The sequence below is a fragment of the Spea bombifrons genome, chromosome 6 (assembly GCF_027358695.1).
Source record: "Spea bombifrons isolate aSpeBom1 chromosome 6, aSpeBom1.2.pri, whole genome shotgun sequence".
Taxonomy (NCBI): domain Eukaryota; kingdom Metazoa; phylum Chordata; class Amphibia; order Anura; family Pelobatidae; genus Spea; species Spea bombifrons.
In genome coordinates, this window is record NC_071092.1 from 42,547,820 (window position 1) to 42,607,660 (window position 59,841).

At 41.0% G+C, this 59,841-nt stretch overlaps 3 protein-coding genes across 3 annotated transcripts in view; 2 read left to right on the forward strand and 1 right to left on the reverse strand.

The window, feature by feature from the left end:
- The window catches only part of LOC128500958 (microtubule-associated serine/threonine-protein kinase 2-like), a 17,905-nt gene extending 4,922 nt beyond the window's left edge, over nucleotides 1-12,983 (reverse strand). The window contains exons 1-4 of the mRNA XM_053470329.1: nucleotides 12,907-12,983; nucleotides 12,500-12,707; nucleotides 3,625-3,772; nucleotides 3,179-3,321 (exon numbers count right to left, since the gene is read on the reverse strand). Of these exons, the coding sequence (XP_053326304.1) occupies nucleotides 3,179-3,321; nucleotides 3,625-3,772; nucleotides 12,500-12,707; nucleotides 12,907-12,983 (576 nt within the window). The remainder of the gene's footprint in view (nucleotides 1-3,178; nucleotides 3,322-3,624; nucleotides 3,773-12,499; nucleotides 12,708-12,906) is intronic.
- Nucleotides 12,984-19,167: 6,184 nt separating this feature from the next.
- Nucleotides 19,168-36,325, forward strand: LOC128499989 (riboflavin-binding protein-like). Its single transcript, XM_053468993.1, has 7 exons — nucleotides 19,168-19,201; nucleotides 20,620-20,778; nucleotides 20,929-21,028; nucleotides 23,925-24,053; nucleotides 24,760-24,868; nucleotides 33,745-33,971; nucleotides 35,904-36,325. The coding sequence occupies exons 2-6, from the start codon at nucleotides 20,640-20,642 to the stop codon at nucleotides 33,967-33,969; spliced, it is 702 nt and encodes a 233-aa protein (XP_053324968.1). The 5' UTR covers nucleotides 19,168-19,201; nucleotides 20,620-20,639; the 3' UTR covers nucleotides 33,970-33,971; nucleotides 35,904-36,325.
- Nucleotides 36,326-44,083: 7,758 nt separating this feature from the next.
- Nucleotides 44,084-53,256, forward strand: ATP6V0B (ATPase H+ transporting V0 subunit b). Its single transcript, XM_053468944.1, has 8 exons — nucleotides 44,084-44,332; nucleotides 46,805-46,853; nucleotides 48,439-48,522; nucleotides 48,989-49,066; nucleotides 50,286-50,355; nucleotides 50,501-50,552; nucleotides 52,136-52,326; nucleotides 52,778-53,256. The coding sequence occupies exons 1-8, from the start codon at nucleotides 44,266-44,268 to the stop codon at nucleotides 52,802-52,804; spliced, it is 618 nt and encodes a 205-aa protein (XP_053324919.1). The 5' UTR covers nucleotides 44,084-44,265; the 3' UTR covers nucleotides 52,805-53,256.
- Nucleotides 53,257-59,841: the final 6,585 nt, after the last annotated feature.

A 59,841-nucleotide genomic window follows, 5' to 3' on the forward strand; every position in this document is an offset into this window, starting at 1 on the left:
AAGTAGGAGAGCGAAGCATCATTCGCAGGAGAAACGTCTGATTCGTGGTTGTAACTAAGAATATAAGTTCACTGGCACGGCAGCGAATGGATAGAACGACCTTCTGATGGCACCGGAGGAAGTTATCGACGCCTCGTCTCCCAAATCACACACGGGGATACTTTCTGTGTGTTGTTGGATAGCGCCGTCATATTCCACAGCGCTGTACAGTAGTTCACAAACTGAATGTGGAGCTTATGTGTGAAATTCCTAATATTTTTCATTTTGTTTGTATTATAAGAATGTGGGTTTTATGTGGATGGGTGACTCTTCCCAGACTCTGTAACCGGGATCCATAGTGATGATTCCTTAGAATCCTGATCTGCGTGCCGATTCTTTCCCCGACTGATCCGTTCTGTTTGCTTTTCAGGGACGTGTTATACGAAATTCGACTTGGGATTTCGCTTTGATGTAGCGTGGTAAGTGACGAGCTTCTGGGGTATTAAAACAGAATAACTCTTTTCTTCATACAACTACCTGCATTTAGACTCCATCGCTCTTTACATTAAGCATTACAAGTGATTGATAGATAACACTCCGGCCGCGCATGTGCAAATGCGGTTTTATTCACAGTTGCCTCTTTGATGCTAACCCGAGCTGTGTCTGAAAACAGGCTTGTTTACGGACACACATTTTATTTCCAATCTATCGTTATAGCTACTTAAAAAAACCCAAACCTTTTAATCAGATGTTTCAAATGTATTTTATTATTTATTACATGGTAGTTGAGGGTTCCCCCTGTGCTCGCTTCTGTGTAATGTCCCCCTGTTTTTATTTAACCTGTCATAGGACCATTGGCAGTGCAGAGGCAAAGGGTTAATTTCTGGGTAGCTTGTATCAGGCAATCGTTTCCATTCCCTATAATTCTGTTAACTGCGTTGTTTGTGCGTTGAGTTTCTGTCCCCCTTATTTGAATGCAGGAGGGGGGATTGTGTTCTATGGTGATTTATAAGCCTCAGCCTCATGTGATCTCACTCACTCTCAGTATATACACAACATAAAGGTGGAACAAGTCACACTCACATCTCAAACCTGTTCTCCGATGAGAATCCTAGAAGCATGCCAATGACTGGCTCGAAAAGAATAATAACCCTTTCTCCAGTGCTTGGTGTTCCACCTTCAGATACTTCAAGGGGTCACTCCAGTGTCTCCAGCAGCCTCACCAGTTGTAAATATGATCAATATATACATATCAGAACCTTACTGGCAAATACTGTTTAATAATGTATTGCGTCATACGCCAATAACATGACATCGTATATATTACGATATACGATATATTAAGTATTCCTGACAAAAAATGTGCATGAGGCAGAATCTGACTTTGTTTCTGGGAAATGTTTAGGAATAGCGGTTCTAAGGCTACACTTAATTAAAAAAGATATTTAAAGATAAGAGAGAGAGGGGAACAGCCAAAATAAGTCAGTAAATGCTTCATAAGGCACTAAATGGCTGAACTGCGGACAAAAGTACAGAGAGTGTGAAATAAAAGTGGGTAATATATGATGGTTAAGGGTTTTTTTGTAGGGGAGGAATCTCACATTCAGTAGTTTTCTCATAAGGCAAATCCATTGGTGAAATGTAACTTCCAGTTTGGGGATGGAGAACAGCTTGGCAATCCCCACATGGTTACTAAACAGCTGCACACATCTTGTACTCTCCAAGATCTCAGGATTGCTGACCTCTAATGAGCTGTTTATCGTGTCAAGAGTCCCTTCATGTCTTGGAGGATAGCATTAGCCTTTATAAACACATTAAGTGGAACTTATAATCTGCAAGCGTGTTCAGCCAGGCAACAGACAGAGCCAAGAGCCTCCAAGCAACTTGGAAGTATACCTTGTCCCCAAATACCGTATTTGCTCGATTATAAGACGAGGTTTTTTCCAGAGCAAATGCTCTGAAAAATACCCCTCGTCTTATAATCGGGGTCGTCTTCTAATCAGACCCCAAAAAAATGGCTGGGGCCATGCTGCTTACCGGTCGCGAGCAGCGTCTCTTCCGTTAGAAGCAGGAGGACAGGAAGCTTGTAGCTTCCTCACAGAACTCTATCTCCCCCTCCCTCCTCTGGGGGCCGGGCCAGAGAAGTTGCTGGTACAGCCGTCCCCTGCAGAAGTCTTCGAGTGAGAGATCTGCAGTTCAGGTAAGGGGGTGGGGGAGGGTTTTTGGGTAAGTATGTGTGATTAATGTGTGAAGTATGTGTGATTAATGGAATGAATGAGTATTTAAATGTTTGTGAATGTGTGTTTGTGTGTGATAGCATGGATGTGTAAGGGGGGTGGGGGTTGTAGCATGGCATAGGGAGGCTGTAATCCCACTACTATCATCCCCAGGTTCCAGCATGTACTGGCTGCCTTGGCTTGATAGGAGTGTGATTGCTGTTAGCAGCAATCACACTCCTATCAAGCCAAGGCAGCCAGTACATGCTGGGTTAAAAGGCATATCATGGGGCTGAGTGGCATATAGGGGGTTAAAATGCATTTCTGGACCTCCAGAAATGCATTTTAACCCCCTATATGCCACTCAGCCCCATGATATGCCTTTTAACCCCCTATATGCCAGAGTGGCATATAGGGGTATAAGGCATATCATGGGGCAGAGTGGCAAATAGGGGGGGTATAAAGCATTTCTGGGGGCAGAGTGGCATAACTGGGGGGGGGGCAGGTTGGCAAATAAAAGGAAATTTAAAAAATATATTTACATGAATTAATATTTACTGGTAAAACTTTTTTTCCTAGAGGGTCGTCTTATATTCAGGCTTTTTGGTTTTTTCCTAAATTAATATTTTGATTTTGGGGGGGTCGTCTTATAATCGAGCAAATGCGGTATGTGGTTTGTAGTTGAAGCTTTCAGCACCAAGAATCTTACACTAATGAATTTCACAGCGCTGCTTAACAGCTGAAAAGAGGGAAAATATATACCGAGAGCCAGACAGCCTGGTGAGCGCAACAAAAAAAGAGGAGGAAAAGGAGTAAACCATAGCCTAGAAACACGGTCTGTATTGTGTATATCTCTCAGACGCAGTTCAACCAGCCCATAAAACGAGACTTCCCTTAATACTCGAATCGCAATGATTTTAGGGCTTCAACGGAAACGCATATACATTTATTTACCATTGTGTTAAACAGATTTTACAACTTACGAAGCTTGCGGTGAGAGACGGCGCGGACTGGCCAAGACACTGGTTTCGCATTCGGACCAAGTTGGAAGACTCCGCAGGGGGCTGCCATGTTAGCTGACTGACCCCGCTGTGCACGCTGTTAGAAAGGGGGAGCAGCTGCTTACCTATAAGAAAGAAAAGGTTAAATGCCATTTACAGAGAAGCTATTATCTCAATGGCCAACTAAAGATTATTATTATTAAAACTACCTACGGTTGTGATTTTTGTGTTTTCCCGATTGCCACAACTGTTTGAAAGAAATTGACTAGAAAAGGGTTGTAAAACTAGCATGAAATATAATCTTAACGTTATTTTTCTTTTCCTTACAAAGCCCACTTGAACCATTCAACAAAAAAAGGGGAGAGGAATAATAACTTCGCTTTGTTAAGCTATAAGTGTGGGATTCCATGGAGATTTGGACATTTCACCTGTAAGCGAGCTCGCTAAACTTCCTCTCCGAAGCTTGCAGTCATCCTGGCTCAGTTGCCGATGCAATTTAACCTTTCCTGTAGAGGAGAACAGGTCTGGATTGCTCAGCTTCCTAAAGATCAGCGGAGCCGGAGGAGGAACGGTGTCCTATGGAGAGAAGAAAAAAAAAACCTTCAAAATCTGCAAATCAATACTAAAATTGACATTAGATGATCAGACTGTGTTCCTTTCCTAATGTGTTAGCTATTGCACCTTTAACAATGGACACTGTAATAAAACTAGATTAAATTAAGGGTACCAAGTAAGATTTGGGGGGCTTGCGCACAAGGGAGGGCTCAGCATTACTGTGAATTAGCAGCCAAGGATCATCACATAATTGTGGACTGCAAAGCATACAATGTACAGGATACATTTGGTTATAAAGCCAAAGGCTACATGACCACCCTTATGTGAATAGGTAAACTCAACACGGTCAGTTAAACCATCTTAACAACCAATGCAGTTCAGACTGTAATTAAACGATTAAGAGAAGCTATTTTAAAACATTATTAGGGCAAAGATCCATAAGACAACTGGTTGGACAGCCCTGCGCCAGTGCTGATGCTGTATTGTAGGTCATGTTCAAGGCTAAGACAGCTCGTATTAGCTTGATTCATAGGAGTATTGAGCAGTTCCAGTGGCGGAGATGCCATGGCTGTCTTGACTGTTTCTAAACCCAAGCCTTAACCTTCAAATGACAAATGAGCATTCACAAAAAGTCTTGTTCCCTAACGGTCCACATAATATGGCTGGAACCACATGCTATTTCATGTACAACTGGTTGCCCCAACTAAGGGTCTCCAGAAGTTTGCAGTCCTCACACGCTCTGAATAAATAAAGCTTTAAAGGAAACCTATACTATAGGTGCCAACTATAATCTCATTATATTACTATAGGTGCCCATAGGAACAGCCTTCCAAAAACTGGGCACAAGTAGCTGCCAACAGACTGGCGGCCACTACTTTAACCCCTTGATGACAATTGCCGGTCCGGGCACGTCACCGAAAATCGTGACGATTATGACAATTGACGTGCCAGGACCGGCACGTCTTTAAACGGGTGAAAAAATCGATCCGTGATCGATTTTTTCACTCAAACGGTGTTGCTCTAATGCCTCGACATCGAGGCATTGAGCAACACCAAAAAAAACATTCCCGGCCCCCCCCGATCGCTCCTAGGAGCAAATAAAAAAACACGTTTGAAAGACTGCACGTCTTTCAAACATGGCGGCGCCCGCCGCCGAAAAACGGGTTTAGGAAGCGATCGCGAGTCGCTTCCTTTGCTTAGCTGGTGTTGCTAAGATGCCTCAGTATCGAGGCATCTTTACAACACCTGTTTAGCAAAGGAAGCGACTCGCGATCGCTTCCTAAATGCTCAACTTACCTTCCCGGTGCCGGCGTCTTCGAAACACACGCGGTGTTTCAAGATGGCGGCGCCCATCAAGCCGGGGGGCGGAGCCTGCTGTCATCATGGGGGGGGGGGTGTTGCTGGATGTCATGGACATCCAGTGAATAACACCCCTAGTGGTCAGATCACTCATAAGAGTGATCATGATCTGCTAAATCAAAGGCAATGTTTTCTAAACATTGCCTTTGATCAGTATTGGATCTGCCTCCCTCCTTCACTTGCTTCTAGTGAGGGAGAGAGACAGATCAGTGTTTTTTCCAATAAAATATATAAGAGCCACCCATTTAATATTAACCCCTTCATTGCCATTGATCACTGCATAAACAGTGATCTTGCATAGTGGCATAGGGGTTCTTTTTTTTTTTTACTTTTTTTTACTTTTTTTTTTTAGGTTTTTTTAATTTTTTTTATTAGAGCCATTAACCCTTTCCTTCCCCACTATTTTTGCTGCAATTGTTACCATGCAGCGGTATACGGCTGAGGAGGCATGTTCCAAATGTGGCCCTTTTGGCCCCAAACAATCTGACAAACCCATGCAAGTGGGGTATCAATGTACTCAGGAGATGTTGCTGAACACATATCGGGGTGTTGTGTGACAGCAACAGCATACCAGGAGCTGTAATTTCACAACTGAAGTACAAAGTATGTAAAAAAAACAGCAAAAACAATTACTATCACAAACTTTGACAAGGGTTGGTGGTAGGATTAGTGCATGGAAAGGGTTAAACTATCAGCATCTAAAATACCCTGGGGTGTCTAGTTTTCAAAAATATATGGTTTGGTGGGGTAAATTTAATTTGCTGGCTTCAAAGATGCCCCAAATACCACATGGAGACAGAATTACCAGATTCAGAGAAAAATGGTTTTGAATTAGCAAAACGCTACTTGTACTTATTGCCCCATAACGTGTAGAAGAAAGCAAAAAAACATAAAAACATTGGGTATTTCTAAACTCGGGACAAATAGTAGAATCTATTTAGCAGGTTTTTTCAGTAGCTTTTTATGATGAATAAAAGATTTTTCAAATAAAAGTGAGAAAATGTGTTTTTTTTTTTCAATTTTTCGTCATATTTTATTATTTTTATTATAGGAAATTACATCATATATAAAAAATTATGGTGTCTGAAGAAAGCCCTTCTTGTCCTGAAAAAAACAATATATAACTTGTGTGGGTTTAGTAAATGGGTTAAGAGAAAATTACAGCTAAACACAAACACCGCAGAAACGATAAAACAGCCATTGTCACGAAGGGTACAAAAAATAGAATCAGCCTTTGTCACGAAGGGGTTAAACTTCATATGAAGGTCACTTTTACCTGTACAGTCATTTAAAAGGAAATACTCGCTATAAAAAGGGCATACTGTGAACACAATCGCCGTCCAATATATTATATTAGGTAGATAAGGTGTTGATAATAACTTGAAAACATGTCTTATCTCATTTCCCAGACTGTTATGGCTCTCTTAAGTATATAACTCCAATAAATCAGAACGAGCCCCACATTTGGAAAAAGTTGGACCCGGAACCCTTTAGACATGAAATTCTTTTGTAGAATTTTACTATCATTTTGCGCAGAATATAATAATAAAACTGCTGTTTAAGGGGGAAAAAAGTTTCATGCCTGATCATCTTCTGTACATACGGCTTTCTTTTGATAACAGTTCTAAAACTATGACCTTGAATCTGAGAGACTTCAATCAAATCACTTTTCACTTCTAGCTCCTTCATGTATCGTTCAACAAACAATGAAAATCATTTTGCATGGACTTTGGTTTAATAGAACAGAAGCTTGTGCTAAGCTGTAAGGTAATTAAAGGGTCACTCAGTCACATGAACATGATAGCTGAATGGACCCTTTAAATCTCCATGTGGTTCTTATAGCAAAACCAAGGAAAAGATTCTGCCCCCTTATGTGTGTTCAGGAGACGGACTTACTGCCAATGGCGGCTTGGTAAATGCCCCGGGTGAGAGGGGTCCCTCTGGAAGGCGCCCCCATCGATCGGAGCGAAATGTCAGACCAACTCCCACGGTGAAACATTCCAATAAGGTCGTATTATGTCATAATCACTCAATGACCAAATCAATAAAAATCTCATGTGACCACATCCACTAAACATTAACTAAATACAGCCCTTTGTGGAAGCATCCAAGCCACAAATAGAGAAGTTATTAGATTTATATTCCGTTTCCATAACGTTCTTCTAAAAGAATATTGGGCCAAAAGCTTACACTAACTGTTTAGTCTCAATCCTCAGCAGTGTTTCATGAAATTTGCGTTCCCACAGCGTACGAGGGTGTAAGGCGAGGATTGAATGCACTACGGAGCATTTTCTCACCAGATACATTAGAAGTTTGCGTGCATTCGTCAGGAACATAAACCAAAGGAGGATAAAGCTTCAGTCAAGGCAGATCTGTTCTTCATCTACACGAATATTACTTCAACAGAAAGCCAGCCCTGGAACCGTTTATTGTCTTTCTGATGCACAGACCGAGCAAAGCAAGTAACTAATCTCTAAACAGTTAAAGGCACGTTTTAATGAAACGTTAAGTTATTTTACTGAGCATGGGTCACACCAAACGGGGATTTGGAAAAAGAAACCACAGAAAGTAATTTAGCGTTATCAGCACCTCAACTTGTCTGCTATTTTATAATGAACCCTAGGGACAGGCCACTTCCCGCTCTCAGAGTTGTTGGGTGCGCCACGAGCGCTTTTTGAATGAGGTAGAAGCGCCTACTATTATTATCAGAGTTTCTCAACTAAAATTAAGCTTCAGGCCCATCATACACAAAAGATTGCAAGAGTTCAAAACTTCAATTTGAAATAACTGAGGAAAAAAGGGCTAAATACAGGTAAAGCAAAAAAAACCACACACTTACAGAAGATGGTCTTACTTACAAAACAACACACTATTTAAACCTATAATCTATCTATAAAGAAAGGGTAACTGTTTCAATTCTTACATCTGATAACAGTAATATTATATATATATATACACATATATATATACAAACACACACGCGCATGCTCAGGGCTCCAGCCATGGATAATTCTAAGCATTAAACCAGGGCGGCCTTAAAACATAATCCCACTGCAAGGGAAATTAACACCAACATTTAATTAACATCCATCCTTAAACTGCAAGAGCTAATTACAGCAGCAATATTTATGATGGATTCTCAGCCATGGATTTCAGAAGAAGTGACCCTGTTCATAGAATCATCTCTCCTACTAAGAGAAAGTAATCAGAGATAATCCATCAGAGACAGTTCCACATCTCAAGCACTATTTAGATTTCCCTTTTTTTCTTTTGTAACCGTACAAACGGAAATTTCCGGCCGTCCATGATTATCGATAGATGTTTATACAGCAGGAGGTGTTGATATGATGAAAAAAAGATGACCGGTGCCGTTTAATGCACAAAACTACACAACGTTACCCTTCAGCAGCACATAGTATGACTCTTGTTATAAACCAAGTGACTGAGTGTACAGACGAGGAAAAGTAATTTAAAAATTAAAGTAATTTTTTAATGAAAAGTCTTTAAAGAGCCCCCCTCACATTTTACTCTAAAAGCCCCCATCCTACACAGCTCTGCACAAAGTATCTGCTTGAGCATAAAGTATTGATAGTGAACGAAAGCCTAATAGATACGCAGGCACAGTACTGGGTGGCCACATGCGGTATACCCGCCAGCCGCTCCTAAACTGTATTAGCATTTAGCTGACTGAATGGCATCAGTGAGGTAGAAAGAAGAAGAAACATTTTTATTATTATTTTTTTAATTATTATTATCAAATTTTTATTATTTTTTTTAACACATTTTAGCAAAAGAGCTACAGGTTGATTATATCTATAGTAGGGGATTCAAACCTTGTCATTCGTGAAACTGCACTGACTGTGGGACTCAGAACATTATGGTCCCTAACCGGCAGAGAGAGGTACGGAGAAGCTTCCTTTGTAGATATGAAAAGAAACGGAGATAAAACATGCTGAAAAAAAGAGAAGTAGTGTGAACTCCCTGCAATGCACAGAAACACAACACGCATACACAAAGAAAAACACTAAAAGGCAGCTTGCCACCAATCGCATTAAGATAACCTGATGTTATAAAAAAAAAAAAAAATTTCAATAGTAATCCTTATTTTTTCAATACGTTTTTTCCATTTAGTTTAAGGCAACCAATGGCACAAGCGGCACGCCGAGGCCTCTGTTGTGGCATGTGGCCAGATTGCTAACTGAACGATTCAGTTTAAATAGACTTCAAATTCTGCTTTATTAAATTGCTACATTTATCCCCCAACATAATCATATATGTAAGTGTGTACATACATGTGTGCAGTGACGCGGCAGCACTCCCTCCTGGACGATCAGGACCCCCATATCATGCTGCTCAATAGGCCGGTTACAGGGGAGATCTTTGCTTTCCTCAACTGGCCCATTTACCCTAGGGAGGCCGTGCGTTATATGCAGCCGATCTGTGTCTTAAAGGCACGGCGCACCTTTTAGGGCTGTGCAGACTCGGAGCGCATTGCTGTGCGCGTGTAAGCGAGTGTGACTATATGCTTGCGTGTGTGTTACGTTTTCTTTCTGGAAGGCAAAAACAACTCTGCGCTACACCAGGGGTGGCACCAACATGCAGCGTTGGCACTTTGAGGTCTGAAACTTGTCTAAAATATGACGAAATATAAAGCTAGCAACATCTAGAATTACTGTTTGTTAAAAACACAAAATATCAGCATTGCAACGTTAATGCAAAAAAAGAAAAGAAAAAAAAAAGACACAATGTGTCTTTCATCTGGACACAAAATATTAAAGTTAATACTGATTTATTAAACACACACCGCTCCGTCACATGGGAATATCATCAAATAGAAGCTTTGGGGAGAAGTGTTGGAACGCATTTATAATGGAGCGAAGCCAAGCTGGCATCACAACTGCGGGTGGCTTTTAAACAACTTGGGATGAAGAACATGGTGAAATTCCCACACCAAGCACAGGATATATCATATACATACATTACCCCAACAAAACCGCCATACAAATCATTAACACTTCGCTGCCAAGGACTTCTGGATGCTTAAAGTTGGCAGAAATCTAAATGTCTCTGTGTAACTTGTACAGTTTCATGCTTGCTGGAGAAAGTGTTGGCCCTTCCTAACAAACAGTGAAGTGAAGGGAGTAGAAACTATAACTCTCACTTTAGTGAATAGACTCCAATGAGTAACTTACCATTTTTTTGTTACTTAATTATCATGCTTTACTTTTAAATATAGCATCGTGTGCCGCATCATATCCTATTTCCACATACATGTATTGGCCACGCAGTGTGGTTCTTTTCTGTGAGTCACTGTGGCCACGGCTTTCCCATTCATCCAGTTCATTCCGTAACATTAAGATATATGGAGATATATATATATATATAGATAGATAGAAGATAGATATATGGAATAAAAATATCAACAAATAAAAGGCGAGGAGCCGGAGAACATTTGCCGCCATAATGTTGATGCGAGCTTCCTCTCCAACTTTTCTGCCGGCTTTCTACCCTGCTGACAGTTTCCTCTCAGGCGATGAGACAGCACTTGGTATATATACCGAGAGTATATAATAAATATATAGTATAAATACCTCAATTCACTGGGGCTCATTGGGAAACAATACAACACATGGAAAGAAGTCACAGAATGGCAGCTGTCATTGGCACAGCGTACATCTGCTTCGGATCCATACATTGTATTAACATAATTAAATATCCTCGCTAAAGGAATAAGCAATAAACCAAACAGGTGTCGTTGGAACAAACTACAATGTAACGTCATTTACAAACTGGATAGACAGAGGATTGGAGATTTCCACGGAGTATGAAACCCGGAATAATTTTGGTCTTAAACAATGTGAAATATAACATTAAAATTAAAAACTCACAAACCGGTCGGAAAGGTAGCCTAGAACACATGTGGAAAGCACCCGAACACGTAATGTACCACGAGGAAGGTCAGTAAAAGGGCAGTGATATTAAATGAAGAATTCTTTTAGAGGCTGACAAAGCTCCATATTTCAGTGAAGTCGTTCGGCTATCTAGCGGCACTTCAGCTACAGAGCCGCTTTATTTCGCAGGCTGCTTCCTTCATTGACGTACGGCTACACATGCACGTTCCCAGAAGCAAAGCCCCGCTGGGGGAGCTCGCTCCTGACACTAACGCGCTCTCTTCTGATCCGGCAGCGGCTCTGGATGCTCACAGACATCAAATTCAACCAACGCCTTGAAACACGCGCTAGGCGGTCATTTTTAGCAAAGAAATATATAATTGGTTATCCGGCAGAATTAGTTATAACTCTGAGACACAAATGGAAGTCGATTGTATTTACTGACGTCTGCCGGATAAACAGCGAGGTAGAATTTGATGGACGTTCTGTCTCCCTACAGCCTTAATTTAGTTACTAAGTTTTCTCCATATCTGGGGAGTTGGCACGGCTCATGTACCGGGCGTTCTGGCCACCTACCATTGTGTGCATAGTCACCTTCTCGCACTAGAGTCACTCCTGGATTGGACCCCGTCACATCCATCTGTGCCATTTACACGCGAATGGGATAGTGTGGCGGGTCATACAAACATAGAGTGGCCACGCAGCTATACAGAGCTATTTACATAGAAACTCTCCGCAGGGCATAAAGAGGTCGGGGGAAATTAATGAAAACAAACAGGCTGCACTTTGCATTTCTCTTAGTGGCAATTTAAAATGCTGGTTTCAAGAGTTTTGATACGCTGTTTAATTATATATATTATAATGTATGGATTCTAAGCAAGAGCCACAATCACTAATCAGAGCAGGAGGAAACAGCGCCCCCAGTGGTTGGAAGGTTATCCAGAGAAATGCACCCAGGCTTGCAATATGCAGGTTTACACTTAATGGGTTGAGTTTGAGATAAGAAAAAAAACATTGCCATCAACACATGTGAGCTATAAAGTGGGGCAATAATACATAGAAACGGTGGGTATATGTATTAATTAACAAAGTAGAGGGGCAAATACATGGGGCAAAATGTAAATATAGTGCAATCACCACGGCATGTCTTTGCTGATGGCTTTACTGTATGTATGTATGAATATATGTATGTTATGTTATATATAGGTACATCAATAAAGTGAATTACGGTATAATATATATATATATAAACACACAAATATATTTCTAACGCTGTTTTCCACATGATTGTAGGAACAATTAATTAAGTTACCAATTACCGGTAATTGGTTTATTAACAGTAACGAATAGCAGAGGCCTCACGAGTCTAGATCTTGTCTGCAATTTAGTTTGTAAGCTCAGCGGGTTAGTGGTCCCTGCTGAGGTTAGTGGTCTGTACTGAGGACTCTCTATTAAGAGATAACCCTGGCCTCTGTATTACCCCATTTACCGTCATTACCTGTTCCTTGCCGCCTGCCCGGTCCTCCGGTCCCGCTGTTCTCCTGCGGAATGACTGGGCTGCCCGCGCTTCATCCCCATTGCGGGTTTCTCTTGGCTTCCCCGCAGTCTCTTCATGGTTTCCGGTAAGGTTTAGGTTGGCTTTCAGCCGGGATCCCGCACAGAGCCCGACACCATGTCGATACCCCTCACCCCGAATCTCTATGGAGCTTCAGGCGCCGGATACCCGCGTCAGCTCCTCACAGACTAACCGGGCTGCTCCAATACTAATTCCCGACCTGGGGCCGCAGCGATCACTACGCCAGCCGGAACTACATCCGATCTCTCCTGTCAAACCCGCCGCCGCAGCAGCAGAACAGCGCGACGTGTGGGGGCGTGTCCCAGAGGAGGTAAATACCAAGGAACTACGTGCACACTAGGGGCGGGGCTATAGTGCAATTCAGTTTGAGCTTCACGATGATTGGCTTCTGTTGCCTGTCAGTCATCTTCACACTGCATTTTCCCCTAGTAACATGTGTACTATATAGAATAATGGGGGAAGTTCATTGCTCTGCCCTTTATAACACATCATAACCCTTCTGTGTATTATAACATGACGTCATAGCAGGGTTCATTTGTATTAAATTAAATTTAGTGACTCACTTAGGAAACTAAAGTCCATTTTGTTCCAGATAAGGCCACATTGCTACTGAGTACGGTCACACCTCTATGACTATATCTCCTTAGTGTGAACCCAGCCATCACCACTAAAACTAGAGGGTCAGAGGGTTATGTGTAATGTAAGGAAGGTTTACTTTACTAAGAAGGTGGTAGATATGTGGAGTAATCTCTCAGCAGAAGTGGTAGAGGGTAATACAGCGATGGGATTTAAACATGCGTGGGATAGTCATATAGTTCCCAAATCTAGACTGATTCAATTTTGATTCTTTACATCAGGAAAAATGTGCAGACCAGATGGGCCGAATGGGTCTTATTGGGTGGCACAGTCTATGTTTGCCACGCTGTGCCGCAGGTCGTACCATCTCAGTGATGAGAATTTTCTCTCATTTTTGCTGCTTGAAGTGAGTACCTGTGAGAGGGGGAAGTTTTGGAGTCCAGGGTATGTTTGGATCCCCGTGATTTGGTCCTTCTGGGCACCCATCACAGAGGAGTCCTAGTGAGGGCCACGCTGCGCACGCGCGGTGTGCTGCTAGAAGCACCGTTTATGTTGTTTTTCTCCACGTTTTGGGTGTTTTTGGGACTGGTACAGATTTGACAGTTTTTTTTCACAGTAAATGCTGCAGTAGAGTCGGCACTTCACCCGGAGACTCCGGGGCAAACACAGGTCTGACTATTTGTCCCTCCACATGGGGCGCCTCTGCTTTGGCGTTAAATATTGTACATATTGTGCTGCTCAGAGTTGCCCTGACCTTTGTGCTGTTGGTTTAAACAATGTATGTATAATATTATAATATTTTCAATCACTAGGACAGTGTGTGATGTCATACCTCCCTTTTTTCACAATCACTGGTGATTGACTGATTCATTGCTTCCTGGGATGAGACAGATCGTGGGAGTCCTGGATGTCCTCTGGTCACTGTAACATGCGCGGTAACAGCACCGTCATGCACACATAGCAGGAGCTCCTCGTACCTGCGTGGCATCAGGGGCTACTTCATTAACTCAAAAGCATTAGTAATTGAAATGCGTGGATTTCATGGAAACAACAATCTGTCCCAAGAACTGTGCTGAAAAAAACAGACATAACTGACATTTTGTCAGTAAATACAGTCATTTACACCAAAATTTCTAAACCTCTATGGTCAGTTGCACCAGGGCTGGTTTAGCTCACCGATGGCTCCTGAGGATCCAGCCACATACATTAAATCTGGGATGCCTCCTTGCGGTCATATATGGAACTGCCGCTAAACATGACGCAATTTTCCAAATAGATCACGGAGATACGCAGGTTCCCTGCCCAGAACACTGAGTCACTAAAAATGGATCAGACCCCCGAAATCCCTCGCTGAACGTATACACTATTGTTTAGGCATAATGTGTCCAGTAAGAACCTATTCACTCCCATAAAAACGTTACTCTCTTTCCTTTTTTTGAGTTCATTTTCCGCACTCTTTGTGTCTAGGACTCCTTGAACAAGATTGTGGCTCGACGGTATTCCCTCGGCACTCCCAGCCAACCTACATCTAACTCGTATTGTTTGGGTTCTTAAAGAGGACTTGCTACAAAAACATAGCTGAGTGAGCCGTATGGGCTTTATTAGGTTTTCAGCACAAAGCTGAAGAGTGCAAGCTGGAGCTTCACTGACTAAAACACCTCCTTCCCTGTTGCGCTTTGGATAATGTATGCGTAGAGAGGCTTGGTGGGCAGGTCTAGCTTGGTTTGCTTTGAGCTTGTAAATGTTAATCTCATGAAAATGATTTCTCTGCCTTCTCCTCAAGCCATCCTTACAAAGCCTTCCAGAACCAATCCACGACAATCAGCAGCTTAAGGGGGAGGAGTAATCTGAGAACAGGAAGTTATGATGGCTGCTCCCATGATAAATATGGGGGTTTCTATATGTTACATATAGCATATCCCCAATATTATAGGTATCCAATCGGGAAACTTGTGTTGGGGTGTGTGGCAAGGGGCGGGACTGACCAGGAAGTGGACGGGACAGGAAGTGGGCAGGGCTGGGAGGTGTGGTCATCCACCCCCCTTACCCGAACAGCTTCCCAACCCACAAAGCTAGTGATGTGGGGGTGGGAGTGCTGGCATCGTAAAGGAGGTAAATCCTTCAACGACACAGATCTCCATTGCTTTTTTCACCTTCCTGGACTGGTCAGGAGAGATCAGAGGAGCTTCCCAACCAGCCCGACAGTGGGACAGCTACCTGAGACAGCAGGACACTGCCCGAAAATCAGACTGTTTAGGATCATTTTTAGGATCTCTTCAAAGAGCAAAAGACCAGACAGGGAGGTGAAATAACGGCATTATAATCTGACCCAAATTAGACATCTAGTTATCATGTTAAAAAAGGAAAATGCAGCACAAGGGAAGAAAATTCTGTTGAGGACGGTGCCATCTGTAACGGCGATTCTACCATTCTGGAAAAGTTAAGTATTATTTTCCAGTGCGAAATGAAAGAGACGTCACGGCTCTGCAAACCTACCGAGCGTAAACAGCAATCAAAGAATGACATTAGCGCCTGCCACGTCTTCCAGACACTGTACAGCAGCCCTCCGCTTTAACTGCGCTGGTGTCTTTGGGCTTTTAGCTTTGCAGCAGATCCACGCCGAGTCCGAGTCCATTTATTTACAGTATATGTCATATTCTGCTGTCGGTTGAATTATGTATTCCACTCAAACAGGTCATTTATAGTCAATGGTATTTAGGGGAGCATACCTCACAAGTGCATACATCCCAACTCTCCCTGTTTATTAGGAACAGTCACTTTTTTTAATCTCGCCCTCTTTTCTAGGCGCTCAGAATGCTATCAATACGACACAGAATAATTTTTTAATAAAAAGCTTACTAAAGCTGGAGTTATGTTGATGAGTTATGCTGTATCACTAATGGGACTGACACAGTGATCAGGAAAAGACCGTGATGTCCTTCAACCATAACTCCTACAAGCCTGTCCTTAAAAAGGAACCGGGCCATCAGCCCTATGTGACCCTGCTATCAACCACCACGCGATACATTAGATACCTGTGCCTGTATGTGACACATTATTTTTCTAGGCGCACACACTTTAAAGCTGCCTGATAGAAAAATCTTTTCAGGGCCGTTTACTGCTCTTACTTATCTCCCAAGGCACTTTAGTTAAGCTGCTGTTCCGCTTAGACAAACCATGAAACCCTTCCACCCTTCAAGATGTTCTATGGCATCATGAATAGATGTGCCGTAACAACGTCACGTCTTCCGTAGCGGTGTGCATGCGTGTGCAGGAACTAGCCCAACCAAGGCAGTCCGTGGGAACCATCACAGAGCCCTCCGCGTGTGCTGTCCAGTGTAAACCCTAAACATCCTATAAGTCTAGAAGTCTCATGTTTATGCTATCTGCTGGGTAATCGAGGTGAAAAGAGGGAGAAACCCTGTGGAAAATAATAAAAGGGGTACCACCTTGTTTCAAGAGCGATACCTGAGGTCCTTAAAGGGATCTCTACTCCAAAAAAATAAAAAAAAAATATAAATAATAATAATAATAAAAAGAAAATGACTGATTATCCTTGAAAAGCCTTAGAAACAACTATCAATAGGTTATGACGGGATAATAATAATAATAATAAAAATCCTGCCCCTATCCATACTCACTAAAAGACTATCTGGGTATTTGAAGTGTTGAGAGGTATGCTGCATTAAATCACTCATGGTCCGGCATTAAATCACTCACGGCCGGGCATATCTAGCTGGCGGCCGTACGCTGCGTCAACTGATCTGCCGCACGGTGTGCCAGATGGCCATTCTTGGCCCGGACCCACTTATCTACTGGAGAGTGCGTTGGAAATACACAAACGCGCATCCCCAGTACGGTCACACCTCTGGCGGTGCGCCTTTTCTAATTGAAACGTGACTTGTTTACAGGTAAGAATGGAGTCAACGGAAAAACACCGTTTTCTTCACTGATCCCTGAAAAAAAAAATGTCATTTAAGCCAATTTTTTGCACATGTTGAGGATATTGCTGTTTTCTCTATGCTCATCCAACCAGGATTCCATTGAACTTGTAGTTTATCACAGATAGAAAATCTCTCGTTAACTATTTAAATACCACATTAATAAAAATGCAAAAAAAAAAAAAAATGTTTTCGAAAATCCTGCCTTCTCTCCCTATATGCTCAGGAGTTGTGCCAGACGTTCGTAAACAAGACTTTGGTCTCGTTACAACATCGCAAATTAATGAGCCAGCTGGCTGTCCCTCTGCCCGTAAAAAAAAAAAAAGACAAGATCTGTCCCTGTAACAAGGCAAACGATGCCCCGTCTTCTAAAATGCTGAACAACGCAGAATATATTCCCCCATCTATAAAGAAATGTTTAACCCCTTAATGACAAAGCCCGTACGGGCTCAAAATGCATTGTTTTCAATGGGTTTAGGGACCGCCCATTGTCCTTAAGGGGTTAATGCAGAGTTAGGAGATCTATGTAGATGTGATTAACACACAAGGGAAGCTTTGGAGGCTACGGCAAGACATGCTATAAATCTAGGAAATCCGTACAATCGTTTGTTATCTTTCCTAGAATGACTACCCTTGTTTTTTTTTTTTTTTAATACGATTTGACCCGTTTCATTCATCATTTTATTCTAGAGAGACGCGTGTTACATTTTTCAAACGTCAGCTCCATAGGTAAGGGACAGAGGTCAAGGTTTTTTTTTTTTAACATTGTGTAATTTTGCTAATCCTTTAAAAACTACGGAGCAGAAATTTACAAAAAAGCTCATTGCGTTGTTTTTAGTGGAAAAAAACGCCTGAGGTTACACTACAATTTAAATCCAACTCTAAGAAATGTCATTTTTTTTATTTTATTTTTTAATGTTCTGTTTTTAAATTATTTGGATTTTTTTTTCTAGCGCTGACAAAAGCCAAAGCCTGAATATTTGATGCGCATTTTCGCTTTATTTCCAATAATCCTTTAGTGAGGATTGCATTGGAATCCTAGAGGCATCCTAAAACATACCTCCCATATGTCCATTGTTTTGTGGGACACTCACGATTTTCACTGTCCCATGTAGCTGCCCCGCTGTGTGGATCACAGGCCTGTGTGATTGATCTTCTCAAAGACCCAGGGGGTCTGTAAAATCAATGGGGGTCTGTACTGTAGTAGCTACCATGCGTGGTCACCTTGCAGTCAGCTGAGCACCGGATGGGTGGTCACACTCTGGTCTTCTCACCTATAAACCCCAGCTTCCCCACCCCAAGCTATGCCCCCCAACATGGGTGTCCCAATGGGGGGAGGGGAGTATGCTAACAGGAAGTTGTAACTCACTTCCTGGAGTCTACCTGCACCACTTTACCAAAGTTTGGATGACTCTAACACTAGCGGTTGCTCAAATATAAAGTGACGATAGAAAATGAACATAATCTATCATTGATAAATCCGCATGTCGTAAATAAGAGTAAATATTACAATCGGGGATGTGACAGTTGCTCTTTAGTCCTGTTCTATATACAGGTGTACCTGGGAACAATGGCTACCTGGAGCCCCCCCTTGCTGGATGTAGTGGGAGTACCTGTGGTTTTAGTGGGGGGGCCAAGACTTCTCGGGTCAGCATTGGCTCCTTGGAATTGCCATAATCTGCTATTAATGCTGCCGGTAATATTTCATCACTGGCCGAACACAAAGCGTTTCATACTTCGGCTCATACTTTGATCCTAATTGCATTTATTTCCATTATTTAGATGGAAACGGAAACCGTACAGGGAAAGGGGCCGCGAACACAGCATGCTGAAGGACCCCCGGATGTTTGGTTGTGTCACTGACCTGACACGTTGTGGCACAGTGGGGCTACGGCCAGACAGCCGGACAGATGGGGAGATTCTAATCTATATTTTCAACTCAAAGTTCTGATTGTCTGAAATAAAGCATGACACTAAGCAAACTATTGATAAACCCGCAGTGTTTACCGGGAGTCAAGGAGAACAAACAGACTCCCTTATTTAAGCGCGTTATGGAGAGGGCACACTGAGCCGAGAGCGAAACGCGTCACAATCCCTCCCGGCAGAGGTAAGAGAGGCACGGTGTCTGCGAGAAAGATTTATAATCCACTATCTTCGCTGGGACTAGAAAGTATCTGCCTTACAATTTATCTTTGTGTCCCTGGGGTTGGGATAGACCTTCTCTCCAGCTGCCGTCCACAGTTAGCTGGCTAAGGATTGTAAGAGTTGTCATATACGTTATTTCAGAAGGGGAACATTGAATAGCGGATTTATCGCTGACGGATTTAAACCTAATTTAACTGCTGAAAAAATGTACCTTTATATTTATAAAGTATGTAGGAGGAAATACAAGATGTGTATATAGAAATTTTAAAGTTTGGACAGGAAACATTCATCTTTTAATCAATTCTGCCCATTTTTTTAAAAAAAATGTTTTTAACTTTCACTGTTTTTGCTGAGCAATTCATTTTGCGATAGTTTTAATTTGGGGACAAAAACAGTGAAAGATAGAAAAAAATGATGAACATGCGCAGAACTGATTGAAAGATACGTCTCTCTCTCTCATTATCCTGCTGAAATGGTGTGCTTTTGTCTATATCTTTTGACATGTTTTAGAACTTGGTCTGAACCCTATACTAAAAAAAAAATGATTGCGGAACTTTTCCAAAAAAACCTAAAATGTAACAAAACACGTATTTTTTAATCTTTGCTGTGCCTTCAAACCATAAAAATTGTGTTTTTATCACGTAGTCCAGTAAAGATTTATGAATCATGCTGATTAGGATAGTTCTTGCTGGAGTCACGGGAAATACTGTGATAGAAACATAGTATCTGACAGCGGATACAAAGCATTCGGCCCATCTAGTCTGCCTGATTTTCTGATGTAACCTTTATCAGTTCTTGATCTCGATAAAAGATAGCCACATGCTTATCCCAATGCATGTTTACATACCATTACTTCTACCACTCTCGCTGGTTGGCTGTTCCACTTATCTACCACTCCCCATTGTTAATCATCTGCTCACTAAACTCCAGGTTTATTTAGTAAAATTGGTAAAACCGGGGTAAACCTATAGATATTTGTACACTCAGCAGGCATCACTGGGCCAGTTCCCTAACGGTATATTAGCAGAATCTGTTTACAGACCATCCCTTTAACATTAAAAAAACTTATTTTATTGTCAAATTTAACTATAATTACAACCAGTATTCTTATGAAATATTCTGCCAATTTCAATGGAGTTCAATCTTTTTTTTTTTTTCAAATGAACTTAAGAATGAACCCAGCGGGGTCTAAACTGCAGATGGTTTTACTTTAGTAATTATTATACTCAGAATAAAGTCTGAGATACATTTATGAGCAGATTGGAATTGGAAACATGTTTATTCATAAGAACCAAAAAATCAAGATGTTGTGCAAATAAATGCGTTATTCCTATAGATTGACTTATTTAAGGTATAAAGGAGATGCTATTTTTCATGCAGTTATAGGCGCTCCAGGCGATATGAAGCGTGCGTTGGTAATCCTAGTTGCTGGCTACTTCTGCGCTGTGTCCTGCCAACAAAGCTGTCTGCAGCGGAAAGATCACAAAGCGTCCCCGAGCCCGGAGAGCGGTCTTCACGAATGCCTCCAGTACTCTGAATGTATGTAAAGCCTTCTAATACCTCTCTGTGTTGGGCTATAGAAAAGAGCTTAAGAACTCCGTCGTACAATTACACTCTAGAATGCGCCGTTTAGATTGTCCCGTGTTAGCGCTTCTAGAGATAAACAGCTGCCTTTCTTATTCCCGCTAGCTTCTTGTTGTTACCCAAACGTCACAGAGAAGCTGGCCCATTCCCCTGTCGTTGAGGTGGATAATTACTACTGGAACAGATGTGGGAACCTCAGCAAAAGGTAAGCGTCTTACATCAAGAGATGCCGCAGCAAAACCAATCTAATCCTCTCTCCCCGTAACGGGGATACAAGTTATCCCAAATCACCCCTTGGAGTACCAAGTGGCATGGCAAGGATTAAACATTTTAAGACTTATGCCAATTTAGGCAATAGACATGCCTCTAACTACACCCTCTAAAATAAACGTGTCCCCTTTAGCCATTTGAAATATCAGCAGATGAAAAGCTAACAGAACCAGTGATGGGATAGGGGATGGAAAAAGATTACAAATGAAATATTGAATCTTGCCACAGCCTGGAGCTTCTCTTTTTTTACAATTTTCTAGGCTTGACTCGGGGCATTGCCCCCATGCACCATCCTCACTACTAAGCACCAGGATGCAATGTCATGTCCTGGCACTCCCTCTCATAAAGACACCCTCCATAGTGTAAATGGGCCGGTTGGGGAGATCTCACCCATTGAGCTGTGGCATACGAGTCTCAGAGTAAAGCACTGCTTCCCGGGACTCAGGGTAACTTGCTTCCTTCCCAGCCTGTGTCCACATCAATCACTATCCATGTAATTCCTAATACCTGCCACCTTTCCCATTCTTCCAGCCCAGTTCCCGTCCATTAAAGGCTCTCTGGGGCTTCCCCCACCCATACATATGGCTAGCCCTACCCCATGCAAATTCACTTACCCAGTGGAGAGAGCTCTGGATAGCCTTCCCTAAGAGCTTCCCAGACATACACATCACATATGCTGTCAATATCACAATATACATTGTATTTATTCTCAAGCAGGCCTCACAACTTGTGTGGTTTGAGCTGTGGCTAGATGGCAGTCTTACTACTTTGTGTCCTATGAACAGCTGTTTATGGAACTGTAAAAGATGTTTAGAAGAAGAATAATACATTTCATTTATATGGTTTAATCTATAAAAATGTTTTCTGTTATTTCTATACAGATTAGGGCTGTAGAACACAGTAATACCCAGCGAGTATTCTGAGCTCCTTCATAAGAGCGACAGTTGGATTTGGGTCCAAAAGAGGGGATGACCCTCCTAAACAGGGAAACCTTGGTGGTATGCCTCAAGTGTTATCTCTTAGATTACGATACAATCAGCCTTGGTAGCATGCAAATAATTTTTCTTAAGGTGGAGTCACCCAAAGGGTTAACATTATATTATTAAACGCCACCCTACCATACTTCTGGTGGAGCCAAGGGACACAGATATTCGAGAGACTAACAGTAGCCGCAGAAGGTGGAGAGCTAACATAATGGGTCTGACTGATAGAGAGGGGTAATTATGCTGGCCATCTGCACCCGTTCTCTGCGGGAATACTCAATGTGTTGTTTTAGAGCTGAAAGCGGAAGAGAAGGCGATTCATATTTATATGTAAAAATTGTCACCGTTCCCAAATTGCCTTAACCTTAATCGTGGAGACAAAGAAAAAAGGGAAAAAAACCTAAAAACCTAAAAAGAAAATATGTTATCTTGCAAAGGAAGCAACCCTGTTTTGTTAAGGTTATAACATCAATACATATTATATATATATGTCAATTGTATTATTATTATAATTATTATTATTTGTAGCGTCAGTACAGAAACAATCCTATGAAGCAAATAACACACATATGCCAATTTTTTTTTTTTTTTTTAACATTAACAATATTGATTAAAAGTTACTTTTATATTTTTTATACATTTAGTTTTTTTCTTATTTTTTTTCAATAATATATTTTAATAATGATATATTACATTTTGAATTACGAAGTAAGCATTCTCGTAGTTATTGAAAGGACATACACTTTATGATCTATAGGGTACTTTAGTTTGGGATACAGGAGAGTTAAACGCACGGTGCCGTGCTCTGTGAAAATTGGCAGGATAAGACGCCTATAACCCAGTAATGAAGTGTATCCAGGCGTGTAGGGTATAATCCTCCCATGGGGAACTCTTGTGGTTTCTCCATGTAGTTTAGGCCGACTGTGGGAAGCTATAAATATTGTGAAGCCAAAAGCACATGGGGATGATGAATATTTATAGCGTTGGACTCCCGCAGCAGTCATGCAAGCAATAATTCCATAATAAAATCCCCAATGAGATATAACTCATAATGCACAGAAAAGGAAGAGTCTGTACTGAATAGCTCAGAATTCCTGATCTCCTGCAGGAAGAAGAAGCAAGAGTTTCAGTTTAAACCTGTATCTAATCACTGGTGTTTGGTCTAGCGCATAGACAATAATGAACAAATGTCATCTTGCTAGCATTAATGTTACAAAAAGAAAACCAGAATCGAAACACAAAGTGGCTCCGGCACTAGAAAAACATAGAAAATAGAGAAAAAGGAGATTAAATCCTGCCTATACGTTATGCTATGATTTGTATTTGTAATAACATATTTGCTCTTTAATTTCCTGCCTCGGCTGCAGGGAATAAGCTGTTTTCCTACTTTCATCTCATATAACAGTTGTGCGCATGATTGTGCTTTACTCACAGGATAGAACAGCCTCCCAGGAAAGGTGGTAGAGGTTAAAACAGGCGAAATGGTTCTTACGTGCCATCAAATTCTATATTTCTAAGTTTAACAAGTGGCACCAAGAACAGCAAATAGGGAGAAATCCACGAGTGCCCAAAATGCTCAAGGACCAGAGGGGTTCCCACTAGATAAACTAAAATATTTCCATTTTCTTAAGACTTGCTATGCGTTAAAAGTTGTTAATGCATGCTGTTTATATTTGTATGCTCTTTTGATTAAAGCGTAATGTTTCTTTTAGGTGAGAGAACCATCATTCGTTGGTTGCTCCATGTGGACATCACTCCTACTGTTGAGACTGTCCTGACAAAATTGGGATAGTTGTCAAGACCCGCTACCCATGACTCAGTAACAGAGTTCCCTGCTTTGTCTTACAGCTGTGAAGATTATATGAAGAAATTAGAATGCTTCTACCAGTGTTCCCCAATATCATCTCACTGGGCTCATCCCAATGTATCCGGTGCGTTCCAGCATGTTCCCATCTGCCAGTCCTTCTGTGACAGCTGGTGAGTTAATATATATAGATGCCCCATTGTGTTACACCATCCACTATTGGACACAAAGACATATAAGCAATCGGGTTTCAATGGGGGGCACTGGGGGGATGTGGGAGAGGTATCCTAGGTGCCCCTCATTGCTCCCGTGTTTTCGTTTTTTCCACAATCCCATGTGTGCCAATACCACTGTGCCATTAATTTGCTTGTGTGATGTCCCTGGTAGATTATGGAGGGTTGACTCACATTTTTGCGGACAGCTGGAATGTATCTTTCGCTTGGCATGGAGGGCCATTTCTGGGGTTCTTGCCTAAGAGGTCCTGAGATGTTATGGTTTATGGACATTATGGACATTTTAACAGGTCACCATAGCCCAGTGATCCGGCTCCTTTTGTTTGCCCGGAACTGACATATAAAAGAGTAACATAAAATGACACAAAGGAAGCTCACAGTTAAAGCATCCAATAAATGGGTCTTTGTCCTTCTTCCCAACGTGCGGAAGATCCATAAAGCTACTGTTACTTAGGATAAACTCATATTTGGGTTCTGTGTTTGATACAATATATCAAGATGTAACATCTGTCTTTTCCTACAGCTATATGTCTTACTAACACTCACACGGTGTGGCTTGCATTGGTTCAGCTCAAGTGCTACCGGTGGGCTGCAGGCCACATTTGAAACCAATTTAAGTCCAATATTTCTCTGCTCTTCCCGTCAGGTTTGAAGCCTGTCAGTCCGACCTGATCTGTGCACGGAACTGGATATCTGACTGGAAGTTTGATGAAAATGGAAACCACTGTAAAAACGAATGCATCCCATTCAATAAGGTAGGAGCAGAACTCTCTCCCAGATTGTCATTTTATTATTAATTATTTCATTAAAATATACTAACACATCTCTGAGAAACCTAGATAACAATGGTAGCAAAAGTGCATTACAGCATTTACAAAGGCTCGAGTTGTGTTGGGTTAACAATGAAATCATGTTACTCAGAAACTGCCCCATTGACCACAGTTAATTGACCCAAGCCGCCTTGACTAATAACAATATATTGCTATGAAAAGTCCTAGAAACGTGTCTATTCAGAGAAGCTTGACTTGAGTATATACCAAAAGTTTATCAAAACTTAACAGTAAAGTTAATATTGAATGACTGATCACAGGGAGGGCTGGCACCTTCGGGGGTGGGGAAGGAGGGGGGCAGGTAAAGCCCCCTGCGGCTGCTATTACTAATTGGATAAGGGTGATGTATCAGCGACTCACTAGCTTGATTTTGTAAATGTCTTCATTTGGCTTTATTTCTGCAGGGTGTTGTGATTCCCCGATCAGGGTATGGAGTATGAGCCACATCTAAAAGGCCCGTTACTACTATATATGGCTTAGTGGCCATCCAGTTATTGGAGGGAATTTGCCACCGTTACCCCAGGGCCGGGCAGCTGAGTGACTAGCTACACTGTTGAGTGACTCATTAGAAAATGTTTAGGATATTCATGCTTCCTTGAGGATGTCAGATGGCTTCGAGTTCTCACGCTGAGACATTCTCATATGTACACTAGAGGCCAAAACTATGAGTAACACCATTCGGAATATTCCAAGTGTTAGACTCACGTCCTCGTGCGGATGAAGATCATGTTTCTGCCTATCATACCCAGAAACATCTAGCGTTCAGAGTTCATCTCTCCCAGCGGAGTTTTAACTATACTTTCTCTACTGGGAATACTGTCTTTTTCCGCCTCACCCCTCCAGGGTGCTCTTCTACCTTTGCTGACTTTTAGAGCAGTTGGTGGCGAAAATGGCAAAATTACTTTTCTTTCCTTGCCTTCATAATTTCCCTTGCAGCTCTTGCCAGAGGCAAGGAGTCATGTAAGAGGGGGGATTAATCATGCAAATTAATTCACAAGTAGTTAGAATGTTGGCTTTCTATGGGATGCAGATAAGGAGTCCTTCATGGTGTAAATGGGCTGGCCGGGGAGATCTCCATTGTAACCGGCCCATTGAGTAGTGGCAATGGCCTGATCGCCTTAGAGGTCGCCTCAGCTCTCTGCCGCCTGGTTTTGCCGCAGGTGGACTGTCGCCCTAGGCCGAGCTGGCCTGAGCTACAATACATTGCATACGTTATATACAGTATGGTCTATTCTGAATCTTGCTTTTCGAGAATCATGTTTATTGCACCCCAACTCAACTTACAGTAAATAATCTATTATTAGGTTTTAATTTACTCCTTAACAAGGCTCCTGCATTTTGTTTATACCGAGCGTGGATCATCCGCCAGATAGTTCTCAGCACAGGCAGTTCCCGCTTGGCTCCCTCTCTCGTGCCGTAAACACATGGCTATGTTTGTTCTGCGGCTCTTCTGCCAGCAGCTTGTTGTTGACTGATCGCTGGCCAGCAAGAATAGATGTTTTTTTTTTTTAAACGGCAAAAAACTCAGCCTCTGGATCTTTAACTCTGGCAGACACAAGCCGTTTAACTACTAGCCATCAGTGGAGAATAAGGATTACTTAGTAAGGGGTTTAGTCACTAAAGACCTTGTGTTTGCAAATGAGCTGACTCAAAAAAGGCAAGCAGTCTGGGCTTATGTTGATGCCACAATACAACACCTATAAACTATTTGCCTAAAGGATAAAAGTCTTTGGAGCTACAGAAACTGGTTAGTGATTGCCAGGGAATTGGTGTTTAATGTAGCCGAGGGTGCCGCGGGGGAGCGCAAAGAACTGGAAATCCACACCATAGACCAGTTAGACTGGTAACATAGTGGCTACATATTGGTAACACAGTCCCAGCTTATTTATAGGGATAAATACATTTTTTTCATCATAATACCTACAATAGTTATTTTTGTTAACAGAATATCAACGCGTATATGTATTTAATCCTTTGATTGCATGTGGGGTATGTGAAGTGTTGGAAACCTCCTATTCTAATGAAAGGCTTAATAAGCGCAGTAAGAAAAAAAAACATTAGGGAGTTAGGGAATTTACCAAATTAGTTTGGGCAGATTAGCCAAGTATTAGTGATGTAAAAGATTAGGCAGGCGTTAGCGTTTGCCAGGCTTCACTGCTCATTCAGTCATTTGTTTTGTGCCTGTTGGCTGGTGTTGATTAGCTGAGTTAGCCGGTCTGCAGTTTGCCCAGGCAGAGTTTAAGCCATTATTTAGAAGTTCAAACGAACCAATTTAGAAACATATTATTGTTTTATTACGCTACAGAGGGTGAGGATGCCAGAGAATGTTGTTGGGGGGGAATGTTGGATAACTTTGCGAAGGAGGCTGCCAGATAAGGTTGTGGAAAGAGGGCTGCCAGATAGTGTTGTGGAAGGAGGGCTGCCAGGTAGCGTTGTGGAAGGAGGGCTGCCAGGTAGTGTTGTGTGCACAGGGTCAGGCTTCCAGAGAGCGGTGTGACGTGAGGTCTGTCGGCTACTATTGAGTGCGGTGGGAGTTGTTCCATTTGGCAGCGGAACAGCCAAGATTTCCAGGCTCTGTCCTGCTGCCCTCCGAGCTGGATCGCTCTCTTGCTTCCGTGATCATGGACCAGTTGTTTAGATCCTTTAGAGGGATTTAAGAGCACTTTTTGATTTCAAATATTTATTTATCAATTTTCCATACAAAGAGAAAAATTAAGGGGTACAAAAAGAAGAAACGGGACAGGGGTATTGCACTTTTAGAATCTCAATTGTACATGCCATAAATAACATATATAGTTGAATTATATAAAACTTATTTCATTTTTAACCGCCCGAGGTGTTTATCAACTTTCTATACAGAGAGGAGAAAAAAAAAAAAAAAAAAAAAAAAAAGCGGGTACAGAGATAAGAAATAGGGCTGGGATATTCCATTTTAAATTCGCAGATATATCTGCCATAAATAATATATATGCTGGGATTATATTAAGCTTATTTCATTATTAGCTGTCCCGTAGAAGAGGGAAAAACAAGAGGGAGCAGAGAAAAAAAAAAAAAAAAAAAGGAAAGAGCCGAGGGTAATTGTTTCTATGGTGTATTTATAACTTATTAATTTCAAGGATCCAGTCCTTATATATTGCTATTCTTCTATAGTAGCTCTGTCCAACCCATCCTAGCCCTTTTTCCATCTGTAATTGAAATTATAGTTGATTTTTAAATTGTATCTGTAGAAAAGCGTTGTTATTTTTCCAATGTCTGGCAATCAATATTTTAGCTGCTGCTAGAGCATGAATTAGTAGAATTTTCCTTTCTATAGTTAGGTTGGGTGGGAATATATGAAGAATAGCAATATCAGGAGTTTTGTTTATCCTAGATTTAGTAACCTTAAAAAATAAATCAAAAACCATGTCCCACAACAGGCTGACTACATTGCATGACCACCATATATGCATATAATCTCCTTTCTCTCTATTACATCTCCAGCATGTTTCTGATGTACCAGGGAACATTGAGCATAGTTTTGAGGGGGTTAGATACCAATGGTTTAGAACTTTAAAATAGTTCTCTCTAATTGAGATTGAGTGTATGATATTATGCGTCAAAGATATTGCATTTTGCCAGTTTTGTTTTGAAATTGGTCTCTGAAGTTCCCTGGACCATCTGGAGATAATATTAGAGGAGGCTACAGCATCTATCCTTTTTATCACTTCATATGCTTTTGTCAATATTTTCTTAATTGCTTTCCCATTAAATATATGAGCTAATTTTATTTGAATATCTGGATCTTCTTTATATAATGTATATCTTAGGAAATGTTTTATCCTTAAGTAAGGAAAGACCTCAGTAGATGGAAGATGGAATTGCTGAACTAATTGAGCGTACTCCTTAATGGAGTTATTTATCAAGAGATCTTTTAAATGCATGATGCCCGCGTCTTTCCATTTCGTCAAAGATATATCGGATAAATTAAGCTCAATAATGTCGAGCCCTGCTGTATCCAATATTTTATCTTTAAACTTTAGTTTTTTCTTAATTTTGAACCATTCCTGTATGATATCTCTAATAATAGTATTATTCCCTGTATAGATCTTCGTTTTCAGTTTAGATTGAAATTCCCATACTGCACTAGATGGATTTCTAATTCCGGATAGGTGTTGTTCCAATTGATACCATGGTTGTCGGTTATTAATTTCCAATTGTGTGTTATATATATGTATTATCATACATGCCTCGTACGTGCGAATTATCATGGGGTGACTCAGGCCCCCTCTATTTGACTTTTGAGCTAATAGTTTAATTCCCAATCTGGCTTTTCTATCGTTATTGATGAATTTATTGAAAGAAGTCTGTATCATATTTAACCAAGAGCTAGGCATTTTTAAGGGCAGATGTCTGAAGATATACATCCATTTGGGGAGGATATAAGAGTTTATTATATTTATTCTACCCACCCAAGAGTACATTGTATTTTTCCAATTTTTTAATAAGAAGTTGGTCTCTTTAAAACAGGAAAGAAAGTTTCTTTCCATCATATTCTTTACTTTTGGGGTTAATTTTATGCCTAAATAGTTAAGCTCTTGTACTACTTCTTTGAACTTAAATTCCTCATTGATTATTTGTTTAGTATGTATCGGGATGTTTAAATAAAGAATTTCTGATTTGTGGATATTTAGCTTATAGTTGGAAATTTCTGCATAATTATTTATAACTTTTAATAATTCTCTGATGGAACTTGCTGGATTTTCCACTGTTAGAAGAATATCGTCTGCGTAAAGACAAATTTTAAATTCTTCTTGTTTCAATACTATACCATTTATCTTGTCATTATTTCTTATGATAATAGCCAGGATCTCTATTGTTAATATATATAACATTGGGGAAAGTGGACAGCCCTGTCGAGTACCATTCTTTATGTAAAACCATTCAGATTTAATGTCATGTGCAACAATTCTTCCCGTGGGGTTAGAGTATAATGCTTTAATTGCCGATAGGAGACTGCCCTCTATTCCATAGGATTGAAAAGATTGAAACATAAAGCTCCAATTGATACGATCGAACGCTTTTTCTGCGTCTAATGCTAATAAAGCAGTTTTTCTGCGTTCAATATTAGCAAAATCTATGGAATCAATAATCCGTCTAACATTATTATAGGTGTATCTATTAGGGACAAATCCTATCTGGTCAGGATGTATCAACAGTGCGATTACCTGCTTCAATCTTTCTGCCAATATCCCTGCAAATATTTTCATATCTTCATTAATAAGTGATATAGGTCTATAGTTAGTAACATCTTCCGGTTTTTTATTTTGTTTAAGTATAGGAATAATATTAGCTCTTAATAATTCCTCTGACGCATGCTCTGTATCTATTAATTCATTAAACATTGCAGTTAAGTGTGTTGTTATCTCACCATTAAATTTTTTATAGAAGAGTCCACTGAATCCATCTGGTCCTGGACTTTTATTGTTCTTAATCTTATATATTGCTTTTCTCACTTCTACCTCTTCTATAGGTTTATTTAATTGAATCAGTTGATCTTTACTCAATTTAGGTGTCGGGACAATTTTTAGATACTTTTTAATTTGCTCCAAATTAGTATCATTTTTCAAGTTATATAGGGCCGAATAATATCTGTTAAAAGCCTGTCCTATCCTTTCGGGGGAGTTACAGATCTCATTATTTTCAATAATTTTATATATGCGATTATTAGCTTGTTTTTTCTTAAGCCTGTTGGTTAGTGATTTATCTACTCTATTATTTTTGAAGTACCAACGCTGTTTTAATTTTTCAAGATTTTTACTAATTTTTTCAAATTCTAGTTCTCTTATTCTTCCTTTTAATTGCTGGATCATAACAGATCTAAATTTAGTTGGTGACACTTGATTCAATTTATTAAGATCATGTAAATTAATATATAAAGAGGGTAAATCCAGGCCCCTTCTTCTATTTTCTATTTTTGCAATTTTAATAAGGTATCCACGGGTAACGCTTTTAAAAGCGCACCATAGAGTAGAGCGCGATATTGATATATCATCATTCTCTAAGAAATAGAATTTAATTAATTTCTGCAAGGATTGAATGTGTTGTTTTTGATCCAAAATAAAATTATTTAATCGCCAGTCCTTAGGAACTTTCTTTGGATATTTAGAGAGAGTCTCGCAGATAACTGCATTGTGGTCTGACCACACTATGTCTTTTATGAAGATTTTTTTTGTATTATTTACTAGAGGGCAGTTTCCTATCAGCAAATCTATACGCGCGTACGAAGCATGAGGTGCAGAGAAATGGGTAAATTCTTTTTGAGTTGGGTTAAACACCCTCCAGATATCGTAGAGATTATTTTTTTTAAAGAAGTTAGTCAAACTTTTAGCCGATTTTTCTATTCTCTGGTCACACATCGCTCCTCTTCTTAGGATCTTATCCATATTGATATCTGGAATTAAATTAAAGTCGCCCGCCATTATGAGAATACCCCCAATATATTTTTCTGCTTTTTTAAAGACATCATCTATAAATCTATTTGCGCCAGTATTTGGTGCATATAAGTTAATTAGAGTATGTAATTGATCATCTATCTTACAAACAATAATTAAATATCTAGCGTCGGGGTCGATGTCTTGATATATTATTTCAAATTTGATGTTAATAGAGATCGTGATAGCGACACCTCTCTTTTTTTTATATTGTAAGGAAGAGGCAATAACTTTAGAAATATATTTACTCTTAAGAGGAACATCTCGCGAACTAAGCCAATGTGTTTCTTGTAAAAAGCCTACATCAATTTTTTCTTTCTTTAATACTTTCAATAGTGAGGATCTTTTTTGAGGACTGTTCAATCCTTGAGTGTTTAGCGAAATAAAGCGTACCATCTATTTTGTTTTAAACACATATACCCTCGGCTCAAAAAAGAATTTAAAACAAACAAAAACAGAATAGGAATAGAAAAAGAATTAAAAGGAAAAAAGGAAAGAAACATCCTTTTTCCAGGACCAACCAATTCCAAGAATTGGCAGGCCTGAGCTGGTCCTTCCCATCTACCTGGACCACACAACCTGTGCCTCATATTGTGAGTTAACACTAATGAGGTAAACAAAACAGCGAGGGCCCCTCTATGGAGTTCGGGGGATTGTTAATACGAATTAATACTTAGAGATATGCAATTAACGGAAGAAGGAAGTAAAGGAGGAGAGATAGAAGAGGAGAAGAAAAAGTACATGCCCTAAAGAATTGTTTCGTCATATATTGGTTCTGTTAACAGGCATATTCCAACCGGATCGGGGTATAAAGATGACATGGCAATTTCAATGTATATAACTATATAAACACAGTAATAATAAAATGCCTGTCTTAATACTTCTATTGTTCAATAATACATACTTTGACCAAGTACATCATGTCAGAAGAAAAAAAAAAAAAAATGTTTCTAAGAAAGTTTGTGCAGAATTTCATATAATTCGTTATCATGATGTTAAAATTGCATTGTATATTATATTAATTATCCTAATTCTTAGCCATAGCATATTCATAAGGTGCAATTTCCTAGTTCAGTCTTAGATCAATAATAAATGCTACAAATGAGGCGGTAAAAATGCATGTCCTAAAAATCGTTTCGCCATATATTGGTTCTGTTAGCAGACCTATTCCAACCAAATCGTAATTATAAAGATGACATGGCAATTTCTGTGTATATATCTATATAAACACAGTAATAATATTAAGGCGAATAAAGTGCATATCATAATATTTCTATTCTTCCAAAATAAATACTCTAATCAAATACATCCTGATGTAATAAAAAAAGTGTAAACTTTCTACCTCCATGAATTCTTAATAAATACTTGAATATTATAAATATAGATAAGATCTTTACAAAAAAATTAGAGCGCATATATCCGAGCAACAACCTGAGTTGAATGCAAATTTGATAGTATCTGATGTGTCTCCACTAGATTGATTTATTTTAAATATATACGAGTTTATTTAAACTTATCAGCATTTACAATGCTAATATGCAGTCCTCATTCGGATGTTAATTATCCTGACTGGATTATTAGAAGAGATTTATCATATCACCATAAATAATTAAGTAATTAAAATGATACGCTCAAGTAGGATATATTCACTATGTGAAGGATAGATTCAACTATCGAGTTTTAAGTGCTAGTGTGCAAATCCATTTAACTTCAAAAATTTATATTAGGAAGGTTAAAAGTGCCTTTACCATACTACCTTTCATAAATAGAATACAGTTTTAATAATATATAAAGTGCATCATATTTAGATAAAGTGCTATTAAAGTGCCTACCCTCCAATAAATTATATTCCCTTTATATAAAATAAATTCATAAAATAATTTAAAAAAAAAAAAAAAAAAAAAAAAAAAAAAAATTAAAGACGAATAAACGATTCCAATTGGCCTCATTATTTGGCCTTAATAAAGTATTGAAGTGCATTTATCATACCACCTTGCCTAAATAAAGTGCAATTATAATGGTGTCTAAGGTGCATTCACTAAAATAGTTTATGTTCGCTGTGTGCGATAATAATTTGACTTATGAAAATTTAAAGTGCTATTAACCTACCATCTTTCTTAAACAATTAAAATCAGTGAGATAATTGAGAGCACTTTTTGTTTGTTTACTTGTATAAATTTATTGATAAGGACATGTAAAAAAAAAAGTAAAAATCTTCAGCGAATCAATTTGCAATTATACCACCTGGTTGGATGTGTGTAGTGATTTTTTGTTACTTTCTTTGTGTTCTGTTGTTTTTCTCGCACTTATTTTTTGTTTTATCTCCACTAGATGTATGTGAACGGCACCGACCTATGCCAGAGTGCATGGGGGGAATCTTTTGTAGTCTCCTCTTCGCCGTGCCGATGCCTGGACATGACTGCGACGGATAAAAATGTGATCAAGTACATTTTGGACCAAGACAAATCAGAGGAGAGCAGCGAAAAGGAGGCCTGCAAGCCCAGACTGCAGAAACCACAAGACAAGAAGGAGGAAGACGATGCAGAGGATGACTGAGTGTGAGTAAGCACTAGTTCAAACAATCTCTAATTAAGCCTGTGGGGTGCGCCTTTAAGAGACTATTCTATTCTAATCTTATCTATGTTAAAAAGCTGGTATTAAAATATGACCAGGCTGAGCCACACAGCGGCTTCCTACGTCGTACCATCCGCTCCCTTCACATACACGTAACTTGCACGGCCTTTTCTGTGTTTAATTGACTCATTCTTTGCTATCACTGACTCGGTTAAACACTCCATTACGCTCTGGCGGTTAAAGCTTTGCCTTAGGACATAAAGTCTCTGCATTCAGGAAAGACCAGATTGTAAGCCTTTATTTGATCTTTGCTCCAGTACCAAAATCACAGTATATATATATATATATTCTCTCGCTGTGAGTGACCTGCCCCGCTTAGTCATTGACATGCAAACTTTGCATCACATTTTGCTGGGATTTAAACAAAGACACAATAGGGTGATGCGGACACCTGCATAGAATGGTGCCCGGGGCGACGGATCTCATACATATCAGCAGATTCCACGGCATTTCACAACCTTATTTCATCACACAGGGGAGGAAGAAATGTATTGATTCCCCTTCTGGAACTCTGCTCAGTAGATCAGTTTCTTAAAGGTGCTGTTCCACTTAGTGTACACTCTGGTATACCATATCTCACAAGTGTCCTATTTCCCATGGGCCAGTCCAGAGTTTCAGACACTGTCCTGCTGCCCCCCAAGCTGCATCAGTGATTTGCAGGCAGTGGTGATTGTGGACCAGTTGGGGAGATCAGAGGAAATCTGATGAGCGGCCTGCCGAGCCGGTCAGTCGACTAACGTCTGTGCTGTAAAAGCAAATCAAAATCATAGCTCCCACACTGCTAATTGGCAGCCTATTGCCAGACCTGCCTCTGGCTACACCCCAGCTCCTCTTCTAATCACAACGTCATCCCCTTTGGGCATGGGGGGGGGGTATGGTATGCTAAGCAAATAAATCTCAACAAATCTGTCATTTTAGTTGTTCCTCTGAATCAGTGTCTGCTTTTGTGTCACTTGATAATGAGATAAAATTCCCTGCAAAAAGGTGAATGACACAAAAAGTTACTTGATTGAGGAATCATTTCTGGAAAGGATTTAGGCGTTAAACAGAACTAGGAATGATTCTTCGAATGCTGGCTTTAGTTCTAAAGGTGTTAAATTCAGTAGTGTAGGTAGAACAGCACCTTGAACTATCTTAGTAGCAAAAACGACTACTTTCGTAAGAAACGTTTTTTAACCATAAATACTTTATGCATAAATGTGTCAAATTCTAGCAATTTTCCGATAAGGGTGTCTCCCAGGAAAGCAGAATGGAAAAGCAAGACCAGCCCTAGGGTTCCTTGTGCCTTTGGCTAATTATGTTTGCACCCCCTTTTTATGCAGGAAAATGGCAGCAGCACTATGGAAACATCTATGGAAAAAATATGCTTCTGTTGGCTACCGTTACACTCTCATTTATTATTATTATTATTATCTTTTAATTATATAGCGCAAACAGTTTACGCAGCGCTTAATACAATACATAAATTCAAGGGGTATGACAAGACAAGAATTGACAGACTAACCGATACATTTGGTGGAGAGAGCCCGGGTCACAAGCTTACAGTTTGCATCAAGACTTGCGATGTTTAGGTCACGTGACCGCTCATGACATCACACTATGCAATATTTTAGGAAAACTTGTATGCACCGTAATGTCAGCGGACTAAAAAGTGAAAGTTTCTGCACTTGTCGCAGGAATAGGGGGAGATGCTGCGAGGTTTTTGCAGTAAATTAAGAGAGACAAAGAGAGTGATAGAGAGAATTACCAGGATAAAATGTATAATTTTGTGAACAATCTCTAGAAAAATATCTATTTAGACATATTATATATATATATCTGCCAATAACATTTAGATGACCCCCTTCCCTCCCCAGGTGTGGCATGCAATGAAATGGATACACGGTGGAGATGCAGTTGCCTACTTTGGTAAAGTCCTGTTGGGGGGGAATAATATGAACAGTTTACATGATATCGGTGAAAAATCCAGAAGCTTCTCTCACATCTCATTCAACAATATTAAACGTTTTACCCAATGCCACCACATGAAGCCATGGAACAGTCAGAAGATCCATCTGTTTCGGAGAGGATTGTGAACATCTGGCTCAGCAGGGACACAAACACGGTGGCTCACTATCTTTACTGCTTTACTGATAACAATATAATAAAATGAGCTGTAGAAATAAACGTTCCCTTTTACTTGCGTCCATAGAATGTCCACAATCAGTGAAGAGACATTTACCAGGAGGGTCTTTTTTTCTGATGTTCATCTCTGATATTAAATGATTTTTTAATCTCATTTTTAAAATGTGTGGATGTATTGTTTCGTACAGAAAGGGGTGGAAAGTCAGCCTATATTATTATTACAGTTAACGATATTTTGTCTCTCGAGGGGACGCTTAAATCACTCACCACCATAAACAAGAACAATGGCTATTGCTTTATTAGCTTAGGAGAAAATGGTTTCTTTAGTCGAACTTGATTCCTTTTATTGAGCCAACATAGAAAAAAATAGAGCTTTGTTGACCTCGGAGATCTTTTCTTCAGACCACCATAAAATCGCCACCAAGTAGCTGACCCTGAAAAGCTTCTCTGTATAAATACATCAAACAAATAGCTGGTTAAAGACGTTTAGCAGCCATTGCATTTCAGTTACGCGTTAGATGTCTGGAGCTGAACCTTAGGCAGCTGACCTCATCTATAATAAAAGTCTTACAGTAAATGTTGGGTCGGTCCTTTTGTCCTAATGATGAAGCAGACACAAGGTGGATTTGTAAGGGGGACATTTAAAGTTGATGGACTTTAAAAGCATTTTTTATTGTTCTCATATAGTTTCTTATCTCCAATAAACTCTTTTACCCTAAAAATAATAAGTCAAAGTATGTAACAGAAAAACCAGTTCAGTAGGTTGCAGTTTGGGCACTTAGGGAACCCCTAGTAAAAAGAATGTGGGACAGCGGGGATGATGATGACGGGAAGACTGTTATTTAGGCACTTGCTATGAGGGAAATATTCAAGACAAGTTTCTTGTAGGTTCCTAGGTTAGTCTTGAAGGAATATTTTTACATGGCGAGGTTATTACAAAGTACTGAGCAGGTCCAGTCTCGTCATAAAGGTGACCAGGGGTGCTGAGCTGGTAAGGGAACCCCGACCAGGTTCTCTTTTATATTTATTAGTTAATCTAAATTCGCGTGTAACAGAAAAGTGAGTTTCTTGTATAAAAGCGACATGTGTTTTCAAGGATTGCAGAACATAAAGTAATTTTGAACGTTGTTGGGGTTTATTCAGTCCCCGTACATTAAGCGATGTAAATTTAAGGAGTTCTAACGCCATGGTAAATGAGAGGTGAAGAGGGCTTCAAATACAACAGCAGCACACCACGACACCCGAACAAAATCAAAATGCACACCATAGTAAACGACTAGAAACGAAAAACGGACAACATAACCAAAGAAAATGTCGTCCAGATGCAAATGCATCAGGTATTGAGCCAATAGACCAGAACGTAGGTCCTTAGCCCAGACCTCTGACCGAAATCGGTCAGGATCAGCCAGCTCCTGTGGAGGTAGGCTCAACTATAGAGAACACGCAATTAGCGAGGTGAAAGAGAGAGATGGAGGAACGATCTCCCAGAACCTCTCAAGATAAACATAGGAATTGGTCAGTACGAGCAATGTGTATATGCGACGATAGTTATAATAAGGACAAGTCAAAAAAAAAAAAAAAAAAAATTTATAAATAATATTTAACACCGGGCAGCAGCACTTATCAGCTGTATAGAGGGGGTCATAAAACGGCATTGTGGAAGCCGCCAACCGCAGAAATACAAAAAAGAATAACAGGCGTAACATAAAAGGTTGTACATTAACGAAACAATAAAGAAACAAACGGCGAGGACGCTGACATCAATGAGAGACCTCTCACCGCCACTTAAAGGATGTCTGAAGGTGTAAGGTAGATGATACCGTGAACAGTCCCTACATGGCTGGGAGTCTCTGTCAATCAGAAGGCACCTGAAGCCGTAAGGTAGATGAGACCAAGAAACAATAGGAAGTATCCAGATGAACCATGTCGGGAAGCTCACCATTAGGAGGGCGAAGGAACCGGCAACTTTTGGCGCTTACGTCGCTGTTGCTTAGGCGACCATGAGGAAGCTTGATCATAAAGACGTTCCGGGGCAGAGTAGGTCGATTCCCAATCCGGGACTTCGATCATAGGAAGCCCAACATTTTCCAGAAATTTAGGTATGTCTGAGGCTTGACGTACCACATATGTGTCCGCATCCTTGCGGGCAATCAAAGCAAACGGAAAAGCCCACTGGTATGGGATGTTTGCAGACCGCAGGGCTGTCGTTACAGGCTTCAGTAAGCGTCGCGTGTTCAGCGTTGTGGGAGACAGATCCGGAAAAAGGAGCACAGTGTGCGATTGCCAGGTAATGGTATGCCTGGTTCTGCAGCCCCGTAAAATAGCCTCTTTTGTCGGGTAGTCCTGCAGCCGGCATATGATATCCCTTGGAGGTTGGTCGCTGGAACGTCGGGATCTAAGGGCCCGATGAGCCCTATCAAATTTGATGACAGTGTCCAACGGACGTTGTAAAACAGTGTTGAAGATTTCCAGTAGAGTAGTAGGGATAGCATCGTGTTCTACCGTTTCGGGAACTCCACGGACCCTCAGGTTATTCCTCCGCCCCCTGTTATCCAGGTCCTCCAGTCGCCTGGATAGCTGTACTATGGTGTTATTCTGGTCAGCCAGGTGGCAGTTCAATAAGTCCACCGTCTTACAGATCTTCGTGTTGGCAGTTTCGAGCGTCTCCACGCGGTCGCCAATGTGACGGACATCAGATTTGATTTCTGAGAGGTCAGAGCGAATATTCCGTGTCGCCACCTCAATGATGTCAGAAATATCCTGTTTAGTGGGTAATTGTTTTAGGATATCGTGCCACTCCGCTTGCGAATGATGGGAGAGATCTAAATGAGGCCCTGAGCACGTGTCCTCTGAAAATGCACTACTTGGACTTGCAGGTGGGGATGCGGCCTTCCCGGAGACCGAGCCACGAGGGTCCTGGTCCGCAGTGCCCTGGAAGAAAGCCCGGACCGAGGTAAGACATGTCTTGTCTCTCGTCTCCTGTGTTCGTGGGGTGGCAGCCGCCTTATTTGACTTGCCCATGGTGCTTGTATGCCCGTACTGTGAGCGAGAAATGGAGAGGTTCAAGAGAGCTCCAGGATCACGCATCCATCTTGGTTGGCAGTTGGCCACGCCCCCCCTCTTTTATATTTATAATCAACTGCATGGCAGGGTTGAAGGTGACATAGTCTGTCAACAGCGTTACAGCTCCTAGGCCAGGGACTGAATTCCAGATGTTTTGGGTAAGTCGTGTAAGTGAAAGGAGTATAAGATTGGAAGCAAGACACAAACGATAATGGGAGAAGACAGTCCAAATGCAGGATTTGTATATCAGCTTACATTCTATTGAGATGAGAGGATTAAGTGAAACGGGTTGGCTCTGCAGAGAGTGTTAGGACCACAACAGGCTGTGACGATTGCCAGGAAAAGTGGATTGGGATGGTCTGCAGTCTGGTTCAAATGAGAGAATGAAATGAAAATCCCTTTAGTCAGAACGCAAGAACTGATGGCACAGAAATGTGTTTATAAAATGACATAACTGAGAATAATCAGACATTCGAATCCATTACACACAAAGAACTTGTCACGCAAGTATATGTTCCTACCATCTGTGTTCCTCACTCACATGCAATGTGTTGATACACTGCAAATCCATCTAATTATTAGTATCATGTATTGAGACGCACACTGTTGGTCCAAACAATGGTTAATGTCCTAAAGGATCTTGCAATGACTTCGCTATTTGCAACAATATGTTACAGACACCCTGATGTTTGTGAAGCACACATAAAAGTCTTCTGGTTCTATCCTTGAGACCTTGGGATCCCACTGTTCTTATAAAAGGAAAATATTTTTAGGATTTCGGTGAAGTTTTATAAGTATTCCAGCTCCTCAAAACTATTTAAAATGCTGAAACCGTTTGAATAATCAATAAGACGACAGAAGATAGCGATGAGTTAATGTAGGAAGCCATAACATTTATTGCCTAAAAATGAAAGGTCGGCAAAGAATTTGTCTTCTCCAAGGACGACTTGTCGGTTTAGGATAACAAATTGAGAACAAGCTTTCCATGACCACCAAAGACACATCGTTTGTAATGGCTGCAAACACATGCAGATCAATTCAGCTGAATAAAAAACACTCGTATGATTTTTAACTATTTAGATCATTTAATTGGAGCAGGTAGCAGCACCTTGTTCCAGAGGACGGTCACAGGAGGTAGTGGTAGCCTATTGTCCAGTTCCATCTGCTGGTGCGATTAGATTACTACTGCAATATTGTTACATGTCGAGTAAACCTGGGACTGGTACTGTCCTGCTACATTAGCAAGTAAGACACATCTTTATCAATGTCACATTTATCTTTGGTGCCTTTGGCCTGACGCAGGTCAGCAGCACCTCCACCTCCCTCCACAATGCGGCCATGAATGTTAATAGAACATGATGTCATATCCTGGCGCTCTGCCTTTTAAAGACGCCCGGCACCATGCGCCAAGTAGAAGTAAGCTATGGAAGCTGTGCTGGCTCGGTCATCCGTAGTGTTAATGGGCCATTAACTAATACAGACAAATGGGCAAATACATTACACAGCTGCTTCTCTAATGATGAAACATTTGCCCAACTAAGACCAGAATCACACACACACACACACATATATATATATATATATATATATATATAAGTATGTTAAATAGGAGCAACTCCCAGATCAATGTTACCTCTGACTATATATATATATATATATATATATATATATATATAAAGTCAGAGGTAACATTGATCTGGGAGTTGCTCCTATTTAACATACCCTGGATATAAAGTTACCCCTGCTATATGTGCTATAAGGTAGATCTCTGGCTCCCTCTGGTGGATAATGAAGCTCCATGCACAAAACTACTTCTATTATAGGGACATACCGGTTACATAGTTTAGAAAAGTATCTATATGCACCAGAGCAAAAAGTGTGAAGGAGATGGAGGCCTCGATTCCTGTCAGACATCAGATTTAGAAAGTAACAAAAACACATTAAATCAACTCAAAGACCTCGGGGTTCAGACTAAAAATAACCTAGTATTATTTCTCAATAGTAATCACTCATATGACAAGCAATGAATTAAGCGTGAAACATCATGATACTACAGACCCTGGCGGCTTATTCACGTGTATGATCGCTCTAAACAGGCCTCGGTGTTATTCAGTAAACATTTATTTTCAAACGTATTTTATTTAGCACTTATTTTATTTTGAAATGTTTATTTTGTGACTATTTGTGAAAGGTTTTGGTACAAACATTTATACACAGACCTGTCCCATCATCAGCTTTAAATGTAAATGATTGCATTTGGTTTAGATATCATGATTGTAAAAAAGCAGTGAATTATGAACATGAATCAGATGCAAAGTAGTGAAAAGTGTGGGCTACTGGTCTTTGTTTTTCATGCATTTAGGAATTGCATTTGAATCAAGGTTAAAATGCAGTAAATAACATGTCAGATTGCAGCCCTAACCATCAGTCTTGGTTCCAAAGCATTGATGACATCATAGCTGCACTCACAATAGACGGCACGTATCATAAGCAATGCAAAGCCAAGCGTTCATTTTGTACACAGGGCAGTTCTGAGCTGGTTGTGTATGCGACTTTTCTTGGTGTGGCTCCTGATTTGGGCTATCAGCCTCTTGGCCATAGGAGAACCGGCAAATAAAAGCGGTGAGCGTATAAAAGGTATTTCAGGGCAGCGTAGGATCGCCGTATGGATGAAACCAAAGGGCTCCTGGCTAGTGGGGACATTATAAAGATCCGGAGAAATAATACAGTAGAACATGAAAAGGTTCTGGCCCAAATCCTGAGAGCAGCCGGTGCTACAGTTGACCGTTGGTCCATTTGTCATTTCTTCCCCGGTTCCATGTTTATACGCACCTTTCTAAGTCTTCAATATATGCTGATTATTTTAATATAGTATTATTTATTGTTTTTATATAGCTCCACCATATTCCACAGCGCTGTATAATATGCTGATTTATTAACAAACGTTCCTTTTAATGTCTTGATATTTGGTAACAAAATCATCCCTCTATTTAGGTGAAAACCCCGCTGAAGTTCTGAAGGAGATGGCTTCTAATGAGATGGACCTTCTCTTCACCATCATGACAATCCTGTCCGTCTTCGTTATTCTTGGCCTTGTGCTGAGAAACATCTCATTGCGCTTTCTGCGCCATCTGGCAATCTATAGATTTCGCAAAACATAAGTAGACAAATTAATAATATATTCCATCTTTAACCCAATTTTTTTTTTATCTTCTGGCGTTAGGAGGGGCAAATGTCACAAAAAACTACTTTTAGGTATATTTTATAATAATGGGTATATTTTGCATCCTATTTTGATGTTTTCTGTCAATAAAATCATACTTATGGAAATATTTATAGAAGTGAGCGGCCAATCAGGAAGAAGAAGTCTGGCGCATGCAGGAAAATATTATGGGGGTCGTACGAAGGCTTGGAGGCTACAGAGCTAACAGAAGGGTTTTTTAATCATATAATCGGCGGTCTTATTAGTGATTTTATCCGTCTGAATTTGGATGTTCGCTGCTTTCTTAGATTTATGAACCGCCTGGGACCAAAATCCAACGCCCCGGATTTGCTGACTCTGAGACTTCTCGAGGAATTTCAAGTATCTGAGAAAACCATGGACAGCGTTTTCATAGAAATATTTGAGGATTCACCTTCCATTGTTTAGTGATATTTGTGATTCAATTGCGTGACAACGCAACATGAATTTATATTAAATTATATCGCCTAAAGATGGATTGCGTGTCCATTATGTTCACTGCGTCTCAAGAATTCTATAAACATATTTGGGCTGTTTCCAGAAAGCAGTCGATAATCATAGTCAGGAACTCTCGGGTTTTTGCCCCAATCTCAGGGTGAAGGGGCAAAATCTCAGGGCCACACAGTCCGGATCTGACTCCTTCCTATTCTACTGTGCGGTGATCATATGTAAACCTCCCAACTGCTTCTTTGGCTCCCAGTATGTTATGGTTGGTATCCTGCTTGAATGCAGGTGACTCAGTAAAGTGCATCTTTAATGACAGTCAAGGTTTCCATAGAGACATTTGGGTAACACATTTAGCGAGTCCATACACAGAAGTATTTAGTGTTTTATATAGCGCCATCAGATTCCACAGCGCCGTACAAAGGGTAGAATTTTCACGATGGGCAATTAAAGGTTAATATTTCCAGAATTTCAGGGATGGCTCCTTTACTCTTCTTTAGTAACCTTATGGTATTATTCTATTTATATATATATACACACACACAAATTAACTTTCTTCTTCAAACCTCCATGGTGTGAATGGGCCAGTTGGGGGGATCAGTCCCTTCAAATGCAGAACATGGGGTGGGGGCAGGGGTCACATGGGTGGCTGGGGGTGCAGCCCCTAAAAAATTGGGGTATTTGGTGCCCACCGTGGCCCTGAAGGGGCAGGTTTTACACCTTTTCCTCATTTTTTATTGCTTCATTTTTTTAATTTTCCTTCATTTAACTTTATTGTTATGAAACATATCAGGCGCGGAAATAATAATACAAAGAAACACTAGGTAGATGATGACACCTGAACAATATTCCACACGGGACAAAACTCATAAATTTCATCTCTTTCATTCTCAGTTTCTGACACCAAGTGCCCATGATAAATATGGAAGCCTTCGGGCTTCAAAGACACCACCGCGCACTCTCGCAGGTGCTGGCAAGGCGGCTGCTGTTGAGGTCTAAGCTCCGCTTCAGACTCAATACGCAGCGCGGTCTCTAGTGTGTAGCACTCTGTTTCGCGATGTGACGTGTTTCGGAGGAGTGTGCGAATGGACTGCACCATGAGAGGGGAGGGGTGGGAAGTGAGTGCGGATCACGTGCCTGAGGGTCATGCGGTTGGTGGATGGGTGTCAGCTGACTCTTTCTGGCTGGTGTTGATGTGAGCGCACCCCCCTTGTCACTGTCAGATCGAGCATCCGGAACGGAGCGGGCGCACAGTCTTCCTCCCACCGCTCCCCTCTTCTCCCGGGCCCAGTCTATCCTCTTCTCTCCGGGATTCTCCAGCCGACGCTCCCCGTCCCCACCTCACCATGAGCGGGCATCTCATGTTATACTCCGGGGTCACCCTGGCCTTCTGGGCCACCCTCATCATCGTCGGTAAGTTCCATTCTGCTAGAGAGTGATAGAGAGCACCCGGGGCAGCCTTGGCATTGGGCCGCTCGCCTGCCCCGTGTGGGAGCAGACCTTATGGATCGGGGCTCAACCCCTCAACCCCTGCATACCGGAACCCTTATTATCGGGGCCACTGTGGGGCCTGCCTCTGCCCTCCATCTGATTGGGGTTGCAAATCTGCCCTCTCTGGGGCAAGTGCTGGTTCCTTCTGAATAGGCCGCATCTCCTCCTATCTCCTTATTACCGAGGCATCATCTTTCTCTGTACAGTAACTGGTTAAAGATGTCTATTCGTGTCTCTTGCTATGATCTGTCTTTATCCCCCTGCTGGGAACGAAAAGCCCCCTTTATAGTAGTATGCAGATAGCGTGTGTATATATATATATCTGTGTGTGTGTAGTATGCAGATAGCGTGTGTATATATATATCTTTGTAGTGTGTATGTGTGTATATATATACGTATGTGTGTGTATGTAGTATTATACTGATGGGTGAATATAAGCTCCATTTTTTTTGTCGTGTGTGTGTGTATATAGATATATATATATTTTCTGTACGAGCGTCTTCCTTGCAGGTATTAAGTCCGTGGAAAGCTGTAAAGCCTCCGTTTCTTTCTGAGAAGTGACTTGATGTGGTTTGCTTGGTCTGGTAAAGCTCCGCGCTTCTTAATATTAATAGTGAGCCGGCGCGTTACTTTGTAATATGTTCATCGATACATCTGGTGGTAATTGTGATTTTCTGATGTTGGGGAAAAAACAGAATTGTGTTTAAATACGCAGCGCCTCTTACAGGCAAAGAGTCTGACAAAACTAGAGCCGCCGAAACGAGCCGATGCGTTGGGTACCGACGGCTCCGATTACAAGAAAATGCATTTATAAAATCAGTCCAAAATACTCTGCGGCCCCTCGAGCACCTGGTGACGTAGAAAGACGCGTCTGCCGTACCCGGGGCTTGTTCTTTTTGTCTTTGCTCTCCTATGGACGGCGTTGGGTCTGTAGATGACGTGTAAACGATGGCAATCAAGGTCACCCATCTCCGCAGCGCCTTCCTGTAAGCAGACTGGCCGGCGCTGGTATTCGTCCAGCCATGTTTAGGGTACACGGGCCCTGCTTATGGAATAACAACGAACTAGCAAAGTCTGGTTTCTCTCCTCTTACCTTCATGTCTCATTGACTCTCGTGCACGGGGCGGATACTCGGCCTTATAGTCTGTTTGCCCAGGAGGGGGCTTTGCTGCCATATTTGCCCCTCAAGGAAAGTGAAAAGTTTTCCTTCATTAGACTCGGTTTATTTCTGAATGGTGCGTGTCGGCTGCTGTGAAGCAGGACAAACGCACATCTAATACATAGAAGAAAATTCCATTCATATAATTATAGTTTTACAAAACTATTTGCTGAATAACTGGTTTCCGTATGCAATTAACTCGCTGCCCTTTAACTGGGAAACCATTACCCCCAGTACGTTTTCATAACGGTTCAGAGAATAGAAGGACGAAGCTGTGATGTTAAGGAGCTGGGAATAAAGTATAGATTCATAGGAAATGTCCCAGAAATCTGTGCGCTGTCTGTAAAACTGAAAAATAATAGGTTTTAGAGGAAAGTCATGGGGTTGGGAAATGTTTCAGTAAGAGGAAGCCCCGTCTGTGACGATGAGAATCACTTCCCTGTTTTATTTTCTACAAAGAATCAAAGTACGATTCTGTTTAATACTTTAATAATAATAATGCGCTCTTGGCCATTGAATTATAGTAATAATATAATAATAATAATAAAAATAATAGATCAATTATCTGAAACGTTTAGAATTTGTACCAGGAATGTATGTGAATATAGTAAATATTTCCGTTCAAAAGTTTTGGAACCCAGGAGTGATAAAGGGTCTCTGTACGCCTATAGTCATTTACAACATTAACACCGTCTGCTAAAAGCACTGCTGTTAGGGATGGACCGGTCACACTAGTGTGTGTGTACATGTGTGATGCAGGATATGAGCCCAAATCCATTTAAAATGCTCCCTCATATAGAAGTACGAGAGCGAAGCATCGTTCGCAGGAGAAACTTGGTTGTAACTAAGAATATAAGTTCACTGGCACGGCAGCGAATGGATAGAACGACCTTCCGATGGCACCGGAGGAAGTTATCGACGCCTCGTCTCCCAAATAACACACGGGGAAACTTTCGGTGTTTTGTTGGATAGCGCCATCGTATTCCACAGCGCTGTACAATAGTTCACAAACTGAATGTGGAGCTTACTTGTGAAATTCCTAATGTTTTTAATTATTCTTTCTTTTGTTTTGTTTATATTATGAGAATGTGGGTTTTATGTGGATGGGTAACGCTCTTCCCAGACTCTGCAATGTAACCGGGATTCACAGTGATGATTCCTTAGACTCCCGATCTGTGTGCAGAACGTTATTGCCGATTCCCGCCCCGTCTGATCCGTTCTGTTTGTTTTTTCAGGGACGTGTTATACGATATTCGACTTGGGATTTCGCTTTGATGTAGCGTGGTAAGTGACGAGCTTCTGGGGTATTAAAACACTTCTGGAGGGCAGGGGTGGTAGTTGTAGAATAACTCTTTTCTTCATACAGCTACCTGTATTTAGACACCATCACTCTTTACGTTAAGCATTACAAGCGATCGATAGATAACACTCCGGACGCGCATGTGCAAATGTGTTTTTTTTTTCACAGTTGCTTCTTTGATGCTAACCCGAGCTGTGTCTGAAAACAGGCTTGTTTACGGACACGCATTGGAGTCCCTTCCCCCGTGTTTGGAGTTTCAGCTCCTCTGTGTTTGTACCTAAAACATAACTTATTTTCCCTTTGTCTGCCGCTGACTCCCGGCCGGCCGGACCCGGTTCTGCTTCACCGGTAGTCGGTCGCTCAGGTTTTCCCTTCCTGGAACCGGTGATGCGTGTCTCAACCCAGAGATGTTTCAGGAATCACATGGCTTCTGCGTGTTCCTCTTTCTGTAACCCTTTAATTGTCTGCTGCTAATGTTACACGTCCGACGGTTTATAAGACATCAGGTGAAGGCGGATGAATTAACGCCTGCATACAAGTTCTTTCACAATCGCTTTAATTTCATTCATTACACATACAGTAATGACTACGTCAGACATTTAAAATGACTCTTTACGGTTTTGACTTCCAATCTAGCATTATAGCCACTTAAAAAAAACCCAAACCTTTTAATCAGATGTTTCAAATGTATTTTATTATTTATTACATGGTAGTTGAGGGTTCCCCCTGTGCTCGCTTCTGTGTAATGTCCCCCTGTTTTTATTTAACCTGTCATAGGACCGTTGGCAGTGCAGAGGCAAAGGGTTAATTTCTGGGTAGTTTGTACAACAGTTTCCATTCCCTATAATTCTGTTAAGTGCATCGTTTGTGCATTAAGGTTTTTTTGTTTTTGTCCCCCCTGATTTGAATGCAGGAGGCCGGATTGTGTTCTATGATGATTTATAAGCCTCAGCCTCATGTGATCTCTCCCTCCCTCGCTCACTCACTTTCTCAGTATATACACAACATAATGGTGGAACAAGTCACACTCACATCTCAAACCTGTTCTCAGATGAGAATCCTAGAAGCATGCCAATGACTGGCTAGAAAAGTTCTTCAGATACTTCAAGGGGCAGTCCAGTGTCTTGAGCAGCCTCACCACTTTATATATATTAAAAAAATATATATATTTCGAAGAAGCTGCAGCGCAAAACCCTTCTGTGGTCCTGTTTTTGGTGCAGCATGGCGGCTCGAAGCTACCCTTTAGCGGCAGTAAAGGGCTTCCATTAAGATATGATCTGATCATTGTAAATATGATCAATATATATGGTACATATCAGAACCTTACTGGCAAATACTGTTTAATAATGTATTGCATCATACACCAATAACATGACATTGTATATTTGGTAATTAATGACGCAGAACATTATTTAATCCCTAATATACACAACCTGCGAAGGGCAAATTAAGTGCATCCTCTAGATCTAGGGTGCAGCTGATAACCAAGATGGTAAAACCATTTATTTAAGATTTTTTTGTGCACTTTTGGATGTTATTTGAGTTAACTTTTTCATTTTCTACCTCCAGGTTCCTAACAGAAACGTCTCCTTTCATGTGGGCCAACCTCGGCATAGGATTAGCCATCTCCCTATCGGTGGTGGGAGCTGCATGGTAAGCCACACTGAACCCTCTGCACATTTTTGGTCACCCTAAAGTAACCGGTTCCGCTACCTTAGCCTTTTTAGGGTTTCCCAGCCTGTTTTTCTCATAGCCCAGCCGGCCTGGATGCTTCATTAATTCCTAAAAACATCCAAAGAGACGCCTACAGAGTTAAGGATGCGTTCCAGTCCCTGGTTATTTCTAGACGGTGGCAGGGTTACCTTTAGCTCTAAGAGGCTCTCAGGTCTATATTCAGTGCTGCAACATTCATTTTAAATCCGCCGAGTAGGCAAATCACAATTATTACAAAATGAACTGTTACGTGAACTTTGGCGTGGAGTCAAAATCAGACTGTGTAGATGTCGGCGTGTTATACAATGTACCCAGCCAGTGCTCTGCTCCATTTTCGGGGGTTTGTAGGCCATTCTGTATTCCATTATCTTTGCGTAATTTGTTTTATTTTGTTTTTATTTTGCAGGGGTATTTATATTACCGGCTCCAGCATTTTAGGAGGAGGTGTGAAAGCTCCAAGGATTAAAACCAAGAACTTGGTCAGGTAAGGAACTGGGTATATCCTATATAATCTTTTAAAGAGATCATATAGATGTGGTTTCTGTTCATCGGTGCCCCTGTGCATCACGAAGGACCAACCCTGGTGACCTTCTGCAGGAAAGTCTAAACCGTGGCTTCATAAAGCAGGCTCTGCATTGGGGAGACTGTTTAAAAACAACAAAAAACTACTTTCTCAGATTCTTCCAATCAGTCGGTGATTCTACTGTCTATCTTTCAATTTAAAAAAAAAAAAAAGTACATGACCCTCTTCATAAGGATTGCCTCACCGTAGTGCTACTCCATGTCTCGCACTCGTAGGATTAAGTATTGCGTACCTCTTAGATGAGGGGCTTAGAAACATTTTTTTTGGTGCAGAAGAACATAATCTCTGAACTGTTATGGCCGAGCTTGCGCTCGCTATGCTTTCAATCTGCCGCAGCGTCATCCCTTCCTGTAAATCACGGATGGATGTGTAAAAGAGGAACGGGTTCATTATATCGTTGCTACTGACACTCCATTGCCAACTAAATTGTATATATGTGTGTGTGTGTGTGTACACAGACAGGTCAGTAGTGACACAATGACAATATTTAGGTGCGTTCTATTAGTTACCTGCTCTTTTGCAGCAGGGGAGGTGTTGTAGTATTAGCGATAGTCCAGGTAACTGTCCAGCGCTGGTCAGTAGATGGGATGGGCGGGGGGTGCTGTTTCTGGCTCTTGGATTAAAGAGTTTTATTCCTTTAAATCTCTAAGGCTTTCTTTGGCTACACAAGCATGTTTAGACCTCTGTGTCAACTATCCCCGATACAGATGTATGTTTGCCATATGTGCGTGTGTATTTTCCCTGCTAAGCAATGAATTCTGCACATATGCTCCACCGATCTGGGCAAAGCCCCCTGCCTCGCTTGCTAAGCCCCTGCGCAATCCTTTTCAGACTTCTATCCTCCTGGCAGGTGGGCTAGCAGGTTCAGCTACACGAAAAGACCAAAGAGGGTCTCTGAGGCAGAATTCCCAGATATGGTAATCCCATTGGCCGTACAGAAAAAATCATTGTAGTGTTTTTATTAAAAATCCTGTGTGTGCCTTATATTTAGTGGAGTCTAAACCTCCTGTCTGTAACGTTGCTTCATGCCGGTGCTGCTTGCGTCACTCTTTACGAAGTCGGCAAACTGAAATGACTTCACTCTGGGATGTCGACTAACTAAAATGTTTTTCTTTAACAGCATCATTTTCTGTGAAGCCGTGGCAATTTACGGCATTATTATGGCCATTGTAATCAGCAACATGACAGAGGTATGTATTTCTGCTTTTCTTTCTCCTTTTCGCCTAAAATCACTTTTAATGCTTAAATTATTGCGATTCTTAATTTAAAACTTAAAAACTGAAATATTTAAAAACTTAAAACTGAAATATGATATCTAATTTTACTTCTTTTTAGAACTTCAAAGGAACTACCCCAGAGACCATCGGAAGCAGGAACTATCATGCCGGTCAGTAATGTCTCAAAATGGAAAAGTTCAGTTAAAATTATATTCTCTTGTTGATCAGAAGGCTAAAATATGTTTGTCTAATGAACTAAACACCACAAAACCTGTTTTTTGTATTCCTTTACCCCTCAATTCTTCACTTGTAGTTTTATTTTTAAGACCCCTTTCTTTATTACTAAAGGCACTCATGTAAAAATGTCACCTCTGTCACCTATTCTACGCTGCTGCACATGTTCTGTTAAAGGGTTACTCCCATTGAGAAAAATTTTTTTCATAAAACCCGGTGCTGTACATCCACAAACTTTATCTGCAGTCCTGGGGTCGCCGTTGTTGTTGGTTGTGATCTTTCTCGGCTCAAACACCACACTGAGATGATTCTTTATGGCAATGCTAATGAAGTCCATTCCGCCATAGGCTTTTACCCGTCAGTGTGTCCAACTGTGTGATTAAGACAGAGTCATTCTATTGTTTACCACAGGCAGTATAATAAGCAGTGTATCTAGTAATTTGGGCTACTATAACAGAGCTAGAACACGTACAAATGGCAAAGATGCAGCTGCCTGAAAACATCTTACCCAAAAACTGGAGCTCTAAAAAAAAAAAAAAAAAAAATGGTAAAAGGCTCGATAACTGTTACTCTCTCCTGGCTCAGTCAATCGTCACTGCGACCATAAAAAAAATCCAAGTTATAAGTCAATTCCGACTGGACTTATTTATGGCGGAATCCATTGGTTGGAAGCGGAGTGAGCAGCGCCCTCCTCACGTGAAATCACTGTGCGTGCGCAATGCTCTACTTATGCGCTGTCTACCCATTGTACAGCACACAGAATATGATGGTGCTATATAATTCAATAAATAACAATTTACTTACATGATACTGCTTCCTATATTGAAACGATCATCAAAAAGTAATTTTAAAAGGGAACTTGCTAATTTACCTAACGTCTCCCATAAATACTTATGTAGCTATATGAATAGGTGACGGTGATCCAGAAAGCTCATTCGGACCTTATTTGTACTATTAAGGAAATACAGCAAAAAAAAACCTCAGTAAAGAATAAAGTTGCAATTTTGTGAAACTGTTTTGGAGCTCAAGAAGTAAACGACGGAGCCCTAAAACCTGGAACGGTAAATTCTCAAGTGACCACCAGAGGGCGACATTGTAGCAGTTCTTTTTGTGAGCGTTGATCTGTACTTTGCGTCTGATGTATCTGACAGAGCGGGGTAGTTACTTGGTTGAATGAGGTCAGGTGAGGTTACTGCGCTGATACACAGATGGCTAATTAAGATTCATTGCACTTACCGTAACAAGGATTTGCTTATTTTGGGCATTATTCAAAGTTCAGCAGCTGCAGTGAGATAACGAAGAATACGAAATACGTTTTGTTCTGAAAGCGAGTGGTGTTATTTCTTATACAGTCTTTAAACCATGCCTTTGGTTTGTATGGATTAGTTACTGCATGTATGTTTGTTTTAAGCTTCCCAAAATGTAACATAACATAACACGCATATATCCTTAACTCTGTGTTACCGGTCATTGTGCAGCTGCTTCTTGTAACTCCTTTTTTGTTCCTTTTTATGTGTAGGTTTCTCCATGTTTGGGGCAGGCCTTACCGTGGGATTCTCTAACCTGTTCTGCGGGATCTGCGTCGGCATTGTCGGCAGCGGGGCAGCTCTTGCAGATGCTCAGAACGCCAGCCTGTTTGTTAAGATCCTGATTGTGGAGATCTTCGGTAGTGCCATCGGGCTGTTTGGTGTAATTGTGGCAATTCTGCAGGTATGTATTAATAATAGCCTCCCTTCTCCAGAATGAGCTTTTTATTTTGAATATAAACCAAATCAGGTTAGATATTTTCTTATGATATATTTGGTATCAAAAACTCAAATTGCACAATCTGAAAAGACAGATTTCTGTATAACTTAGGGTACAAAAAAAAAATTGTTCTTGTATCTTGATTACATGTCCACGTCCATTACTGTGCTCAGGTAATATGGATTCCTAAGAGTATCCAGTTTGCCAAATATAATATTTAAAGCTTCAGTTTACTTGACATTGTTAGATGCTCTTTGTAGTGTTTGATCAGATCTTACAGCCAAAGATTTTGGGTGTATTATTTTCTATAATATATATATATATATATATATATAATCGCAATACTTTCTCCTCAGCCTGTGTTGGGGTAATGGTGGTTTTTGTCTGGGTAACCATTCTGTATCTTGTATTTCAGACCTCCAAAGTAAAAATGGGAGACTGAAGCCCCCTCTCCAGACTGAATATGGAGGCTGCAGTGAGCGCGCCATGCCGGCCTCCCTCCCCATCGGAGATCATCCCGGAACAGACTTCTATTTATTCCGTTTTTGTTGTTTTGACTCGGTCAAAAGATTTATGACAAAAAAAAACATTCTTTCCCTGTTGTATTTTTATTTTAAGGCTCCCAAAATGTGCTGTAAAGATGGTGTATATAGTTTTATTCCTGAAATGTCACCTGTCTTAGGATCGTCTGAGAATGAGAAAATTTAAATATATATCGGCTGTGGCGTGCTGTTCAAGGAACCTGTTCCCTTTAAAACTAAGGCAGAAGAAAACATTATTATCTATATTTTTGTTTGTTTAAATATTGCAATAATGTCAGGACTGTGATTGTTCATGTAATAAATTTAGTGGTGGTTTGTGTCGTTCACCCCTCGCCCAACAGGCTGAAATGTACGGCTGGTGTGTATTTTTCGTTCTGTATGACAGTGTTCTCTGACATAAACGGTATTCAAATATCAGAAACTTAAGAAATGTTGACTTTAAAGAGATGTTGCGCATAATCAATCTCCAACATTACAGATATAAATATATATTAAAAACATCTAATGGAGGCTACAATCCTTGTATTCAAACTTATAACAAATCTGTAATGTTAATGCAGCTGCATGATCTGATCCCAAAGAACTATTTTTTTGATCCATACATTTACCGTTCTGCTGACAGATATAAAGATGTGTTTAAGCCTCTGAATTAATGTGGGGTGCGTTGCTTGTCATTACAAACAAAACACACACAAAGGACATGAAATCTTGAATTTTGGGTAATGTAATTCTCTTGTGTGGTGTGCCATTTCACATTTCTGTTTAAATGAGAGTGAGAGGGTTTTGCGGCAGGCTTCTCCTTGGCTTGCGCACAGGTGTGTTTTATTTTTTGATTAAAGATCCTGTGTTGCACACATTACCCAGCGCTCTGGTTTGTGAATCTGAGATATTCCTAATAATTCCGTTACACCAGCCATGAAGCAAGGAGCCGGCTAAGAACCTCTTGTTTGGGCAGCATGATTCCAGTGCACCTTTCTCTGGGGGATCATGGGAAAGAAATGAACGTTTGCATAACTCTACCTGGCTCTGCATTTAGTCAGTTAGACATTAGGATTGGTGAATACAGATCTAAAACGTAGCGCGGCGAATGAAGTGAAACAAGGTACTTAGTGCTAAATCCCTTTGTTTTGCTGATGAAACAGCAAGCAGCTTATTCGATGGACGTTATAAATGGGATCTAAGGCCAAAAAAAAAATGAATAATCCTGAAACAGATTTATATTACTGAGTACACTGGGGCAAGTGTTTCTAAAATGCTTTTAATTCTATTTTATTTAAAACAGATCCCCATTATTTTAGGGTCATGAATGAGGAACCTGATTGTATGGCTTCTAGATTTTCCTTTCTGTTCCTCCGTTTGTTAAGAAGTAACAAGAATGTATCTTGAGCCTCTCATCTTTCCCCAAGTAGTCGCCTCTAGGATATGCAGTTTGAAACACAATTGAGTTTTTTTTTTTTTGTTTTTTTTCTTTCTTTCTGCCGTATACTTGTTTCCTTTATCCATGTGACTGTTGTGATGATAAGTTATGGAAGATATTCCATTAAATCCAATATTTCCCATGATAGATTCCAAACAGAATTTTAGATAAATGTGAAATCACCTTTCCAACTGTTGAGTAATAAAGGTGTTTGTATTTTAAATCTGCATCTTAAGTGAACAGTCCAGTGACAAAAATGATTTATTGCATGGAATCTGGTGCATTTTAAGCAATGCAGGCTGGAGCTAGACAATAAGACCTCCTCTTGCTGCCGCTACTACAACCAGGAAGCATTTGGATGTACACCATGCGCAGTAGCCCTCCCTCTAGAGTTATTGATGGAGCAGCTAATCACACGCTAGCAAAACATCAGTGTTCATACGTATTTGATGCTACTCTCGTAAATTTCAACAGGTACTCGACTGCCTTTGACTAGAATGGGAGTCCAACTGAGCATGTGCAGGAAGCGTATCGTGGTATGCTCCTCTGCAGTAGACGCAGCTGGGGGGCGGAGCTAACTCAAGTGCTTTTTAACCCTAATAACTAAAGAATGCCCGCATCTATTTGCAAGCAGTAAAATGCACTGTAACAGACTATTTGCACTTAACATTAAAAATTGTATCTACATTAGTAGATTTTTATTAGTATTTAAAAAAACAACAACTTTGCTTTCAACTGTGAATTTTTGCATGTGAATGATGCATGGTTACCATGGTGATGTATGTGATCACTCAATGTCTTGCGGCTTTTGTGCAACTCCACTGCATTGGTTTTAGGTTTTTTTGCTCCCTTAGGATAGACTCTAACTGGAGTGGGTGCCACGGAGTGACACTTCCCTTTGTAAAATGTGTAAACTAAGGTTTATAAAGCGTATATTTATACAAATGAATGAAAATGTCTGCACCAAATCCAGATTTTTTTTTTTTTCACGTGTTTATTGTGTGCAATATTAATTTAATTGGACACTCGTAGCGCTAAAGTGTTCAGGTACGTTTTCTTCTAATAGGAGACAGAGGATATATAACGCTCCATTGAGTTTGAATTAACAGAGCCCGCATGGGGAGCGCGTCTTCTTTTCAATAACTCAAGGGGTTAACGCATGATTCTGTGATCTGAGGGTAGGAGCAGCCGTGTCACAGACTAATGAGCCGGCCTTTCTAAAGCTCTTCAGGTTTGGGTTTTGATGTAGGAGGCCTCTCTCCGCTTTGTTCAGAGCTATTTGTGTCCCTCGCTGAGACATCGTCCCATTAGAGTCCCCCCCCAAGCGTAAGTGTACTTTAAAAGCGCTTACATGTAGAGAGATTGGGGACCCCTGGGAACAGAGTCTTTAAATCTGACCCCTTCCGTGTTCTTTCCTTTTACACTCTGATAATGTAAAAAGAAAAGGTGATTGTTTAATGATCCCATTTGTAGTGAATTGTAGGCGCTCAGCCGATATTCCCGGACGAAATGCGCGGGACGCGGGAATTAGATTTGTTTTTAAAGATCGCTCTGTGGGTTCGTTATACAGAAGCGATTTATCCCCCAAACTCCGTGCACCCCAACATTCACAGGTACAGTAATTAAAGTGAAAACATATCAACGATAATTCCCGCTGAGGACGCAACATTCTAAATGGCTAAAGATGAGCGTTCTTAGGGGGGTTTTAGGGTTTTAGGATATTCTGTAGGGCTAATTACCAAGTAGTGATGATTACGGCTAATTTGTTAGAACGCAGGGTAGCTGCCACGTACCTCTTGGACCAAAAGTGCGACTCCATCTTATCCCTTTTCACTTTGAAAGGGAGAATCAAATATTATGCCAAATTCAGTCAAAATACAATTACAAAAGAAAAGCCCCCCTGCGAACGCCATTGGATGCACGTGAAAAGCCGCAGTGTAAAGTATTGTAGTCAGACCGTCGCTGGCCCTTGTTGTGAGCACCTCGAGTTGCCCCTCTGTCTTCTCTCTGCAGAGCTGCAATATGACATCACTTCGCTACTCTGTTCTACATCATACAGTGAGCTAAATGGGCTGGTTAGCTGGCCCACTGAGAGTTATGACATAACAGGTTGCCCAATTGTCCAACAGGATGATCTGCTGCTATTAAATAGAGCCATGGTCTACCGTGTACCCTAAACTGCAACCCTGAACATAATATGCCGCTAATTAGTGCCTCCTCACTCAGACCCCCCAGGTACTAAGACCCACCCTTCCAAAGACACGTGTGTCATAATAACATACAAATAACCATTATAGTTCATGAGCTATTATACTGTATACATATTACATGTAGAGATATGTATATTTCATTGACACATCCACCATTTGGAGATCAGCGCCGTGCCTTTACATGCTAAGCCACAATAAACCACTAAGTGTCACAATAGTGATAAAAATTGCAATAGCTGCAAATCGCCTCCCGAACGTCATCCTTCTCTGCGATATTTTCCCCAATGACCTTATTATCAGAGACGACGGGGAGAGAATTTCATCTTATTCCAGTTCACATAAACACCTAATGAGCTTAATTACAACGGGTACAAAAATATGTCATCTTTCCCTTCCACTTAAATGGAACGTCCAGGGCAGTTTGTTTCAGCTTTACCGGCCCAGCAATCCTTGTCAAATTATAACCGGCTGACTTGGTTTAACTGGAGGACTAGTTATAGGAAAGTAAGGCTTTGCTAGTTATAAACCTTCACAGAGCTTAACTCTTATTCCGTCCAAGGCTAGAAGACCTCTGATGCCCCAACTTCTACGACGCTCAGGCTGGTTCCTGCTCATCGGTGATGGTTCTACCTCAATGTCCCGCGTCCTCTTCATAGCCTGTAATATTCTCCATCTGCCCATGGGACCGCTGCAGCAGAGATGAATTTGGTGGTGGCCCTAGGGCAGGACCCACAGCCACCTCCCCCAGGACCTAACTCTATGGCTGCTATCATTTCTATTTAAAGCTGGGATATTATCATATCCTGGTGCTCTTCAGAAGGACACGGAGCCATGTACCGCATACATGTGTGCCTTAGAATCACCTTTGGGTCCCAAATCCCTGTGTTCTTCGTTCCTCCCTTAATGTCCCTCTTTTCTAGAAGCACAGAATGTTTGCTAGGTACAGATTTTTGGGACGCTTTCCCCGTTTTGCGGGCAGGAGGGAGCATGAGCCGGTTGGGAGGTGAAAAATCAATGGGGGTCGGTGGTCCAGCGCTCCCCATCTCTGGCCACGTTCACCAACACAGGTGTCTCGATTTGGACACCTGAAATTTTGGAGGTATGCTATGAGCATCGACCTATAGGTTGAACTACAATGCCTATTACCGTATCTTTCCAACGCTTCCTGCAGGCCACCAAGAAGCCAAGCCCCGGACTGGATAATGCGGCTTTAACAATAGCATATAATGCAGGGGTGTCCAAGTTTTTTCTGCAGTGGGCCACTTCATCAGAATTGTATACGTGCGCGGGCCGCACTAATTTTTCACTGTGACAAAAAATATGGCCTTTAATAAAATATGCAGATTAAAATAAAGTAAATAACACAAAACCTTTACTCTTCCTCTCACTGATTTCTGGGCCTAGAAAGTTTTGCGACTACAAATTCAGGATTCCCTAGATTTATTCTAGGGATGAACTAAAATGAAAATTCTGGACCAAAACATTCAGGGTTCACTTAGCCAAAACCGAAAATGACCCCCACCTTTAAAAATAATAATAAAAACTCACATTTTTAATAAAAGTAGGTAACACACAATTGGACAAAATTAGCAATATGACTTGGCAACCAGTAAATGCTGGCAACCCAGGCAACCAGTAAATGCTGGTACCTAGGCATGATGGGACTGTGCTCGCTGTGATTGCTGTTAGCAATCACACTCCTATCATGCCAAGTCAGCCAGTACATGCTGGTACAGGGTGGCTGTAAGTGATGTGCAGACCCCATACTGCTGGCAGCATCACTACACAAGGGGGGCAGCTAGCTAGGTTTCAGCATGTACTGGCTGACTTGGCATGATAGGAGTGTGATTGCTAACAGTAGTCACAGTCCCATCATGCCTAGGTTCCAGCACTTACACATCCATCCAGTAAATACTGGAACCTAGGCATTATGGGACTGTGATTTATGTTAGCAATCACACTCCTATCATGCCAAGTCAGCCAGTACATGCTGGTACAGGGTGGCTGTAAGTGCAGACCCCATACTGCTGGCAGCATCAATACACAAGGGGGGCAGCTGGCCAGGTTTCAGCATGTACTGGCTGACTTGGCATGATAGTAGTGTGATTGCTAACAGCAATCACAGTCCCATCATGCCTAGGTTCCAGCACTTACACATCCATGCTATCACACACACACACACACACACACACACACACTCATTTATTCATATAATCATTCATTCACAGATTCATTCCCTCAATCACACACACTCATTCAAACACCCTCCCCACCTCCTTACCTGCAAGGCAGCTCCTCGATGCCGCTTACAGACTTCAGCAGGGGGCGCGGCCTCCCTCTGCCTTCTCTGCTAAAGCACAGAGGAAGTAGGATGTCACGTGAACTCCGCTTCCTCTGTGTGCAGTCCAGAAGACCCTCCCACAAGTAAGTAGCAGGGCTTGAGGTGCGGCTCGCGTAAGATCGGTTGCCCTGGCTGCCGATCTTACGCGGGCCGCACCTCGAGGTCTCGCGGGCCGCAGTTGGCCCGCGGGCCGCATGTTGGACGCCCCTGATATAATGTATTCTTGTAAATTGTGAAGAATGTAATAAGGCAATGACCGCATGCGGCGACCATGCCAGACGATGGCTCTCCGGAGGTAATGTTTTTATCTTTCCTGAAGTGAGTCACCACGGAGTAAATGCTAATCCAAGGCATAATGGCGCAGTCTGCGTTTTGGTTGATTAGTTTAAAGCAGATTTTCTCCAACTTACATAATGACTCTTGCAGTGCTAGATGGGTGAGTAATACTTCGCAAAGCAATGTTCCTCTGGCACTGAACGGTCCAAATCCTATCCGCATTTCACACCCGAAACTTATTTTATTTTTTTCTAGTTTTGTGCTTCTTTTTTCCATAAAAACAGCTGCCGGTAATTACAGAAGAGATGTTGCTTATACCAGGTTGTTGTTTAAGGAATATTTATGTAATTCAAGCATTAGAATATGGCTTTCTAGAACTATCTAGATTTCATTTACAGCCCAAAACCTGTTTGGAAGATATAGAGGTTCTGCCATTCATCATTAGAGTCCTGTATTTTCTATTTATTGATGCTCCATCATATACGTTGCTCTAGAAGGGAACGATCGCTGATGGGTCATGCCATTGCAGAATGGTTTACGCGTTCTCTAAGCAAAAATTATCTTTTATTGGGCCAACAATAAAAAAAAGTGCACATAAGGAACGTAAGGTTTTGAGACCTCTAAGGGCTCTTGATATTCCATCGGACTCCATGCACACTTTCCACTTCCCACCCCAATTACAATTGATCAGAT

What these genes read in the sequence shown, in the direction of transcription:
- LOC128499989 (XM_053468993.1), top strand. Translation starts at nt 20,640, where the DNA reads ATGAAGCGTGCGTTGGTAATCCTAGTTGCTGGCTACTTCTGCGCTGTG. An exon ending in ATGCCTCCAGTACTCTGAAT is followed by an intron (nt 20,779 to 20,928) that starts GTATGTAAAGCC and finishes TATTCCCGCTAG; the next exon opens with CTTCTTGTTGTTACCCAAAC. An exon ending in TGTGGGAACCTCAGCAAAAG is followed by an intron (nt 21,029 to 23,924) that starts GTAAGCGTCTTA and finishes TTTGTCTTACAG; the next exon opens with CTGTGAAGATTATATGAAGA.
- ATP6V0B (XM_053468944.1), top strand. Translation starts at nt 44,266, where the DNA reads ATGAGCGGGCATCTCATGTTATACTCCGGGGTCACCCTGGCCTTCTGG. An exon ending in TCGGTGGTGGGAGCTGCATG is followed by an intron (nt 48,523 to 48,988) that starts GTAAGCCACACT and finishes TTTATTTTGCAG; the next exon opens with GGGTATTTATATTACCGGCT. An exon ending in TAATCAGCAACATGACAGAG is followed by an intron (nt 50,356 to 50,500) that starts GTATGTATTTCT and finishes ACTTCTTTTTAG; the next exon opens with AACTTCAAAGGAACTACCCC.